Below are 72,089 nucleotides of genomic sequence, written 5' to 3' on the forward strand. Positions count from 1 at the left end.
GATAATGACTACCTGAATCGAAATAAAAACAATATAACGAGATCATTTAAACGTAGATACTGTTATATCTTCTTTGAGTACAATGGGGGTGAAGATTGAAAGATTTTGCATGATATATGTCTGCGGAACATTTGCTTGTTAATACGTAGATGAATATATATCTTACATATATTCTAGCGCACATCAATATTTAGTATTATTGTGTTCCGGTTTCAAGGGTAATTGAGCCCGGGTTATAACAGGCACAAGGGACATAACATCTTATTTCCCAAGGTGGGTGACGCATTGTCTATGAAAGGAAGGCTGAAAATTTCTTACAATGTCTATGGGTGACCATTTTCCACTCTGAATCTACATTCATTAAAATAGATTTTTTATCAAATCGGCTTATTTACTTTCAAAGATTCGTTAATAATTAATCTCGTGGTGATGAAGGTGATGGCAAACATCGTGAAGAAATCTGGATTAGTCTAACGATATTCTGCCATATCGTATGCATGGATTAAAGCATTCTTATTAAATATAATTAATCTTGCTTGATATATTTTCTTTTACGAATTTAATTTGTAATTCAATATGTTTTGACCGATATATTAATATTTTCATCAGATTGTTGTGATATATGGCTGTTTGTAACTTTACTACAATATTTCGTTATAAATTCGATGAACTAGTCAACTCGTTAGCTGTTTTGATTTGAACTTTTAGCCATAAATATTAGTCACAGTTCACGCTGCTGATTGAAATTGTGAGAATTTATTACCAATATTTGTGACTTTTTTCATTGAGGACTTCAGCTTTACTCGTGTTGACTACGTTTATTAATACCATGGGACTAAAAAATGACTAACAAATTTCTTGTTTCAAATAAATAAAAACGGAATAACTTACATTCTTATACATACTGTTATTTTTCATTAGTAGATTTTATGGTTTAAATTATATGTCATTCTTCAAGTGTTTGAGCTTAGAGATTCAAGGTATATCAGAGATTAAATTAATTCATCAAGGAAGAAATAAAAATCACCTTAGATTAAATGTAATACAATAATTTAAGCCGCATAATCGTGTTATATTTCTTTTATAAAAGTTAAAGGGAAGTTGACTTAGTAATGAATTTTAGTTATTCTGAAAAAAATATTTCTCAAAGATAATTAATGCGCAGGCACGCTTTAACTACATCTTATGATTACTGATTAGAAGGGACTAGAACTTTCGAATATTCAAACATCACATCACGCCACGTCACGATGAATGGTAGAAATATAAATTAAGCTAAAATTAATATTCATTTATTTTTTAATAAAGTTGATTTACATAATATAGTATTTAATACGTTTTTACTTCTAATTTAATTACTTTTAATGAGATTATGTTTTTCATATGATTTTTTTGTATGGATGTTTCTTGCTATTATTTTGAGTGCTGAATTAAAAAAAAAGTTTATTTCTTACTATTATATTTAGCCACTCGTTTGACTGAAGCCTTGATTGTGTTTGCCAGCCTGAAAATATTTTGTCTTTTGAGGAAAGGTTTTGACGCTGATCAAACTCAACTTTTAACCCACTGAAGGTTTCCTCCAGGAGTTATGGATTTGAATCACTGCACGATCTCACCTCTCATGAAAAAATATAAGCGTTCAATATTTTTGCTACCTTAATGCATATTACATAGCATTTTCTTATATTATAGATAAAACGTACTCTATGCTTTCAAGCATCGTCCATTCGATTGAATTTTAGCTGAGTTGTGTTAAAGAGCATACTATGATGAATTCATAATAAAACGCGTATCAATATATTAACAAAAAAAAAATAATAATAATGAGGCATTGCATCTGTTTATTCATTTAAAATATTCATTCAGGTCATAATTACTCATCTAGCAATATTAGTAAGTGTGATTTCTAAAATTATTTTCAAAGAGCTCAAAAGTTGTTAAAGTAATAACTAAAGTACGACTTAAAATAAAATGAGGAAAGTAACATTTAATTTTTTTCTCTTAAACGAGACGTTATTCACTTAAGTTTCTTGTAATGGGGTCGGATGGTTCTTTGAAGGGGCTATAAATATAATTGCTTAAAGAAGAATAATATCTTAATGCTCAAGGGATCGCTTAGGGCGAATTCGAGGGCAGTGAAGTTTCAACCTTGTCACTCACTTGTCTGAACCACCCGGTCCTGCATTAGCATTTAAATTGATGATTTAAATTAAGCCTTTTTATTTTTTAGAATATATCAACTTGAGTAATTATTCAAGTTAATTTGGTAGCTAAGTAACGCTGCGATCAATGGGTTCTTTTACATTACATTAGCAGCCTGTAAACTTCCCACTGATGTGCTAAGGCCTCCTCTCCCTTTGAGGAGAAGATTTGAAGCATATTCCACCACGCTGCTCCAATGCGGGTTGGTGGAATACACATGTGGCAGAATTTCGTTGAAATTAGACACATGCTGGTTTCCTCACGATGTTTTCCTTCGCCGCCGAGCACGAGATGAAATATAAACACAAATTAAGCACATGAAAATTCAGTGGTGCCTGCCTGGGTTTGAACCCGAAATCATCGGTTAAGATGCACGCGTTCTAACCACTAGGCCATCTCGGCTCAGGGTTCTTTTACTTCTATAGCAAATTGCCATCATAGATGAAGAAAAGATACACTAATCTAAGATTATTATATTCCATATGCTTCGCTAATAGATCTAGGATTAATGTATATTTATTTATAAAATACTATTACACTTAACTACTTATATCAACACAAATCCATAATAATTACCATAGACTATACAAGTTCTCAAGCAATACTATTGCGTCAATTAAATGTCAAATTTGTTTATTTGCTTTTACTCCTTATAAAATTTACTTTACTAAAAGTTAAAATAAGTTAAAATTGTGTGCGGCTTCCAGGGCCTCCAGGACTCTCACATACCGGACGAAACGCAGTAGCATAGCTACAACTTTACGACGATTTTAAGTGAGAGATTGGTACTTCCCCGGGCATGCCGGCCCATTCGGCTGCAACCCGAAGGTATGCAGTGTGGCACTACCACATAAAAAATTTTAATCTTAAAAATAAGAAGTAAGAACAACTTCTTAATTTCTGATTAATTTATATTTAAATAACGTAATAATAATAAATAATAAATATTTGACAACATCACATACATAACTCTGATCAAAATGTAAGCAGCTAAAGCACTTGTGTTATTGAAAATCAGAAGAAACGACGGTATCACAAACACACAGACCCAAAACAACATACAAAACTAATGAACTTTTTCTACATCGACTCGGTATGGAATCGAACTCGGGACCTCGGAGTGGCGTACCCATGAAGACCGCTGCACACACTACTCGACCAAGGAGGTCGTCAATATAAAAATGTTATAGTCATTTTGTAATTTAAACTTTGGAGAATTGTGACGGAGCCAACGGGAAAAGTAAAATTTAGTTGCGAAGTTAGTCGTTCGCATTGAGTAACGAGAGATTACAAAGTGCAATATACACTATGCTGTATTTATAACCGAGATGGCCCAGTGGTTAGAACGCGTGCATCTTAACCGATGATTTCGGGTTCAAACCCAGGCAGGCACCACTGAATTTACATGTGCTTAATTTGTTTATAATTCATCTCGTGCTCGGCGGTGAAGGAAAACATCGTGAGGAAACCTGCATGTGTCTAATTTCAACGAAATTCTGCCACATGTGTATTCCACCAACCCGCATTGGAGCAGCGTGGTGGAATATGCTCCATACCTTCTCCTCGACGGGAGAGGAGGCCTTTAGCCCAGCAGTGGGAAATTTACAGGCTGCTAATACTAAAAACCCGATATCCGTTCAACTATTTTTTTTTATTAACATAGGTAAGGGGCCGATCAAATGTGAACCCGGCTCATGTACAAATATTAACCATTTTTATAATAACTTTACGTCGGCAATATGTCACCAACCTTGGGAAGTAAGATGTTATTTCTCTTGTGGCTGTGGTTACACTGGCTCACTCACGCATCGAAACGAAATACTAATATACTGAGTACTGTTGTTGGTGGTACAATATCTGGAGAGTGTGTGGTATCTACCGAAACGGGCTTGTACAAAGCTGTACCACCAAGTGCAGGTACTATGTACATAATAATATCTCGCGCTGTTTCTTAAACTGATATTATACAAAAAACATACGCCACCTGATCTATTCGATCACACTGTGTATGTATAAATTAAAAATACTGCGTGTTTTTTAAATATTTGTTCAAATATCTCGAAATATTTCTAATCTTTGAAACCATCAGAGAGAAAACATTTTTTTTAAACATTTTAACTATTAAATTTACTTTGAGTTATCTTTAAAAGAAACATATAAGTAAGACACAGACAGACATTTTGGAAATCTGACGTATAAAGTAATTGGAAATATTTACACGCGAAATCGCGCCCCTCTACATTAAATTATTTCTAGTGACGTTACGACATTAGTGTTACGACATAAGTGGGTGACGCTAGTGCTTATGAGTTGATTTAGTGTGCGTGAGATTAGGACTAAAGACATCTAAACAATGCAAGTATTTAAGTTAAACAATACAATTTGGTAAGGGAGAATTATTAAAAATTGCCGTGGAGGGGTTCGAGTAATTTAGGTATGTGCATATTTATCGACAGCTCTCCGACTAAGTTAGCATACTAACCTCTATCATAATAAATGCAACATACTGACATAATATTTTTCCACCTACGAATAAAATATATATTTTTTTGCATAAATCGGTAAAACTTAAGCAAACAAAACTTAAAATTATTAATAATGTTGCTTATTACAAATAATTGAATGCTGTTTTAGAGTTTTTTATTTACAAAAATGAGAAAAGGACCTTAGATATAATTTTGTTTAATTTATAAAATAATAAAAAAGCGCATTGGAGACAAACAATTCTATCAAAAAAATCAATGGGTTAAATCTTATTTAAGGTACTCGTTAAATTATTCCTAACACGTGCTGAGATAAAAAAGACCTGTCGTTTTTAATAATCCTTTTTATTTATGCTATCGTCGGTTTACATTCTCGGGGATATTGCTCGATTAGCATTTTTGTTGGTTAGAATTTTTATATTTATATTTTCACAAACCGCAACTTTTTTTTTTAATATTATGAAAACGCACCTAAAGTAAAAAAAATACAATATTAATAATGACTTTTATTACCTGTGCCAATGAACTTTTATAGGATAATTGCCCCAAGTTCAACGGACACTATGTATAACATTTGACCGGGAGTCCCGAATTCAAATCATCATACAATGGGCATATAGACATCTACACCCCTGAAACATTTCAGGGGATTTTTATTATTCACTCTCGTTGGCTGGAGACTCCGAGGTGCTGGTTCAAAAACCGATATCGATAATTAGTGATTATTAGTAGCAGTACAAAGTCTAAAAGTTGAGAGTGTGTACTACCGTGCCTCGGAACGCGCGTAAAACTTTTGGTCTTGCGCCTGAACACTTTCCGGTCGTGTTTATTTTGCCATCCTGTTTGTGAGAGTGGGAACATGTATTTGTACACACACTTGTACACTATAGGAACTATATCCTGCGTAGTAGGCTGATCTCCTTTGAGAATAGCCGTTATGACCAAAATCAGTCAGGAGGTCATAATATTATATAACACATTCGACCGTGATAAACAAAATTAAAATTGATAAGCGTTAAAGGTAAGTATTGTGAGGAAACCTATATGAGTCGGATGATATTGGGAAATACTTAAAAACAATAAATAAATAAATAAAAAAAAACACATGGTTTCACTAAGCTTTAAGCTTCAATACAAATCAATTTAATTTATCCAATTAAATGAAAAATGGTTGGGCTTTGTGCAAGCCGGTCTGGGTACATAAACACATCATACAATCTACCACCAAACAGCGATGTTTGAATGGTGAGTCACAAAAAGTGGTTAAAATTTCTTTACGACGGCCAATTCTATGGGATGGGGTAACCGCTTATTAGGTCGGCTATGTTAGTCTATGTTAGCTATGTTACATCTATCAGTGACGACGCAGTTACACCGAATTTATTAATCAACTGGTTAACCTCTACTTAAATAGAATACAGTTTATCGTCCACAAAGTTTTCGAGTGTCAGCTCAGGATTGACAGGTGCAACTATATTGAAACGTTGCGTCGGACAAAATGATAAAAAAAATATATGATTGCGACTACAATCCGAATACAATATAAAACGCTTTCGAGTGATCTGTGCACATACATAAAAAGAAACAACGCAGTCGTAAAAAATACTCTATATATTTTTTTAACCTGTTAACAGTAGACACAGTAGACCTTATAATGTGAGTAGCAAAATTCGGCAAACGTCATGCTTGGTATAATACAAATGGTCATTGTTATCGGTTAAATGCCATCGAAGTTAATATGCTGCTGCTAAATTAAGTACTGACTAATAAAAATATATGTAGTGTAAAAACCTTCTACATGGAAAAATAAATATGTGTTAACTTTTTATTAATCGGTCAACAAAATCGAAGTCTTATTAATCTCAAAATAATATATTTTATACGTTAGATAAATAAAAAAATGAAGATAAGATAATAATTTTTAAAATAGTAAGGAAACACGTATGATCGATTGTAACATTTTCAAAGGAAACCCAGAGCTTAGCACGTTACTGAATTCGTACAGAATAATCCTTCTCATTTCATTTCATTAATTTCACGAGCCCTTGAGCTGAAGACGGCGCTCGTTACAGTCAGAGAGAAAACACTCATTTGAGAAATACGTTGTATAACATTTATTCCGTAACATTTTTCTAGTTTTTTAATGAAACATAACCATATAACAGCGCTCATCGTTAAAATTTACAATATATTAATATCACTCAGGCAAATAGCGTCGTCTCTGTCTTAAAAGTTGCAAGTTCATTTGTATTATACTTTATATTTGTTTAATTAGTATTAAACAAGTAGAAAGTATAACACAAGTAGAAGTAGTAGTATTAGTTTCGTAAATTAAAAAAAATACTTTGGTAAAAAAGGCATATTATTCAATACAAGATTATAATTATAGATGATAAAAAAGCGTGGAGCCAATACTTGTTGATTTCCAGGCAGGATGTGTTATATATTTAGGAAGCTCATTTTTATTATAAAAAATGTCTTTATAAGGCGGCGTACGTCCGGCTAAGGGGCATTCTGCTCGTTGGCTTTGTACAGAACGGTCCCCAAAAGTAGTTTTGTTTGTATAACCGATTGGTGTTTTATTTTTGTATAAAGGTTATGTAATTAAATGAGTTTGTATTTTTGTTTAATTTTGTAATTATTTAATAAAGTGTAAGATAATTATTTTTGCATTTTTTTTTTAATAATTTCTGCTTCGAACTCCTAAATATATACATATGTAATTATATTTAACTAACATGACTTTGTATTTTTAAATGTTGAAAAAGAGACTACTGAGTGTCTTACCGATTCAAAAGTGCTTGTAAAAGCCTACTTGAACAAAGTATATTTTGATTTGATTTAACTAAACATAAATATCACATAATTAAAATAGGTACTCATTCGTGTAAACTTACCCTATATTTATTCTAAGAGTATGTGTCGACGAGACGAGAAGTTCGTTCGATAGTCAACGTGAACTTAAACTAGTGCTATGTGGTTTATGACCCGAAAAATCGGTCCTGTCTTAGGTTAGAGTAGGTTTTAGTTTTACTGACTAGCTGTTAAACTGCTGACAAATTAAATGAAAATTCTAGCAATGCTATGATCCTAATGATGGTGTACATAAAATATTTTATTAGTGTAAATATAAATACATTTCATAACTTTAAAAATAAACATTAGTTTGGTTTTTTTATCTTATTTTCTTTTACTTTATCGATTATTCATACACGTAGTCGTAAAATATCGTTAAAATGTTATCTTCGTACTATTATTTTGTGTATGAATATTTTTCTATAGATATCTACTTGGTGGTAGGGCTTTGTATAAGCCCGTTTGGCTATGTACCGTGTACAGCACAGTACTAGCTTGTAAATTTACCACTGCTGGGCTAAGGCCTCCTCTCCCTTTGAGGAGAAGGTTTGGAACATATTCCGCTGCGCCAATGCATGGATTCATATGTGGCAGAATTTCGATGAAATTAGACACATGCAAGTTTCCTCACGATGTTTTCCTTCACAACCGAGTACGCGAAGAATAATAAACACATATTAAACATATGAGAATTCAGTGGTGCTTTTCTGGATTTGAATCCGTAATCATCGGTTAAGATGCACGCATTCTAACCACTAGGCTATTTTGGCTCTCAGCTCTCAGTACCATGCACTCATTTATTTATTTATATTTATTCTACCATCAAACAACAATACTTAGTATTATTATATCAGGTTTAAAGGATGAGTGAGACATTGTTACTACAGGGACAAGGGAGGTAATGTCTTAGTTACCAGGGCTGCTGGCGCATTGGCGATGTAAGCGGTGGTTAATATTTGATTTGAAATAAAGAAAAAAAAACACACATATTTATTTATTTTTTTTATTCGAAACACCATCGGCATATTCACAAAAACAATACAAACAAAAGTACACGGACCAATGCAATGTGATACACCACTAGAGGTATTTACAGCAATATTGGATTACAATAAAAAGTAAAACACTCTTAAATTAATAATAAAAACTTAAACAAGCATAAACTTAGACAGAAGATACGGCTTAAGGCTTAATACATACATAACAATTATAAAATTCTAAAAATAAAAATATATGTTTATAATAAAAATAAAAATACATTCCGATATATTTTTCCAAGATTAAATAATGTTCCAACGAAAACGGGCATTAAACTAAATAAATCCGACAATATTGTTATATTTCGCGAAAATATTTCTATCTTGGTATCTTTGTGAAAATTTTTAGTTGCAGAATATGCTTTGCATTTACCTAAAGGACGACTACAAAGCGGTCGTGTTTTAATATTGGATATGTTATTATTTTTCTGCGGTTTCAGAGTAAGCTATGTTTGCGTAATTTCCTTGAAAGTAATTCTCGGAACAATGAAATCACGTCGGACAAAGAAGCTCAACATAATAAAGGATTCTCGTTATAACTCAACTTTGTTTCCTAGATGATACGTGTAGTGATTGTAATACTGCGAATGCTGTGATATATTTTCAAGAAACTGATCCACGCGGATCATCATAAATAGCCCATAGATTTCCTCAAGAATTGCGCTATCAAATGCTAAGATAATTTATCAAAATCAAATTGTACTTTATTCAAGTAGGCTTTTACAAGCACTTTTGAATCGTCATATAACGAAATATATTAAGTGAAGCTGTAGCCAACGGTTCGGAATGTAGATTCTCCCGAGAACAACCGGCAAGAAAGTCAGTAGTTACTCTTTTTCATCATTTAAAAATACAGTCATGTTAGTTAAATGTAATTATATATATATCCTGTCTGGAAGTCAACAAATATTAACTACACGCTTTTTTATCATCTGTATAATCTTGTATTGAATAATTTGCCTTCTTTACCAATGTATTTTTTACAAATGATTTGAATTTATGAAACGGCAAAGTTAAAAATATCTGCGGAATTTTAGTATAGAAACCTTGCCCCAAGAAGGATTTATTGACTTTGCGGAGTCGGAAACTTGGCATTATAAGCTTCCTGTGCACATGCAATGATTATCACCGATTTTATCAAAGTTATCACATATTACTGTGATTATACATAATATTGTTGTACATATCAACTCCGATAGATACTGATAGTTCCAGAAATTAGCGTTTACACAAAAAAAATACAACCTTCAGTTTCATTTTATGAGTATAGATTTATACCTGTATAAACTATGTACAAACTGGCCTATATATTTTGCAACATGTTATTCATCAGACCCCACGTATACGTAATTTTCTTTTTGTGATGTCCGTGTCTATCGTTGAAGATGACCGTTTTCCAAATAATATAAAAATAAGATTTTAAATTAACATGGTTATTTTTATTACTAACATTATCTAAAACGGGATATTTACCATGTTTTTTATTTTTATTCAGTCTCGTGAACAAGACATTCGTAGATAATGTCGAAATATCGAGCTCCACCAAATAAAAATAAAAAACATGGTAAATATCCCGTTTTAGATAATGTTAGTAATATAAAAATAGCACCAAAACCAAAACCAAGACTCAACTCAGTGGTCAAAACACGTGAATCTTAACCGATGATTGCGAGTTCAAACCCAAACGCATAACATTGCAATATTGCTTTGATTATTTTATAATTCTTAAGTTCATAGATTTAATCGTGGTTTCCAATTGAAAATTGAAAATGGAATCTTAAATTAAAAATACAATTAAGAAAGTAAAGTACGATTTTATTTTAACTTATACTATACATACTTATAATAAATTTAATAAATAATTTGTCTTTTTTTTTCTTTAAGTGTATTTATTTAAATCAGTACATCATCTTATTAATAATTAATGGATTCTAATGTTATAAACGCAACAGCATATTTGTATTTGTATCTGCCCCTAACCTCATCACGATTAATCTACTGAACCGATCGTAATGAAATTAGACATAGAGGCAGCTATTGGGACATTGAGGGACTTGAATAAAAATGTAGGCATATTACTTGTATTTAAAAAAAAAAAATCGCAGATGGAGTCACTCGAAAAAACTGGGTAATTAATAAAATGAAAGATGACTGCAAACAATCACTCCGCCCATAGCACAATAGGATTATTTGAAATCCTATTACAGGTAAGAAGACGGGAGCTAGAAGAGAGGAAATAATTTCGTACAATTTCCGTGTGAATAACTAATTACCCGGTTATTTCCCAGTTTGTAAGGGATGTGTTCTTTCAATAAGGATATTACCAGAGCTATAAATACATATTTATCGAAACAGGTAACTTTTTGCTTATTTTTTATTGTATATATTGTGAGACTTTATCCCAACAGTAGGACATCAACTGTTTCGGTTTCCATTTACGAAATTTTATGTGTGAATGTTAAATGAGATATAAATTGACGTAAGTTACCTCAAACATTTCTACACCATCGATCATTATGCTACAAAAGTTTATACATTTATGGAGCGAATTTTCCCTTGGGTTTACTGGATAAGCTTCACACATTTCTTCTCCATCCAACGGAGAGAGAACTGTCAACAAAAATAATGGCTACCCCTTTTACGTCGCACGGATTATAGATTGGGAGGTGGGGTAGACCAAGATGCGTTGGATGGTCAGCCTATTCGATACATGTAAGCCACCACCTCCATCGAACCCTACGGTCCCACGGGAGTTGGACCGTCGTCAACATAAACAAAATGGTGTTATTGCCTGTATCTTATCTCCGAGATAAATATTGAGCATTGGTTTCGTAACAATTTCTCGTGATATTACGAAGTAGATACATGTTCGCGCCCTTCATATAACAGCAAGCAACAGAATCAATTACTTTTGTTAGAGAAACCAATAACTTCAACTATACATTGATTTGTAAAAATCCTTTTTTTAAATTAGTTAGTTCATGTTTCATTATAAATGAATGTAGAGTTCTGCACTAAAATAGCGGTAATCGATAAAGTTCAATTATTTTTTCATATCCGTACAAAAATATTTTACCGGATTAGTCTTTTATATAGCAGTTAAAATGTAGTCAAAATATCGAGATGAGCCGAGATATTAATAAAATTCAAGTATAAGAATTTTCTATACAATAGCATCATACACACGGTTGTAAAAATAAAATTTTATCTGTAGAAATAAATTGAAATTTAACAGCTTACAATGTCATTCAATTCGCTTCTTCCTTTGTAAAGTATGTTTTGGAAGGCATTTCGTTACTCTTAGTGCAAAAGGTCGCATGAACCGATTACACACTTTACACCAACACAACAATGATTATTTCCTTGTGTTTATTGAATTACTTTTCTATTGCTATTAATGTGTAACTTTATTCAATTAATAAATAAAAAAGTAGCATGATATGCTACAAAGCTTTTAGAATCAATTTTTTTTATAAACAAACAAAGCCACATATAAAAATATATAGCCACTATTAAAATAAAAGAGTTAAAAAATATATATTCACATGACGTAGGGCGCTACCGAATCGGTAACGTCATTTTATTGATAGATATGACGTGTAACAGACGCGACACTTTTTTATTTGGAACGAGTAAAATTTAATAAAAACTAACATATTTTTCGGATTGTTTAATTTGCTCTACTCGCGCAATCGTTGTTTACCGTCAAGTGACACTTTAATTTTAATTTGGTAGTCATTTTTAGTATTCATATTATTTTTACATTAAGAGTACTGTAAAAGTAGAGATGGCATATATTCGGAATTCAAAATCCGAAGTGCATGCCTGAATTTTCATGTGTTTAATTTGTGTTTGTCAGGTGAAAGTCTACAAAGAGTGCTTCCACTAGCCTAGAAAAGCGTATGATAATTTATTCAAAAGAAAGAGAGGAATCATTGTATCAGCAGTGTAATATTTACAGGCTGTTACTTTTCTTAGGGCTCTAACAAATGCACCGTTTTCCCTGTCGTGATAAAGAACTATTCTAAAGAAGGTGTTAAAAAATCATATTTTCTCTCTAAAATCTATAAGAGCAAGGGTAAGGCATGTGACATGAGCCACAGAGGCTAGATTACGAGAGAGGCGTTGGGGGCGAGAGCACAAATAGCGACCAATAAGGCGAATTTGCTTTGCAATCTAAAAATGGTGATTTATAATAGAGATGACTTGATTATAGTGACCAAATAGCAAGCCCGTCTGGGTAGGTACCACCCACTCATCTGATATTCTACCGCCAAACGATAGTACTTAGTATTGATGTGTTCCGGTTTGAAGGGTGAATGAGCCAATGTAACTACAGGCACAAGGGACATAACATCTTATTTCCCAAGGCAGCGCATTGGCGATATAAGGAATGGTTAATATTTCTTACAGTGCCATTGTCTATGGGTAATGGTGACCACTTATCATCAGGTGGCCTATATTGCTCGTCCGCCAAACTATGCCATAAAAAAACGGATAACACCAAGAGAGATTCAATAACTCAACAAATCACCAAGGAAGAGTTCAATGCAAAAGTTTTGTCATCAATTTGTAAGCCTAAAATTTTGTTTGTGATCCTTCTTGGCAATTAAAAACATGCAGGCATATAAAAATAATCTGAATTATTAATAATAAAGTATACATAAGAAACAATTGAAGGACGTAAGGACAGCATTTCTGAAGAGGTATAATAATCACGATGAACTCAGTTTACTTGCGACTTAAAAAAAAATTAGAGGCAGTATCAAGTCAAAATTAAAAATTCGAAGAGTAAGACCCTTGTAATGACTTTGAATTAATGATGACCACATTATCACGACTCATTATTTCCAATGGCATATGCGACAAGAACAGCCGTGACCTCTTTTGACGTTAACCGAATTTGTTGTTGGAAAATTGAACCTAGATGAAAACGCCGTAAAACTCAACGGTTACTTTTGATTAATTAATTAATGTAATCTCATTTTACGCTTAATCTGAATTACTAATCGTTTATATTTATGTCGAAAAAGGAAATATTATGTTACGGTAAGACCACACGATAGCTTACAAAATAACTTACCGGTACAGAAATTCCATTATTTTCAGTGAAAGACACCGTGGTTGATAAAGTAAACTTAGATGTTGTATAAAGGACTTTATATTATATAAAGTTAAATGTTTATCCAATTTCTTCACGCTTTATACTTCGAAATTGAGGCTTAGCTAGTTCCGCTCGATAAGACTTATTCCGAGCACGATTACGCCAGAGTCTGCATGACCAGTACTTGGGCACTTCGAGCAAGCGCAGTAAATAGTCAACTTAAGACAAGAGCCTACTTGTGTATTGGGCTCTATAGATTTTATTTTTAAATTCTAAAATGCTTAGTATATTTATATAAACAATAAATTAAATTTATTATGAAGAAAATACAGAATAAATAGATAACAGAAAAATCGTAATAATATATGGAAATAAATATTCTTACGAAAGATGTATTTGGAGCTTTTAAGAATGGCAACAGAGACACTAAGTGATAAAAACTGGAAACGGCTTTTAAGGGGACTACATGAGCTAAATGCAAGTTTTATAATGCAAAAAAGTATATGATCCAATGCAGTAAAGCAAATAAAAAAAATATTTTTTTTAAAATCAGATATTCTTATTTTCGAACAAAATGCGTACGCATGTACACGCGTAAACGCCATGTACAGACATTGCCGGCCGAGGCCTGATGCTATACAGATGTGTCGATCATTACGTTATGAGATATTTTTTGTAATTTTAATTGTAAATTACTTGTTTCATGTTTTCTTATAATAAATATTATTCTTTCTTGTAAATAAATATATTAAGTTAAAATATTGTAGTAGTAATTAGGCATTTGTTTTTTATTATATTATTTGTTATAAATTTTAATTGTGTAAATATGGGAAATAAAGTGAAACGCGTGAGGAAAACTAAAAATGTTTATATAAATTAAGCGCCGAACATACATATGAACGATATTAAAAGGTAAGAGTATTTTATCAGTAAACAATCTATTAGAAAAAATGTGCAATCAGTTCGCATAGAATCAGATTTTTCGAGCTATTCTTTAAATATTACGATAGAGTATTTGGTGAAAGTAAGGAAAAAATCAATTGATATTTACTACATTCGATCCCCATGAACTCCGAAGCAATTTGATATTTTTCGTTAAAAGTACTATGGGGCAAATTTAGATACATATTTTTTAAATAAATATTTTTATAATTAATAAAAATATAATTACTAACATATATTTATTTTTTACAGAATAAAGAAAGTCGAAAACAATAACACCGAAGCTATTTATATTGCGTATGAGTTTAATTTTATCGATTTTTTTTATAATAGGAATTAGAGTTATGTATGAACTAATTTTAATAATAATAAAAAAATAAAGTCCTAACAAAAAAAAATGTATACTCTATTCCAATGGGAATAGTAAAGAACCAAAACAAACCGTACTTTTTAATATCACGGGTGTTTTGTTGATAAGTCCGCCTTATGATTTACTACAAACAGTTCTTGATTAATATATCTTCACTTTTAATATAACAATATTTCACTTAACTACGTAAATCCACTTAAATTTGACTTCCAAAGTAACGAAAACAGTTTTGCCGACATTCAAAACGCCAATTTTCGATGAACGAACAATTAAAATGGAGGCCTCACTAAGAACGAATGGAGAATGAATAAATTTATACAGATAAAAAATATATTATTTTAGTTTTAACATACAGATTAGATCTTTTTTTAAATATATATTTATTTAATTGGTTATAATATAATATAGAAATATAATATATAATAGAGAAAGTTACATAATGTTCGATAAAAATGTTATTATTTTATATAGTAAGGTATAGACAAAAAATTTAAAAGAATTAATTCATTATAAAGAAATAAAAAATCTTAAAATATAGATCAGTTTTATGCAAAGCAACACTTAATTTATAGTTTTGAAAATAATACAATATATTATTCGGAATTATCAAAAGTTTTTTTCTTACGACCTGGCTTTGTTTAAGCGAACAGTAATCGTAACCGATTTAGTATTTACGACCTTTTGCTCTTGCCTACTGACTTTTGATTTGCCATCAACACGGACTACGCTGATTGAACATTACTTTTTCGGTTTGAAGATTAAGATAAGATGTTATTTTTAAATACATTTTGTTTTTTTTTTTCAAAAAAATTTATGCTAAGAAATGTATTTCAAGGTCTAAGTCGTTTTAGATATAAGATGAAGTAAGAGTTTCTTTGAAAGATATATAAAATTTTGTTTTTTTATTAATGAGGGAATAAAACTATATTCATATAAATGAAATTGTGAGTGTGTTTCTATGACTGAAAATAACTACCTATTTATAAGTTAATAAGGCTATTTGCGAAATACCACGATCCAAATCAATACTAACGACCTAATTTTTATTTAAGCCTAAAAATGCTGCTATCTAAAAATTTGAATACGTACCTTCCCTGCAATTTATATAAAATTTATTTAAAAAATTACGTAAAACCAATAAAATATATCGTTCCTTAGCATTCTTTACCCATTCACTCAATAATTTTCTCCTATCAACTGTGTAACTAAAATGTCATGTCAATTCAAGGTCAAAGTTGTTTATTTACCTTCTTTCCTATTCCCATTGGAATAGAGTATAATTTTTGTGAACCAGAGAACTAGAATATTTAGAAGTGTCATTTGTACGTAATTCAAAAATTTAATTTTTTTTGTAACGTCTGCCATATTGGATTGAATATGGCAGCAATTCATGAATCGTGCATTGTCATCGAGACTAAATATGTGTGCCAACTTTCAGCTCCATAGCTTCAGTGGAAGTGGGTATAATATTGATTGCAAGATTCCAGGACATATGTACATACATTCATACATACAAGTGAAATTAAATAAAAGATTTTAATAAAAAAATCTATTTTTATGAGATTTATGATTAAACCTAGTATGATTAACCTAGTTCACCAATGATTCGACCAAATCGACTTGACGACATTTTTTTCTAGTAAATATTTAGATGTTTTTTTTTTTTTATTTAATATATATTTTTTCTTTGTGAACCGATATTAATAAAACGAACAAACACTACGCTATATGTTACCCCACGGTTACTACACTAAATATTTCGAACACTTACGATTTTATTATATAAATAGATTATCAAACTTTTATAAAATGTTAAAAATTGGTATGTTTTAATATTTAGTATAAGAACTAATTGTGGTAGGTATAATAATATAAATAAAAGAAAAAAAAGGTTAAAACTAACTGTCTATTTTATTGTATATAAAATATAAATAAAAATATTGTAAGTTTAATTGAATCAATTTTATTTTATAATCATTTGTTAATTAACATCGAAAGAAATAAAAACAATTCTGTTGTCCTATTTTTTATGAGATTTATGATTGATCTTATTTCGCTCGGTTTGGCGCCATCTATTAGAATATTTGGGCGTAACCTCGTTACCTCGCTTAACCATTAGTTCAGTTCAGTCCTAAATATCTTATGCCACCGTATGTGGTGAAACGCTTTACTCGCTAGATAAAAAAAAAGGATACACTAGTATGATTTGTAAAAAAATTGTGTGCGACGTCCAAAAGGTTATATGATATTATTATAAGAACAGCTAATGGCTGTGAAACCACACGGAGCGGCTAGTTTGATTTTTAAAAGCTAGCTAGTAGGACGTTTTGAAGTGACCAATTGACACCCAAAAAATGTTTTACTAAAACCTTAGTGCCTATTTTTTAACAACTACAAACAATTACAATATCAAGAACGCACAATCTTTTTTTTTAAATAAATAAATGCTGAATTATTAAAAAAAATACAAATTTAAAATAAAAACAAAGAAGCGTCGATAGTATTTAGTTTATTTTATATGTTTATGATATAAATAGTGAAAGGTTCGATCCTGAACCTTTGGGCTATGGAAAAACTCCCAGCACACTGCTACCAAAAATTAATAAGATGAATCCTTAAAAAATGTCACCAAGAAACATTCAAAAATATATAGGAATCAAAACGAAGCGAATGCAAGACGCCATTAAGTAGGCACGAGCGTCTTACTAGTCACCGTGTTGAGAAACTAAACCGAACACGGAATATAGGTAAACTAAGTCTCAAACCCAAGTAGTTTTCGGTGCGTGTGCAATTCATAATGAGAATAAATAACAATTTAAATTTCAGAAGTAGGTATAACTTAGTACCGCGTGACTTGCGCATTTCACACGGTTGTTCAGGAGTTCGAGTGATATGACGTGAATCGTGAAACAGTATCCCTCTGACCGTCGTCGGGGTCGGACGTGACGCTCTGTGAAATAAGAATCGTACGTTCGCGAGTATTATATATTATATAACATTGTGTAGTTAGTTCTGGTGAACTGTTTATAGAGGAATGACATTACCGCTGATTTGAAAGGTATACGTGATTTTATTTTAAATATTTTATTTTGTAATTTTTGTATGAAAATTTAAAAAAGATCTTAATATATATGTACTAAGTGTATTAATTATGTTTTTACTTTTTCATAATGTTTTATTATAAAATTTTTAGAAGATAAATTATTTATAGCATAAATAACTTTTGTTAATTACCACTTAAGCCTTCGTAAATAATGCAGGCTCTATATTCACGTGAGACCCGACCTCTTTGGGCTTAACATATCTCGCTCGGTGAACTTAGTCGCATGTTGGTCAACTCGGCGGTTTTAATTTGACCTGACTGATATAGATATAGATTACATGGAACTGCTTTCACTAAAATAAAATCAGACATGTATTATCTTTTTCATTATATTTCGGTCAATGTTGTATCGTAAATTGAGTAATGGGATTACATGTTGTAATTTCATAAACATTTTAGAAAATTATCATCAGTATGATACCAAAAACATTTTAAAGCACATTCGAATAGAGATCATTTATATATAGAACAGTTAATTATCGCGTCGTTAGTTAACAATTTCGTACATTATAAGATTCAGCTTTACTGGAGAAAACATTTAGCATGTACATTTTCTCTCCAATGATTAAATTAGCGGTTTCAAGCCGAAGTAAAGAGAATACTCAATACTTTTTCTATGTTTATTAAACATATAGTTAATTTGTGTTATTTTATTAACACATTACACTTCTATATCTTTGTATAGCTTAAAACAATTTGCTCTGAATAATAATTGACTATGCAATGAGATTTTGCGAATTTAATATTTATATCAGACCTAATGATGTAGCTCATACATTTTAATTCAAACTGATTTGATGAAACTAAAGGACTTGCTAGCTGTTTAAGCTAGCACATCAGAAAGGGATGTGAATATGTTAAATTTCTTTACAGGTTACAACCGAAATAACACATTATGAACAACATTTCGTAATTTGTGACACAATGGAAGAACTAACCGTAACGCAATTAACAACTAAATCACCATTAGAGTATTTATTGCTCTCGTAAATAATGCAGGATTTAGATGGGGATCCGTTCCCTATAACGTCCCCTTTGCGTTTAGCTTTATTTCTCCCTTGAGACTAAGGACTGCGCTGGTCAGCTTGTGGGTTTTTTTTTTTGAATCATTAGTATCATTATCGAAGCAACCACACCATTGAAACGTTTGTGTTTTGGTTGGAACTTTGAAATTTTTTGACCAATTTCAGACGCAATGCGTTAGTTTATTAATATTCTTTTTCATACGGGGTCTTATCAGAAGAAGTAGACTTCAAATGTGGTATGTGAACTACGCGTTCCATTATAATGTTTCCATAATATTTGATAATATACATACTCATATTAGATAAACCAATAAATAATATCATTATGGAAAAACTGTTTGTTAGAACTCTTGTTACTCTTCTTTTAAAAAAACAATGAATTCTAGATGGAACTAGGAGAGCTGTGGTTAGAGATTTGAGTTAATATATAGGTATCTAATATGTATATGTACATGTTTTGTTATTGTATATATCGTGACATTGTTGTCTTACATGATAAGATATAATGTATCATAAATATTATTTTGTTGAAAGATTTTTTTTCAATAGCAGAGTAAATTAAAAAAATATATTTCCATTAGATAAATTAAAAACGCTGCCAGCATATAAAAGCTTTACTTTAGCGTTGTGATATTTATATTTTTATGATTTCGAGTGATAAAATATATTTTTTATGAAATGGTAGGCAGACGGGCAATTGTGGTCATCACTGACCATAAACATTGGCGCCGTAAGAAATCTCAGCCACCCTTTTCACTAATACGCCACAAACCTTAGGAACTGTTATTGTGCCTTGTACCGGCAGTAACATTGGCTCACTCACTCACTTTTAAAACCGGAACACAAATATTCCAAGTATTGTTGCTTGGCGGTGGAATATATGTTGAGTGGGTACCTACCCAGACGTGCTTGCACAAAGCCCATCGAATTAATTATGAATAACTATATACTATATTTGTTACTATTAAATACATTCACGTATCGTTCATTTGATTAAATTGAAATTTTGTATATTTGTTGGTGTGTTTAGCTTTTTGGCCTAATACGTACGTTAATTATACGTTCTCAAACAATCGACGGTAAATCGAACTCGTGAGAGTTTTAACAGATAATTGTTTACAAAGAAAATAAAATAAATATAATAACTACTCTAACACAATATAAATACAATATAACTTATTTCTTTTTAAAATGTACATTTGAAAATGATATTTAGAAGAAACGCATTAAGATTTAAGATATATAACCCGTTTATGCTATGTACATTTTGTATATAACTTAAGTCAATCAATCTATGTATTGAAAGAAGTCTTAGTTCATTTGTAAAATCAAGTTTTTCTCCGAAGACGTTAATTGATGTTCTTTTGAAAGTTTTTCGTTCGAATTTAAAATACTTTTAAGATATTTTGTGTTTATTTCGTTATTACGTTTCGAGTTTATTTGAAATTATACATTAATAGTAATAGTATTGATATATACATTCTTCATTTAGGTTCTACATGTACTTAAAATATACGCTACGAATATTAAAACAATAAAAGTATCTAACGTAACAGCATGTAAATTTCAAAGAGAAGATTTGGAACTTATTCCTCCTCGCTATTCGAATGAGGGTTGGTAGATACAGATTTGGTAGAATTTCATCTGATACGTTTCATGATATTTTCCTTAACCTTCATTTCCTTAATGACAAATTAAATCTAAAACAATTAATAAATATGACGGCGCATGCGTAGCGCCATATGTTGAATTACGTCGGAACTAGATTTGACAACTTCTCGTCCCTGTCAAAATCTAGCGGAGCGTCGCGTGGATGGTTAGCGCACACATAATGACGTCATGCAACTGGGAAGAGAAACCGTCAATGTAAATGCACCACAAATACGACGAATCGCTATCGTTCCGTGTAATCTACGATAGTTTTTGTTAATTTCGATTTATTTGTGATATAAAGTGAATATTGAGACTATTAATTTGATTTTTGGACTAAACACAGATTTTAATTTTATTTGAAGAAGTATATTGATTTTGACGTTTCATCTTGTTATTCAATTGCATCTAGAAGTCATAAATCATGGCTAATCCTGACAAAGGTGATCTCTCGCCTTTAAATATTTAATATGTTTACGTTTACTGTTGTTTATCGGGAAACGACACATTTACGGAACGATCACTAACGACTTTATTGTTATGAAACACAATATCTAATATTATTTCAATAAATGTACTAATAAACGTAATAAAAATTATTAATATAAGAGATCTGGACCGCTAGTTCGTAACGCATACATGTAATAAACATGTGATTTTAATATTTGAGTGCATTTATACGAAGGGTTTAGTGAAAAAAGGATGAAGGATATGGTGATACTTTGATTTACATATTTTAATATTAACCGGCAGGTTGGCATAACACATGCCGGTCTCCCGAATTACGTATTTGGACGACTGAAATATTCATCAAGCTGTGGTATTCGGGATCGCAGTCTGTAAACTAAGCTATAAAATTCAACAAATGTTTTCATACTTTTGAGTTGATTTAATGGAAAAATATTGTATCGTGTAGGCTTTCTTAATTTATTCATCAAATATTCAATTATGTAAAGATTACAATTTATATTTATTAATTTTTAATGTCAAATGTTACGTTACTTTTTTATTTCATTTATATCTAATAGTTAGGTCGGTAAATGAGTCGATCGATGTTAAGCGGTCTCTTGTGCTTGTGCGTGGAACAAAATACTAAGTAGTCCTGTTTAACGGTAGAAGAAGTGATGAGTAGGTGGTACTTACGGATCTATTCACTCACGAAGACTCATTACTACTGATTGATATAATCATTTTTTATAAAATAAATTTAATTTAACCTAATTTATTTTTTTACTGTCTTTACTCTTAGTCGACTTATAAAAAGATATATTGAAAGCACAAGGCCCGAACACTAATATTAATACACGCCGTTAATAACGATATGTGAACCTTTTTGGAAACTATATTTAGATTTAGAGACTGGCTATTTTTATTAAAGGTTTCCATATGAAATTTAAATTAAATAAACATTAACATAACATTAGCAACCTGTAAATTTTCCACTGCTGGGCTAAGGCCTCCTCTCCCTTTCAGGAGAAGGTCGTATTCCACCATGCGGGTTGGTGGATTCACACGTGGCAGAATTTACTTGAAATTACACACATACAGGTTTCCTCACGATTATTTCCTTCACCGCCGAGCACGAGATGAATTATAAACACGAATTAAACACATGAAAATTCAGTGGTGTTTGCCTAGGTTTGAACCCGAAATCATCGGTTAACATGCACGCGTTCTAAACACTGGGCCATCTCGGCTAAGAAACTTAAATTAAAAAAACATATTTACTACTGATTAAATTTACAATTAATATCGTATTCTAATACAAGTACCTCAGTAAGTAAACATACCGCTGCGCTTATAATATATACTGGTTCTGCAATATCAGGTGTGCATAAATTATAGATTAAACTAAATCCAAACGTAATGGGTTAAGTGTATCCACAGGTACTAGTCCTGAATTTACACGGTCAAAGTTGCAGACAATATTAAGATTTCTTTATTAAAGTCATTTGTGTCTTACAGTAGAGTAAAATACAATGAGTGCGTAGTTATTATTGTAGTAGTTATTTCATATTTGCAATCAAAATATTATATATAGAATACACTTAAAACTACGAAAAAGTTTTTTTTTATAGTATCTTACTAATATTATAAATGCAAGAGTTTAGTTGGATGGGTGTCTGTTATCACGACTTAATTGCTAAACTGATTTGAATGAAATTTAGCACAGATATAGATTACAGTCTAGAATAGCAGTAACTTTTAAAAAAGTACCTAATACCTAAGAAACACCGCACCTCCTCACACACGCGCAGCCGCGGACAGAAACTAGTATATATTTATATATATATAAAGAAAAGATTGGTTTATTTGTAAACGATAAACTGTGAAACTACTGTACCGATTTTGATAAGTGTTTCATCATTAGAAACCTGCTTCACTCAGAAGTAACTATTAAGTTTCAGTAATAATAAGATTTCGATCTGAAATATTTGAAAAAAATACAGAATAAATTATGTAATTATTTTTAGTAAACTAATAGCCATGTGTATGAAGCCGCAGCTTGAGTTTTATAAATAAATCAAACAAAACTTACTCGAAGTTCTACCCATTATATTTACATAAAATGGTAAGGCGGACTGTAACTTTTATTGAAACGAATATAATGATAAATTAATCTAGACTCTTCCGAACTATTCTTTATTTCTTTGTTTGTAGTTGCTTAGATAGTTGTCTGCAGTTCTGATAAAACTTCCACACTGAAAATTTTAATTTTAATATTGAGATATGTAATTTCATAATTTGTTAAATTGTTGTTAACCACGATTACATATAAAATAACCACATTGGTTTGGTTATTTTTTTTAATTTCTTTTTTTTTTATTAAAATTATTTATGTAAAATATGTATTTTCCGTTAGTATTTTTGATTAATGTAGACAAAATATAGACACTTTTATAATACATATTATACAAGTGTCTATATTTTGGTTATGTCTAATGACTTGTTAGTCATAACACACAAAATAGTTTTATTGTTTATCATGTTACAATTTATACTTAATGTTTCCATATCAATAAAATAATTTAATTAAACTATAAAGCGCTGTTATCAATATTAAGCCAGGTCTCTCTTTTTACCCGTTAGGACCTTAGAGTAGGCAATGTGTATAATTTATTTAACGTATAACTGTAAAATTGTGGGACGATATTTATTGTAACGAATTATTAGGTCTGATTAAAATTTATTTTAAAAATAAATACGAAAAAAAAAACGTTCAGTCGTGCACGCAACATTGATTAAAAAGTCAACTCAAGACACACACAAAAGTGTGTGTCTTTTGCTTATAATACACGATACATATTGCTCAGCGATATAAGCATCGTGACGAAAATTACATATGTCGAATGATATGGTGCCATATTTATACTAAATATATATATACTGGCTCTACTTAAGAGAACAGCCGTAGGATAATGATCTGTTACGTTACTTTTGTATTAAAAGGACATAAAAATTAAAGGACGCTCACAAAGCAAAAAGGATTCAAAGGGCATTAAAATAATACCGTAAAAGAAAAAAATATGCCTTGAATTTTAAAAAGAAATTCATGGGCGCTGTGAACCATAACTTAGTTCAAAAGGGTTGGTCTTTTGATCAGAAAATACCGTTTCCTCGACCTTGGATTTCTATAAGTCAGCGTTTTAAGTTATGAACGTAAATATCTTTGTTGGAATTTTTGATGTCTTTATCTATGACAATTCCTTTTGCGTTTGTTAAGGAAGTATAATTTATAAAGTTAATTTTAAGGTACGGGACCATTCTTACTAATTAAAGAACAAAGTTTATCTAATGGGATTGCAATAAAGTTTTAATATAAAGGTTACAATATTATATATTAACGCCCAAGAAACAAATGAATTAGCAAAAAAAATTATTGTATAACATGTATGTTGAAGTTTACGTTTAAACATCGAAAGGGCTGGCGCTAGTTATATTTTTAAGAAATTTATTATACAGTTGTGTTACTTTTTTTTTATACTTCGCTATTTTTAATCAGTTTTCAAGTAGGTTTGTTATTCATTAATTACGATTTTTACAGCGGTTGTGTTTGTTTTAAAGCGGTGTTTATCCAAGAAATAAGTAAGTTAGTCTTAACTTAATTTATAAATAAAATACTTTTTAAACATTGGAAGAAATTTACATGTTGTTTGTTATGTGTTTCGATATACGACTTGTTTGCAATGATTTGTTGATATTATTATGAAATTTTGCGATTTCGTTACATTATCACACTGGTGATCGGATTGAAATAAAATGCCTTTGAAGTAAATTAAAAATAAAATGTTGTCTAATGGAATATAGAATGTAAGGACTTTGTAAAAACAAACAAAAATTGCGATTTTCGATCGCCAAGGCACCGGATGAGAATAATTGAAGAAAAGTAATAAAAAAAAGAGTAAAGAAATAAAATGCCTGGTTTTTATTATAATAAATACATATATTACTGCTGCGTGTGTAGTGCATACACTCACACGAGAAAGCAAATAAGCATGTTGTTATTGTACACAAGCATGTCGGCATAAAAAAGCATCACGTCTTTGTTGTCACAGCATACAAGATGTTCTTACCCCCAAGACGCGTCAATAACACATAAGCAATAAAAATAATTTGACTGTGATTTATTAAAAATCCGTAATCTTGGGCCACACCACTCCACGACTTTCACGTAGAAAAATAATGACGAGTCTTATATAATATTAATATCTCAGTAGAAATCGTCAAAATATAATATTTTAAGTTTGAATAACAACTACCGAACTACAGAAGGATTATGTTTGTTAGGTGCTTTGGGCTATTTTAACTCCCACGTCTCATTTATTATTAAAAGGGTCCTCCTGACCTTTAAGAGCACTTATGTCCCAAATATTTATATTAAATTGCATGTTGTCGACCGCGAGTGAAGGCTCAAGTTTGTCCTCGACCTTACTATACAATCGATAATGTGACGCTTAATATTAAAAAACGAGTTGTGCTCGCTTCTAATCTTTTGTTCACATAAATAATGTCATTAATATTGATGCTCGTGGCAAATGGATCCCATATAAGCAAAGGTCGTATATAACTATGATTAACATTAATTTATGTTATGCAAATATTTTCAAAACGATTAATATCATTATAAAACAATGTGCCCCTATTATTAGTACCAAAAACAAAATTCTTATTTTACAAATGATCATTTGATGTTTCTTAAGAATTTCACGTAGGGATTTATCAGAAACTTATTTCTAATATTATTGAGTATATTTTTTAAAATATACTCAATAATATTAGCTCGGACATAGTTAAGACATATTAACGTATTTAGTACTATTCTTGTAATAATTTTTTTTTAATTTTGTAGGAAATTCACTCCATGGTTATGCATGGAATATATGAACAAGATGAACTTTTAAATAATATTTTATCTCAAAATAGCGGACCATCTGCATTCTACACAGACGGCGATGCTGATGAGATGAAACTTTCTCCTCGCATTGGTGTCTAGGCGATTTAAAATTAAAATTAATGATCTACGAGTACGCTCAAATTATTTAGAAATTTCAAAAGTTGTCTGAAAATTTATAACTTTTAGTATGAGACGTCAGTTACATAAGTTTATGGAACATATGAAAATTGTTTCATAATTGAAAAATATTCGAATATATTTAAGTGTTTGGCATCTTCTAGACAAGCGCGTTCCATCTAAGATTTCTCATCAAGTATGGTTATGTACATGCGTAAGACTGTAGTCAGAAAAACAATACACTATCTGAGAGCTTATTAAATACTTATTAAGATGTTTAATGAGTTGTTTAGTGTACTTCTGTAAAAATATTTTTTGGTAAATGGTACTAACAAAACAAATTACATCATTGTTGAAGATGAGCTAATATCTGATGAATCTAATGATGATAATGAATTATGATGAATGATGAATTAATTAGTAAATATTTATCATTAAATTAATTACTAGAATCCAGTAAATATACATACACAAGTTAAGCCAGTTTAAAAGACTACGGACTTCCGTCAGGTACCTAATCGTGTATGCTGGCTGATGAATATACACAGACGATGGTCGGCGAAGCATCTATATCAAATAGACTGGGGATTGTCATAGCAATCCATACAAATTTTACTAAATCTAAACGACGACAGGTATGAACTTCAAGTCTTGCTGTAATAATAATAATTTTTGAGCAGATTATATTTACTTAAAGCGATACTGTTTTTTTCCATGAAATATTATTTTAATTAATAAATATATAACAACACAATGATTCATTTAAAATGATATTTGATACGCTTAACTTAACCAATTAATTATTCACGTTTTTTTAATATTCATGTATAATATGTACCTCCATTATATACATAGTAAAGTAGGGTTTTGTTTATTTATTTGTTTGAATGCGAAAATTACAGGATCTATTAGTCCTTAACTTAAATAAAAAAAGCCAATAAGAAATTAATGACCCCTTTTAAAAGAGTGTTTATAGATATATATATGACATTTTAATAATATATAACATTTACTCAATCTATTATTCATAAGGCAGAGCAGTGACATTTAACCCAGATTAAATCACGCGGTGTGGCCTGTGGATAATTATATATCGATGGTCTAGAAGACAAACGTGATAAATGCAAACATTTTCCCTTGACAGTTAAATGTCAAATGTCAAATTATCATGCTACTTCATTTGCACTTATCAATATCTCAAAATTCTATCTCTTTCTAATTTATTTCAAAACATACGGTGGGTAATAATGTAAATGAATACCGATTATAAAACAAAAAAAATACTAATGGCGCCTATGGCATTTTTCTTCTGTATTGCGCCAGTGCCTACTCGCTATTCGGAACGAATCTTAGTGATTTTATAATTTTCCATTATACAGACATTGGGTTCTAAAATGTATTAAGCGATAGTATGTTGTAATAGTATTATTGAGTAAGCTGGCGATTAAGTTAATTGATATTTTTTTAGCTGTCTCCTCAGTCATGAAAAAACATAAAGTCTTCTATGTATCAATAAATCATACACTAAAATGTTAAGTGATCATATTAGATCAATGGTGTAACTTTAGTGTATAAAAATAGTAAGTGACAACGTTTTTTATTAAACTAATTGTTTTATATTGGATTACTTAAATAGTTATTTATGTTTAAATTAGGACGTTCACAGTAACCTAACGAAACAAAGGCATGCATACATATTCTAAATGAACAAAATGTTAAGTTTCAGAAGTTTAAACTGAAATTCACAAAAACGGCTCTCCTGAATAATTACAAAGTGTTTATCTTCTTGACCTTTGAATCGGCAATTGTCAGTTTGTGTCACGATTGTGTCTTTTTTTAATTGACGAGCTGACGGACGTACTCCGCACCACATTGATGTCCGAAAATCCACAACAGCGCGATTTTTAAGACATTTTCAGCTTCGCATTACCAATCTGTTGAACCAGCTTACGCCGGCGGTTTGTTTGAACCGATACGACTTGGGAACCTTCAAAAAAAGAGCGTACTCATTCCTTAAAGGCCGGCAACGCACCTGCAAGCACCCCGGTGTTGCAGATGTCCGTGGGCAGTCATAATCACTTTCACTCCATCAGGTGAGCCTCCTGCGCGTTTGGCACCTATCATCATCATCATCCTCCTGCCTTTTATCCCAATTTTTATTTGGGGTCGGCGCAGCATGTCTTCTTCTTCCATACTTCTCTGTCGGACGTCATCTCACAAGTAACATTCTTTCTAGCCATATAGTCTTTCACACAATCCATCCATCGTTTCTTTGGTCGCCCCCTACCTCTATATTCACCTATAACATAAAAAAAAGTAAAAGATCACTACCGCCCATAGACATTGTCGCTCTAAGAAATATTAAGTATTACTTTAAGATCACACCAATGCAGCACCAAGTGCAGATACATTTTTCAAATTTATCGTTTATTTTAATTGTACAGGATGTCAGGTCTTTGAATATGCACATCAAAACGTTTTAATATTTAAAGTATTTCGATGGCATTGGAGTATTAATACTGAGAATTCAACCAAATAACCTAATAACTTTTTATTGACCTAAACCGAGGTTTGAACGCAGCGTCTCGGAATCTACGCCGCTATAGCAAGCCACGAGAGCTACGAGGCAGTCTTCTTTAACCGACTATGTTAAGCGATTATATTTTATTTTGCGATATAAATGTCTCACATTACGACTGTATAAATAGGATTTTAACACACTATGGGAATACAATAAACTGTGCGATAAAATAAAGGTTTATTGCTTTACAGATCGTGAAATTTTTATGGACTATATTTTTTCAATGTTGTCATTATGAAATAAAATTAGGTTTCTAGAACAAGTAATCATTGGAAAATACATATAATATCGATAAATAATTAATCATTATGTCGGTATGTGTGTTAAATCACGATCTGTTATTATTATATAATCTTAACTTCATATATTTTTATTTTATTTTTAATAAATTTATTTACATAAGAATTATTAACATTAAGTCCTTAACTATATAGAAATAAAAATTAACAATAGTTACTATATAAATCATGAGTTCCTCGTTCCCAGGGAACCAACGTCAGTCCATCAGGTCTGTTACCATCATCACGACTAATTTCAGGGGGCTTAAGGGAGCCATGATGGAAAAGCCTACTTGAACTTCTTGGACAAGAGAGATCATGTGAACCGAAAGAGTCCACCTCCTTCCCACGCGAGCATTTGGGCTCAAAGTACAGCATTCGCAGTCGGAGACCAATTAATATGCGGAAACATTCATTGTTTAAAATGTGCCAAGATTTTTAAAGGATATGCAACCAGTTAGCTGTCTCAGTTTATAACGTTAGAAGACTGTTCAATTTTTGTGTCAAACTATGTAGTACCATGGACCAATGGCGTGGACCAATGGCGAATCCCACGCTTTTTGTTTAGTAACTTACTTAGGGGTGTCGTCATTGGGGGCACTTATGGCATCCCGCTCTCTATGGCTCTGTAACATTTGTGATTTTGATTTTAAATTTAATTAATTTTTAGTAATTTATTAATACATACATTTGTTACATAACTGAAATATAGAATGAATAAAATTATAAGCTATTCATGATATTATGCGAGTTAATGATATTACATATTATATAGGTATATACAAAGTTACAAATAATCTACAAATACGACTAAAATTATTTCATAAACTAAACATCAAGGTTATTGTTCAAATTAACGAACACGTAAATATATTTATTTTCAAATGCAAAATTGATAAAATATGAATCAGTAATCAACGCTCGTTTGAGAATAATTCGCAAACAATTTACGCTCACGTCGCTGGAAATTAGCTGTCGTTACAAGAACACGAACCAAATTCTACTTCAGCGCAATATTTTACACAGCTTTGTTGTATCACTTATAAAATTATTTAGTAATTTTGTTGAACCTTCAAAATATAGATGTTTTGTTCAATTATTTTATTTATACCTGAATGTTTTCACAATTTTTATTTTATGATTAGCTATATTTCCTGGTTTAGTTGGATATTTAGAGTGAAAAAAAAGTGAATTTAAATAAAACTAAAAATTATACACATACCTGTGTTTTTGGGTTCCGGTATAAACTGCAGTAGATTTTGTTATAATATATATTTGATGAACCCATAAAGCATTAATTACTTCTGTAACTCTCCCTTACTCGGCTTTACGACAACCACGCGCTGAAATGGTGTGACCAACTATAATTTTATTTATGCTTATAAATTTTAATTAAATAAACACTTTTTTAAATAAATAGCAAACAAAATTACACTGTACAAAAGCCATTTAATTTTATATTTATTATATTATTATATTTGTTTAAATAACAATGCTCTATGATGTAAAAATGTTAAATAATTAGTTGTCGCCCACGGGTTCGCTCGCATTTTAGGGTTTGGTCATTGGGTTTAAGGCATTAAAATTTGAAGTTGGAGTTGAGTTGAGTTGAGTGTGTGGTGTTACGCAAATGGATAGAGTAAGGAATGAGTACATAAGAGGAAGTTTGAAAGTGGCACCGGTAACCGAAAAGCTATCTGGAAACCGGCTGTCATGGTATGGGCATGTTATGCGGAGGAATGAGGACCACGTTGTTTGAAAGATTTTGAGAATGGATGTGGACGGATATAGAGGTAGGGAATGACCAAAGAAACGATGGATGGATTGTGTGAAAGACGATGTGGTTAGAAAGAATGTTACTTGTGAGATGACGTCCGACAGAGAAGTATGGAAGAAGAAGACATGCTGCGTCGACCCCAAGTAAAATTGGGATAAGGGCAGGAGGATGATGAATTGAAGTTTGATTCATGCCATATTTAATTAAGCTCGATGTAGTAGTTTGATCGCGAAAGAGCAAAATATAGACAACCAGACAGAATTGCCTTCGCTTCTATATTAGTTTAGAAGATATTGAGCTCAATAATATACTTTTTGTGAGCACTAATATCGTCTTTTCGCAAGTAATATTATTCAATAAATAAATCATTTCTTCCCTATATATTATTCATGACTGGAATGCCCATGGATTGGCTGTAGGGAGAGCATATCGTTAACTATAAAAACAATTCATTTTGCTAATTACCTGATGGCATGGCAAGAGTCCACACGGCAAGCAGAGATTAGGGAGTTAAGTTATTAATACCACATAAATTTGTCTAAGGGCTTACACGACCGCAACTATTACATTGTTGAAACATTTATTGATAGAAGATTTTATGAAACTAGTACACGTTACAACTACCTGTTTGTAACTTCGCACACGACATATCTGTTCTGTGAGTACTTGCAAGATTTTATATTTATTTATATATATTACACCAAGTTCATAACTCCGATGCAAGACTGTGATTTAAGAAATTGTGAATTCTAAAGGAAATGTAGCGCGCGTTTTACCAAACTTTTCGTATTAAAATATTTTTCTTTAAACCAGAACGCAACAATACAGTGCATAGCTGTTTGGCAGTAAAGTATATTATGAGCGGGTGGTACCTACTCTGACAAAGATCTACTCCTAAGTAAAGCGCACTTGTTTTCAGACATGAACGTAAAAATTGAGAAGAAATTATGTAGGATACATATTACTTGCTGGATATATTCTGCAAGATACCTCTACCCTCAGATAATAAAAAGGCAGACGGAGCACGCGGAACTTTATAGTGAAACAACAAAAGCGAATACAAGTGTGTGTAATAAATAAACAATTTATTAAAAGTCTATATTAAATAATTTTGTTTATAATCAAATGACAGTACTTTTGACGTATTAACAAAATGCCGTTTCAAATCTAACGGGAATTTGCATTCGCTTTTGTATTTCATTTTTATCCGCATTAGAACAGTGTATAAGCCTTACAATAAGCTTCAAGTATCGTGTTTAAGATACTAAAGGCCCTATTCAGTGAGTATCACAAACAAAAAATGTAATATAAAACATACGAATTTCTTTTATCGCAGTATAATTTGTCATTTTCACTCGAGATGAACTAAGAATTAGAACAATACATCAAAATCTGTAAATTAAATATGTTAAGGCATTTAAAGGTAAATCATACTGAGACAGGAACTCTGAAAACATTAAATTGGATTTTTTAATAATAAACTGCACAATTTCTCAATTAATTACTATAGTAGTACAGGCTGAAGATAACGCCCTTTGATATTTAATGTAGTGTCTACGTAGTATATCTACGTAGTATGTTATATGATTTATAGTATATTATGTCCACGTAGTCTGAGAGAAATTGCGTCGCGGCGTTTTTATGGCGTTTGCTGATACTAGTTTAATATATAGGTACACAACTTATTCATCATAGCTGTTACAAAAATGACCTTTAAGAATCTAATAAACATTATCTATTATATACAAATTATAAATTATTTTTTAATAATAGTCAAAATTAATTACATTTTTTTCTGTAATTCACAAATTTTACTGTTGGTATCTACTTTAATATTGAACGATTTCTGTGATCTTGTTGTAGATGCTTTTATTATACAGACCCATAAAAATACTAATCTTTTAGTGTTTAGTCAAATCATAAAGGTAACAATTTAAATACTTGTGTCTCATATTAAATATATTTATTGTTATTATTAATACTAATAATAACAAAAATTAATAGCCTAGTGCTACCACGTCTACGAATCGCCTTCGTTCCTCATATTTTGTTATTGTGGTATTGTAATTTCTTAAGATAATATTGATAGAGATGGACATCTTCCTTTGTATATATTAGGGATCCTGTCAATATTTTTATTTCTCTCAACTTCAATATTAATTTCGCAGCCCAGTTTATAAAAAAAAAATCGTTGATTATATGAAGTGCTAATACACTCCTCGAATAATATATTCTAAAATGCCCGTTTATTATTTATTTATACATCGTAATGTCAACTTATTATTATATAAGATATCAATGTTTATATAGAATTGGAATTGGAAACCGAACCTCGAAATAACAAACAGACATTATGACTGCTATTTCTCTGTGTGCTACTAACACAGTTCTAAATGTGACGCTTTGTCCCTAAATGCGGAACCAAATTAATGGCGGTGAATGGGCATATAGTTGACCGACTGCCGTTTGACCTATTGTGTATAAATGCACACATTCAGAGCGAGGGTCGCCTTTATTCATTGAATGACATTTAAGATATTTCTTAATATAAGGTAGAAGATATAACAGAAAAATAAAATAAAAGGAATGAAAACAGGGAAAAAGGAGAGTTAAAGAGAAGAGAAACGACGAAAGACTTTTTTTTGCAAATTATAAAATAAAACATTTATAATTAATAATTTATATTGAGAAGGTCAAGCACAACCCAGACATGTTTTTCTAATATAAATGTATAAAAAATATATTGAAAGGTACGTACGTCTATTTTTGCAATAAGGTGCGTATGGAAGAGAAGCAGGTCAGGGCCGAGGCACGCATTGCGCGCCAATCTACTCAAATGCCAGGTCAAACTTTAGGTGATACTTCTAACCTACCTTCGGAGTATGTACACTGGTGGTGGGTATTTGATTATGTTCAGTTCTTCAGAAAAAACATAGGTCAACAACATCACATACACTTACCAGAAGAACTAATTTAAAGGTGCCTGCCGATTGTCACGTTTAACCTTCAGTTATGTTACCTTCAAAATAAATCATAGTAAGAGTAGCGTGGCTGATATGAGCTCGAGAGGGATCTATCGGTCTTATTTGATGATTCTCTGAGATAGTCTTAATACTATATTAGGTGTTTTTATGATAAAAGTAGGCGGACAAGCTAATGGGCCACCTGATCGTAAGTGGTTAACACCGCCCATAGACAATGGTGTTGTAAGAAATATTAACCATTCCTTACATTGCAAACCGCCAACGCCACCAACCTTGTGAACTAAGATGATCCCTTGTGCCTGTATACTTGCAGGGAGAGTGTTCCCTTCAAACCGGAACACAACTTTACAGAGTCCTGCTGTTTGGCGGTAGAATATCTGATGAGTGAGTGGTACATCCCCAGACGGGCTTGCACAAAGCCTTACCACCAAGTAAATAGTAAGGTAACTTTATGATTTGTGGGTCTCCCCATTAAATTTAATATTCAGCACAACTATATCATTTTTACATATATTAAACTGATACTGCTTTTTCGCTCGCGGAACCAAAATAAGCACAGGTCAGATTATGATGCTTGGCTTTATATAAAATCACATTCCAGATTAAAAATAATAACGACAATTTAAAAATAATAACGGCTATTGGTGATATTTTTGATTAGTTAGGTATATAGAAAGAAAAGATATAATATTACTTATTGTTTTTCAAATTAAACACTTATAAATAGGTTTCATGAATTAGATATTATATTTATATTAAATAATAACTTATTATTTCATTTCTATTGAGAATATATCCTGCTTTTCTTTTACCAGATCGTAAATCTATAAAAAACATATACCTAAAAATTGGGTTTTTATCCAAAAACTAAACAAACATATCGTATAGAAAATCCACTATTTCCGAAGTATCCTCTTAGTAAATAAATGACTTAACGGGTTTTTAATTAAGCTCAGCATGTTACTAGATAATAGATTCCCAAGGAGGTTTGACGTCAGGCAGGCGGCCTACCCTAAAAGTTTGGCAAATACTATTTCATGCAGCGCTTGAAATTTACTACAATGTCCTCGAAGTAGCAAATTTTTCATTCGTGAAATGTTTTTTTTTTTTTTTCGAATCGAGGACACTGTTGTTAATAATAATAATATAATAAAGATCGTGGATTAAAAAAGTGTCCGGAGAAAATGCGATTTTATATGCTTAATTTATATTTATAATCTCGACCTGAAATCTGTGAAAAACATGGTCATGTTGAAAATAATCCTGCCATGTATAATGTATATATTGAACAACTCACTAGGCCGTGCGTAAATTGAACACAGAACCGTCTCCGTAACAGGAATGGAAGCTTTCAAGGACACACAGACAACACGAGTTTAATACAATTTTAACTTAATTTATTATCGGCCTTGCTCATATATCTCATCATCATCATCACTAATAAAATATGACAGACAGAACAGTTAAAAATTCAGATGACAATAAAAAAGTCGAAAACAACTTTACAAACTCTCACTAAATACCAATTCTGAAAACTTATTAGCCGTTTAAATCAAAGTAATTTATAACAGTTAAATTCAAAATGCGTTTACAGTAGAAAATAACAATTAATTCATTAATTAAATGCAAGGCGAAGTTGATCAAGTTACTTGAGGTCAATTTAGACGGCTGAAAACCCGAACTTACAAATTACGCCAATTTATTAGGAAGTAAGTTTCTCTATCAGCAATTTACCAAAACCATTATATGGATAATAGGCGGAGTTCATTGTAAATAATATCAGCCCTTTGTATAACTTACTGTATCGACGAAACAAACTCACAACTGTAGTTTTGTCGGAGCCACGATTGCAAGTTAAAGTGAAATACGTGTTTCCTATACTGTTTATTTGTTTGAATTACGTGCACAATATTTCTTTTATATATTATAGAAGGGTTCATGATATATTTAAATCTTCTGTATGTGTGTATGTATCTGAACTCCACCTAACCTAACTCCTAGCTGGAACGAATTCGTTTTTTTTTGGTGTATGTATTTGAGGATCCCTGGGTGGATGAACCGGGAAGTAAAGAAACTTATTATTTCATTCGGAACGGACAGTTGGTTTTTATATGTTACAGTTTTTGGAAACAATATTCTACTTTTGAACCAAATATTACTTTATTTTGAATAAAATCTATGACTATTAATAAAACTAATTTAGATACAACTATAAACGGAACGGTATCGTAATAATTTAGGCTTTTGTATAAAATATTTAAAAACTAAATAAAAACAAAGTAAAATCTAAAATATGCTTTATTATATTATAATGATGTGTGATCCTTCAAAAAGAGCCTTCATTACCTAAAGGCTGCCAACGCACCTACGAGCCCGGTGTTTCAGATGGCCATGGGCAGTGGTAGTCACTTTCAGGTGAGCCACCTGCTCGTTTGCCACCCAAAAATTAGTTTAAAAAAAGTGTCTTTATTGTTAATCATGAGCCACAAACGATCGCAAATAATTTTATTGACTAGATTTTAAGGAAATTTTATATTTTATTTTCGATTTTTTACTTTTTAACTAATAGACTTGCTAAGTATCTGTTGGTATATTTTAATCGCTCTTGAAGAGCTAGATCAATACACTTTGACATAAGTTCATTGACATGAAGAAACATATAAAAAAAAGTATCAATTAAATTAAATTAACGCCAAAGTAAGCGAACTAAAACAACTGGATAAGGAGTACTAGTAAAATTATTAAGTCCTTCAAATTAACGTGTGAAATAAACTTAGTTAAAAATAGTTTTCAAGCTCTTACATTCGTATATCAAGGGGCGTCATTGACTTGATTGAATGTCACAATAGATACTCTTATTGCTCAAATTGGATTTGCCATTGTTCGGATCAGATTGTCTCCGTGATCGTATTTATCTTGTTCTATGAGATGGTATTGAATTCAATCAAGTTACCGGATTAATCATTTTGAAGAGGTTTGTAGGATTGTTAAACCGCAAAGGAGGCGTGGAGTGTATAAATTGAAGCAGTCGGTGTTGAACAAGAGAGTTAATATGTGTTGCTTAATATCTTATCTATTAAATGTCAACGAAAATATATTTTTTATTACAAGAACTAGACGTTCCATTTAATCGAAAGGTTCAATAGTCAATCAGTTCCACCTTAAGGTTCTATTGAGAAGATTATTTGAATTTTTACAATTTTAAAAGTTCACGTTTTGTTAATAATACTGATACTTTTATCCCTCCAAAATAAGTGACAAGCTTATACTAGCGGTGTTCTGTGGTGTTGCTTAATACTTAGGTTAGGATCAAACCTTCTTTCATATCGCTTGACAACGATTTTTTATATTGTCGAGCTTTTATGTACACAGATTTTACAAATAAACATAATATTTTGTCGTATAACTTTCAATACACGAACGTGAATTGATGTCACCAGTGCATTTTTGTTCCATCATACCTACGAATTTAATAGCGTGATCAGTATTTGTACCAGAAAAGTTATTCAGAACAATGCAACAATTATTAATACAAACGATGACACAATTAATTAATCGTCTGTATTTAAATAATTATTAAAACATTTAATGTTTATTTTCTTATAAATTAAATAACAGGAGCTGCCTTCATTTATTTACCGATAAACGTTAAAAAAAAGTTTACGATGACAATTTTACAAAATATACAATTACTAGCGCACCGGCTTCGCACGGGTACATTGCTGATACTAAATATACTACAGTATGTATTTATATACAACGTGCACAGTTTTTCAGTCATTAGACAATACAAACCATTATTTCTTGTAAAAAGTAAAGAACAAAAAATGGTTATTGTGGGTTATCCCTAAGAGATAACCATATACCATTGCTGGACTTTTTAAGGTGTACAATACTGTAGTACATTATTTTGATCTATCTTGTAAGGTCCAGCCAGCGTTTGCAATGTAAGCGAAAAAAAATGTGTTTATTTACGATATAACTTTAGAAACCTCTAAAATGATCAGTGTTTCTCTACTATATTGTGCACGTATTATACATATAAGCCTTTCTCTTGAATCAATCTATCTATTGGACAAAACCCGCATCAAAATCCGTTATGTAATTTTAAAGACCAAAGCATGTATATGGACAGACAGACAGCGGTAAGCGACTTTGTTTTATACTATGTAATGATTGTCATTTAAATTTATACACAATACTAATTATTTGTTATTATATATATAATATGCATTCGGTGTTTATATATAAACTGATTTCTGGAATTGCTAGGCAAAATAATTTATTCTTAGACGCTCAGGGCAAATAAGTGTGGGCATTAAGATTAGAGAGCCGAGATGGCCCAGTGGTTAGAATGCGTGCAACTTAACCGATGATTTCGGGTTCAAACCCAGGCAAGCACCACTGAATTTTCATGTGCTTAATTTGTGTTTATAATTCATCTCGTGCTCGGCGGTGAAGGAAAACATCGGAGGAAACCTGCATGTGTCTAATTTCAACGAAATTCTGCCACATGTGTAATCCACCAACCCGCATTGGAGCAGCGTGGTGGAATATGCTCCAAACCTTCTCCTCAAAGGGAGAGGAGGCCTTAGCCCAGCAGTGGGAAATTTATGTATTAAGATTAGATTGATTTTTGTATTTTAAATTTTTAAATTATAGAGGACTTTAATCTGCGATGCTAAAACGTAAATGACAAAGTTCTTCACTAAAACTAAAATCAAACGAAAATTGATAATAAAATAAGGTATCGTCTAGACTAGACTCTAGAGGACTCGTAGCGCAGCGGGCATTTCTCGATGCACTTTAGTGCTGATTGGACTGTTCCGTCAGATTTGCTTTGCACAAAAGTGTTAGACAATTACAGTAAACTTGGTTATTTAGTTCTGAAATCTGATTGAAGTAGAAATCAAAATCTCAATTTAAGTCAGTTACAATTTTTACCTAGATTGATGATATGATTAAAGGTATAAATATTACTTTTTTTTTTGTTACACTCTGTTTAGTTTTTTTTCTGCGTCAATGCTTTTGCCTATTTTCCTTTCTTATATTTTATTTTGTTTATTTAAGGATCCATAAAATATTTTTTATTTGTATTGAAATTCATTGTATATCATAATATAAATTGTGTTCTATAATAGATATAATAAATTAATAGTCGGAAGTTTGAATGACATCAATTGCTTTCTATTAATTCGTTCGTGAACCTTTCTTTTTTATTTATTTAGTTTTCTAAATTAATATAAATAATAAAATGTACATTGTACATTGCACAATAAAGAGTATCAACAAATAACACACACATATATAAATATTTAAATACATTTATTTATTTAAAAACAAACACAATAAAGATTAATTACCTAAGTATATACCAGCTAAAATACGTTGATTATATATTAACACGACTCATGATCTCATTAGAGTTCCATGTAACGTAATTACTATTCAAAGCGCTTACTATGTAAGCTTGCATGTTCGTGTTTTCAACGGTAATACTCACGCTGATTGTGAACAATCGAGTTAACTCCGCACTGTACCTCTAGAGGCACACATTAGTACGTGACTGATTGTGTATGCATTGAATTAAAAAAATCATTCACTATCACTAAATAAAGCAGATTTAGTTTACTGCGACTGACTCAACTTTAACCGAAATTGTTTTAATATAGATAAGCATTGCTGTTTTTTTTTAATGAAAACATATATGTTGATGTAGATTATATTATGTAAAATCGATAGAACGTGATCCTCCATAAAAAACTTTACTTTTGACTAAAGTGATGAATTTGAATGAAACCTGTACATCGTCAGCTCAGGCAATCAATTTCAAATACCAGACTCCTACTGAAAAAGTTTTTAGACAGTAAACCGCAGTAACTATTACAGGTTCATAAGCTAACCAGTTGCCGAGGCAAACGAGAGAGATACTAAATAATTAACACTTATTTATTATATTTACTACAAGCGATCTGCCCTGGCATCGCACGTATACAATTTATTAAAAGAAAATGAGTGGTGCCTTTGGCAAGAAAATATTAAGAAGTTTTTTTTTTAATTGTAATTAATTTGTTCAAGCCCATCTGTGTAGGTATACTCATTAAATGTTCTACAGCCCAATAGCAATACCACCACCAATAGTGGTGATCATCTACCACCAAGTAGCCTAAGTATGTTAAAAAGAAATATGAATAATGTAAAAAAGTTGTTTTGGGTCGTATTTTTATTTATTTGAATGTTATTGTTTTTAGAAATACTTTTTAATCCGTGTTAATTTCCCAATACAACGAACATATTTATTTTAATAAGGATTATTAATAACTCAGACAAAATTGCTTTGCAAATAAACCATTGTTTTTGAATAATTGCTGTATGTGTACCTGACAAGATAAATGCTGTTGCAGACTTCTAGTTAGCTTTTATAAGTCGTACAATTGTTAGAGCATTATTTTGCTGTATCTGCTAAGGTAACGGTTAACTGGCTAACGATAGCCCTATAAATACTAAAACATTTTGGAAACTTCACGACGAAGTTCAGACAAATTTAACAAAATATTTACAAACAAACCATACAGATAAAGACATAGGATACCTAACACTTAAATACGCCCCCCCCCCCCATAGCCCTCACTCGTGTTACGCGGGTGAAGCCGAAGCCATGGAAAGAAACTAGTAATAAATACATTGAAATCTCAAATATGATCATCGAAGTAAGTCAATATAAGTTCCAAGCCATATATTTCTCAACCATCCTGCAATACAGCCACGCAGTGAAATAAGCTTAAATTCTTTCTTTGTTGACAGGAGAGGATATCTTTACCCAGCCACGTGACGTTTATGGGATGTTAGTTTCATTTTATTCCTTTGCTTTGCTAACTTTACATGCAATCGAGCTAGTTTACGTAAATTCAATGAATACTTAAACCGTTTAACGTAATTAACTATACAATATTATAACACATCAGTATATATTATATAGTACTGGCAATACGTGTTATAATATATAATAGTTACAAAAATCATATCAAAAATCGTATTTATAAAATAGCTATTATAAGATACGTACACAGAATAACGTATCTATTACAAGAGATCAGACCTATGTTAAACTGGAGTCCTAGGTTCAATCCTAGAATAATTTAGGATTTCTAATGAATGTTTATGACTTATATACAAAATACATATATTAAAAAGTAACAACTCGTAATCGTCCCATCGCAAAGATGTGGAAAAAGCATATTCTCAATAAAAGACTTGGATTCTATCAAATGCCAATTATACCGTTTACAGCTGAATACCAACTAAAATATAAGCCCAAATTGAGCACAGAAAACAAAAAGTGGTACTTGCCTGGATTTGTATCCCTGATCTTCGATTAATTTGTTCACGATTTCTATCCACTGGATCATATCATTATATAAAATATGACCATCATCATCAGTATGATCAACATTCAGCTAAGCGCAGTCAACTGTTCAATATATTACCAAAATTTAGGCTTTGGCATATTTTCTCCAAAGTTTTTATGGTTCTCAACCTTCCACCGATCGGTCCTACAATATTTGTGACTTTATTACCATAGCAAATTTCGTGACTTTGAATTTATCCACTAATCCAGTAGTTAGTATACATGTTTCGCCAACAAAAAATATATGGGATGATAACGATATATTCCTGACCAATTTTAGCCACGGCGGTTAGTCACGATGGAGACTAATAAAAATAAATAAATAAGCCTTTTTATTTTCTCATTTTCAATTAAAGTAATATATATATACATATATATATATATTTTACAGTATTTGTATGTAAGTTATATTTTTAATTAACATTCTTTTTTTTTTATTATTATAATTTTCTTATTTTTATTACATTTATGAGATGAGAAACCCTCTGCAGGTGAAGGCCTCCTCCAACTTTGTCCATTGTTTTCTATTTTCCGCCTTTGATTGCCATTTGTCTCCTAGTGAGGAGATCAATTTCATTTTTCTTGTTCATTTAAAGCGTCTTGTCGTTGTGTTGAAGGGTTGTGGTCAAGAGAAGAATCAATTTCTTCTCCCCCGCGGTGACCAGCCGTGTTGGGTATATGAGTGGTAGAGGGCCCTTTAGTTGCTAGGAGCTGGGTGTAGTGTAGAGTTTTTGTATTGGTGGAATGTTCGGAATCATTTCTTTGTTTTATAAAGGCAGTGTTTTTTTTTTTTCGGAACTTGTTTTTGGACAGTTGTTCCGTGTTGCTTTGGGGAAATTTCTAGGTTGCGTTTCTTTGTTTGTTGTCTGCTACTAGGAACTTCATTGGGTATATATGTATCAATATGATAGTTTAAAAGTATTATTTTATCGTATTTAATTATTGCTTTTTTGCCTTCTGCTTTATATTTTAATAGTTCTGTTTGCAATTGTTTTCTCTTCTCTAAAACTTTTTGTGGGTAATCCTCTTTGTAATATATAGCGCCATTTTGAATATTTTTCTTGTTTTGTAATAATATAATTTTTTCCCCATAGTTGTGAAGGTGACTATAACCGACCTGGCTAATCCCCTTTTCTTTCCTATTCGTTTTACTGATTCAATTTCATTCCGCTCGCAAGATACATTAATTCCGTTAATAAATATTAAGATTTTATTTTCAAGCTCTTGATATGATTTTTCGCCTTCCTCGATTCCAAAAAATACCAAGTTTTTCTCCCTGATGTATCTCTCCATGCGATCCAAAATATTTTCTTGATTTTTTACTTGTTCGTATAATTTCTTATAGTACTGTTCCATTTTTTATAATTTTTCGCTTATGTTTATGTTCATAGTGTTTATACTACTTGTAATATTTGTTTCCATTTCCTTCCTTTCTCTTTTCTGTTCGGCTATATCGATTTGTATTGATTTTAACATTTTCATTATGTCTTACATGTTGCTCGCTATCTGCCAGTAGATGTCGCTACTTTTCGTACAGTTTTAAATTTGTGGTGGTTCTTATCTTGGTTGTATGTGTTTGGTTACTCAATACTAGATGACGCTACTTGGCTTTAATTGGAAGTTTTGTTACTGAATGACTAATTATTTTTAAAAAAGTTAGATTATGTAGTTATAAGTTTAATTTCCCTTACTGATTTTGTGTTGCTGTCGCCTTCTACTAGATTGTTTTTCGTTCTAATTTTTTGATTTTTGTAGTTTTCTTGTTTCTTTCTGATATTTCGCACTATTTTATTGTATGTTTTTTTTTTGATCACTTATCTTTGTTGTTAAGCCGGGTATTTGTTGATTATCGCCAATTTATATTTAATTACGTTTGTTTCCAGCACTATTCTTCCTGATTACTATAATTAGTAGATCTTATTAGCACTTTTTACTATTTTTATTTTCAATTTTATTGCGGAGCTCGCAAAACAGCTGTTGACAGAGCAAAGCGCCCATCTACCCTCCACGATGGAGACTAGCCTTAGTATATTATTATAGTGCACAAGTTTGTGTAATATTAGAAGTGCGATCCCTATTCCTTAAATCTTATAATCCTATGTGTTGAATTGTCTATGTTATTTTTAAATAGCTTCCTCTTTACTGATTTTTACATCTGTAGTTTATAAGTACGTGACTAGATGTCATATTCATAATTTTAAAAAAATCGAATTGTATTTCAGTTGTAAAACGTGCTGTTAAATAAAATACATGGCGGGCAATTTTAATTATGTTTTATTTCACAAAAGACAAAACTATGGACTGCAAATCCGACTCGACCGGAAAAAGTTCAGGCGTAGGATCAATGGCTTTATGTGCTTTTCAAGGGACGAGAGTGTACACTACTCCAACTTCCACACTCCGATCTGTTACCTGGAGTTTGAATACAGGATCTCGGAATATACGTCCTTATATCTAGCTATTTGACAAATGAGTAAAAAATAAATAATTATCAATTATATTTACCTCGTCTTCGAGTTTCACATAATGTATTTTTTTGTATTCCATTCGTTCTGTATATTTTTTCCGTTTCGTTTCTGAAGTATTATTATGTTGATATTTTCTGTTATCACAACAAATTATTTTCGTCTTTCCATTTTCTTTACATGAAGATTTATTCCAAAAATATAAGGTTAAATTGCTTAATTAGTTACCTCAGTCGACTTGCTTAATAAACTCTTATATTCATCAAAATTATCCTTTATTTTTAGAAAGAAAAAGTTTCTTGAGTTTACTTTTAAGAAAAGAGGTGACTTTTTACTTTACTGTTAGTCTTGGTCCTTTTGTATTTATTAAGTTCCCCATTTGTTTATCGTTATTCTAAAAATTAATTCAAAACATAACTAACTATAATTAAAGATGACGCAATATTAAATGCTAAAAATATTTTTGAAGAGATAGAGTTAAATCGTTGCTTTACCCACGCAAAATTTATACCTTTACCCTTAGCACACAAACGGAAACCTTCCACTTTATCCCTTCGGTTGAATTAAAAAAGTAGTCTATGAATGTTTTTTCCGGAACTCAAAATATCGCCATACCTAATGGCGTGTAAGTCAGTTACGGGATTGAAGCGTGAAGGGATAACAGACCGACTTACATTGCATTTATAATATTAATAAGTATATATGTAGATTATATATTATATATATTATTTATTATAGATTATGTATATATTATTTTAAAATGAAAAAAAAAACCATGTAGGTCACGTCTTCCAAGAAGACGACAAGCTTGAAGTCCAGCGAAGATCTGCTGATGTTTAGTAAAAATATAAAATGCCAAAACGTATAAAAGTAAAAAGTAAAAATAGCACGGGCAACTGTGAGCCCGTGGATGTTGTAAATTAAATTTAAAAAAATATTATATATATAGATGTAACAATGATACCTTTATAAATACTATATTATTTCTTTAATAAATAAAATATTTTTTGTTTATGTTAAATAATCTTTACTGTTCAACGAAATTTATGTTATAAGTACACACACATATATTGCTGGCACACAATAATAGAAAACGATGTCGTTTTTCGGGCGAATAATTAATGACTGACTCTTATTCTCTAGGTATACTCAACTCCTACTACTAATCATTTATCAATAATACTTTATTTATAAGATTACTTCTCCATACCTACTTTTATATTTATACATATTCGTCTGCAAGTATTCGACTATATTTTTAATTCCAGCTAATAAGTCATTTATATTTATTATCAAAAAGTCTTCCTTTATAAACAATTAAGTTTTCGGTATTGAATAAATTGATACGCCAAAGTTTTTATTTTCACTTTTTTAATGTAATAGGTACGTGACGGGTAAATGGGCCACCTGATGGTAAGTGGTCACCATCCATAGACATTAAATCCGTAATAAATAATAACCATCCCTTTCATTACACCAATGCGCCATGCTTGGGCATAACATTTTAGTTATGTCCCTTGTGCCTGTAGTTCACTCAAACACTGGCTCACTCAGCCTTCAAACCGGAACATAACAATATTAAGTATTGTTGTTTGGCGGTAGTATATCTGATGAGTGTGTGGTACCTACCCAGACGGGCTTGCACAGAGCCCTGCCACCAAGTATATTTTTACACGATTTTTAATAATGTGCTACAAACTCGAATTGAAGATGTAGGATGTACAATTAAATATAATATACGAAACACAAACTCTCAGTCTAAAATATTATAATTTAGGTATTTAAAAATAAATAATTTTAGTGTTGAAAAGGCTTTGTACATGGTGTTAAAAAAATAGGTAAGCTAGGTAAATCCGCTGCACGTGATACGGCGTTGCTAAAAAAAAAGGTCTGAACCTTTTCACCCCTGACGTACATTCAATTACCATTCAAAGCCTCAAAATCAATACACAATAAAAAGCCGCATAAGGATTTTTTTTCCTTTTTTAAAACACTAAAAATTACAGACTTGTGTTATAATTTAGAAACTCTTGACGTATCTTTTATTAAATATTAAATTGATCTGCGTCAAGCGACGCGGATGAAGTAGTTTACGACACCTGGGAGCGTTGTAGATTTTTCTTCATAATGTTGATGTGATTAATATACATAGATTTATATTATCTGAAGGAAAATAAACGAGGTCATTTTTGGGTGTTAAGTTATTTTACGAATATTGATCATTTTTACAACCATTTTGAACAGTTAGTAGAATCCTAGTCAATGTTATAATCTTATTTATTTAGATCAGAGTTTTTTTTTTATACTTAAGACACAATGCCGTCTACTTAGACGGTAAAACTGTTACACAGATTCAATAATTCTACCAATATTGATCTTATCTCACTCATCAATGCATTGCGTGTTGTTATCGGGTATCACTGATATGACATCAGTCGAAGGAACTCTTTGTAAGTTGCGACGATTTGTCACTGTCGATGAGGTTATATACTTGTTGTTTATTATAGTTGTTTATTGTAGCAGTATCCCGTTCTCAAAACAGTTCAAAGTTTAAAATAAATAATTTTATTAATCATGTAAAAAGATTAGAAAATATAAGGTTTTCTGATTTTATTTTATTTACTAGCTTCTGCCCGCGACTTCGTCCGCGTAGATTTCGGATTTGTGACAGGATTGCGTATCTCAAACGGAAATCAAAATAACCCATTAAGATACATTTATATGATTTTTTTAAACTTTGCGAAAATTATGAAAACTTTATAACACTATACAGATCATGGATGTGATGTAAATAGTTATATTATGACTTGATTTTTGATTTTGTAAACTTATTTACCGACAATTTTTTTTTTCATATAATAAAGGAGTAAATCGACCGAATCTGTAAAAGTTTATTATATTTTTATATGTTTAATAGCGGTCGCCCGCGGCTCCGCCTGCGTGGATATCGGTTACCGCTGCAAAAAGCCTACCGAGGAAAGATACGGTTAGCAAAATGATTCCCAGGTCAATTCACAGAGACCGACACTAACATCGACGACGCAGTCATTATCCACAGGCTGCATAGATGAGCCAAGATGGCCCAGTGGTTAGAACACGTGCATCTTAACCGATGATTTCGGGTTCAAACATCGTGAGGAAACCTGCATGTGTCTAATTTCAACGAAATTCTGCCACATGTGTATTCCACCAACCCGCATTGGAGCAGCGTGGTGGAATATGCTCCATACCTTCTCCTCGAAGGGAGAGGAGGCCTTAGCCCAGCAGTGGGAAATTTACAGGCTGTTAATGTAATGTAATGTGCATAGATTGTATTTATGTGAATGTTAAAGTTGTTAATGATGAAAATAAATAAATGTAATTAATACCAAGTTTTCACTTCTGCCGGCAGTCCCGGAGTGCAACCCGATGTTTTAGGATAGATAACTAAAGCGATTATTGTAGAGCTTCTCTATAAACAACATTTGATGTTAAATTATTTTCAGGTAACAAAATATACTGATGGTCGGGAGCCTCGACTCGTGATAGGGCAATGTAAAGTTGCCCTATCACGAGCGTAAAACATTCTTTTCGTAAATAATTTCCTACTAATTTGAATTTTTGGCCCTGGGATTTTTTATCGTTAGTGCGAAAGAATTTTTTACTAGAAATTGGAGCCTTTTGAAGGGTATAGGCTCCTCTATCAGAAGTCTCGTGCCATTACACATGTTGGGGGGGCTTAAATTTCTGAGAAGCATTATCGGCGTGCCAACTTTTAACGACAGTTCATGAGGTGGTAGTCCAGCGGGGTTAAGATAATTTAAAAAATCCTAGGGGTAGTGCACTGTGTCCTCGATGTTAGTGACGGTGTCTACGGATTTATAGCACTTAACTCGGTACTTTCTGCATAATTAAATTGTTTATTTCATTGACTGTTTCATTCCTGGGAGAAATTATTTTGATAAGGATTAATAGCATGAGTAAAATAAATGCGTTTAAATGTAATCCAAAAAAATTCAAGATTTTTAAATAAAAAAGTGGTTGTTGTGCCTCACTCGACATACATAGGTATAGTGTGTCGCGGACTTTTTTGTAGATATTTATAAGATCTACAATTAATTTGAACATTTTATGGTTCTATCATATATAGTTTAGGTAGTGTACGCAAAAGTAAGTAACTTTATTGGTTGATTTTTTACACCTTAAATCCGAAAAACCCAAATATCTTACGGAACCCTATTTTTTTCAAAATAAAATTTAGCCTATGTTACTCGTGGATAATGTAGCTTTCGAATGGTGAATTTTTTTTTTAAATCGGTCCAGTAGTTTTTGAGCCTATTCATTACAACCAAACAAATAAAGTTTTCCTCTTTATAATATTAATATAGAGGATTACTAGCGTCCATGATAAAGTCCGTTTCGCAACAAACGATTTTTCGGAATTTTTCGGAAATGATGATATCTTCTTGAAATAGTTTGCTTTATGAGGTATTTCTTTCCGATGTGATAGAAAAAAAATTATGACAGTTCGGCAGATTGCGATAATTTTTTTAGAATTGGATCATTAGTTCCAGAAACTACCCTCCACATAATAACAAAGTAATTTTACCTCTTTATAATATTAGTATTCGACATATATATAAATGATTAGTTATATTGTTGGAGACGAATATATAGCACTTGGTAAGCACTTCATATATTATAAAGTCATTCTGACTTAATATTTGGAACAGGAGGGCATCCGCCATCTTTGCAGTTCTAAATATGAAAAGGAATATAATCTACTGCTGTGCTTGCTTGTTATGAATTATACATTCCAATATGTATAATGTTGATAGTTTACATATTGCAATTTTAATATGTGAAATGTAGTATCTCTATTATTAGTAAGGGTAATAACAGTAAAGAAGAATATTCTTCTTTACCGTTTTTTTGTCCAAAGGTCTGAAAAATATTTTCAATCTGCATTCGTTTAGTTGAAATAAAATACCAGTTTTATTATACCTGAAATTGTTTCAGAGAAAATTTCATATAACGTTAAGTTTGGATCCTCATTTCGCCTTTATGAGCGCAGGTAGACATCTGAAATTAGGAGAAGCTTGTTTGTGACAAAAGGTATACTAAATTAATAATTATATCTAATACAAAAGTTCTAGGATTATTATATTTTACATTATTTTTGTTTGTATTTTCACGTTATATAATATTGGAATATATTTACTAAATTTTAATGTCTTGTTGGACTAGTGGCTGAACATAAAACCACAGATCTCGCGGTTCCGAGTTTGAACCTTAGATCGAACTTATAAATAGATAGATGGTTTTTCAGTCGATAAATTATTATTAATAGCCCGGTCTGGAAGTTGGAAGTCGCTACATTCTCGTGCCAAGGAAAGCAAATAAAGCCGTTAGTTCTGCGTCTGTACTCTTTCTCGTCGTGGCGAATTTGCTGACACATTGGATTATGAGAGTTAGTTGTTGTTTTTTGTCTTCCTTGAGATTAGCCGTGTCCGAATTTGGTCAAAACGACATAAATAAAGACACTTGTCATGGAGAGTCAAATTAATCACAATTAACACATAAGCTGATTATAAAACAACGATAACTATTCAAAACAAGAAAAAAAATATTTCTTCATACACCAGTAAATTATTCCAAATAGAATAAAAACTTTAGCCCCTTATGAAATATCTCCCAAAGTTTAGCCGTTTGAGAACCGATGGCTTTCGGCTTAAGTTAAAATCCATCTACGTAAATGGTCGCGTCATTTTTACATTTCTTATCAAATCATTTACCTTCAAACTATTTACCGTATGTATGGGAGGGATACGTAACCGCTAACACTTCTTTGATCGAGGACAGCCGTATCAGGACTTCAAATATTCGTTTTTTGTCTCTTCGTACTATAATTAACAGTTCGTGATAGAATACATAGTTGGAACTACTAAGACTGTTTAAACTGACCATGCTCCGTGAAGAGATTTCAATAAATATAATATTTCCGCATTCTAAAATCCACCAGCGACGTCGCTTGCATGTTAGGTGGTGGGTTGTCCTTTTCTGTAACCCTATAAATTTGTAAGGTAGTGAGGACGTGGAAGCAATATAAATAAATTCATTTTGATATTTATACTATTTGATGAGTAGTAGATGGCAGCCTTGATTTAGAGTACCTACGTAAAATAGCAATGAAATTATTTAATATCTATGAATATTAATTCGGAATTAATGCTGTTGCTGATTTATTTATATTTAATACGTATGAGAAATAAGTATATTAATTATTTATTTCCTTTGTTACAGAATGCCCAAGTTACTGACGAATCAGGAGGATGCGTAATGATGCTTCAACGAGGACAATATAAAGTGCTATCGCGTTATGTGATGTGAACAGTATGACCAGGTGGTTGGCGATGGTGACGTTGGTAGTGGTGGCGGGGGCGGTGCGGGGATGGGACTGTGTGTGCAATCCTAGGGAGTGTGAGGCCTTAGAGCCAAGTGGGTGTCCAGGGTTAGGCATAGTTGTATGGGATCCTTGCAGGTAATTATAGTTTTAAAATTATATTCAAAGTTGTATACATAACAGATTTAAATGTTTTCGAGTGCTGCGCTCGAAAGTTATTTCCCAATTAAATTTTATTATATAATCCAAACTCTTAACATCGTTACTGTACTAACGAACGTGGTTATAGTAAAATCTCACTTTTTATTGCTTAGTTTTTGAGATTCAAAATAAAATAATTGTTTGAAGTAAAAAAATATCTGAGGCACGCAATGTATCCAAAATTTTTAATATTATCTTATAATTATCTACAATATTTTGTAAATTATTGTTAATTACATTTGTACTTAAAACGTGCTTTGTAAAAGCCTACTTAAATAAAGTATTAAGATTTTGATTTTGATAATATGGATTTTTTATTAGACCAGTCATTCAAAAAAAAAATTTTTTAAGAGTCTTATTTTTCACTTATGTTATTTTACTGATATTCATTTTATTACAAAATATATTTTCACTTTAATTGTTCAACAAAAATACAAATAAATTTCTATTCTGAATTATTTATCGTATTTAAATATTTATTAAAACTATTATAAATATACAACTACTAATATTATATTTATTTTATCAAAACTTTTCTCTATTAGTCCTACTATATAGCACGAGCTATTTAATTAAAGTTCCAAGAACTTCATAACAAAAAAGTTGACTAATGAAATTACAAAGTCAGTAGGAACTTATTTAAGGTGTTTTAAAAAATATTTAGTGCTTGAACTTTACTTTTAAGGCTGAAATTCGTATATCATATCGTTAAAACATTTTGCTCGCATTAATTAACCCAATCCTTATAAATATAACCACATATCTAAATATATAAATATAAATATATCCATATATATCTTTTCTACGATAACAATTGTAAATCACTAATTTAACTACATCGATGAACTAGATAACAATTTTTACTGAAAAAGTTATTCTATAGGAACAAACTCGTAGCCGCAGTGCGATTTTCCAAGAATTCACTTCGTATCTCACTCGTGTAAAAAAACTCGAGAAAAATTGACTAATGATTTACAGTGATCCGTCTTTTTGAAAATAAATTTTATAGGATAATTTAAAGATTGTAGTCGATGTCGCATATATTTTCACACTACAATACATTCTGATATTTTCAGGCTCGTGTTTCACTGTTTCATTGTTTGCTCGTGTTTGTGATGAGTTTCAAGTTTCTTCTTACAGAATAACTCTTAACCGGCGGACACGATTATGAAATGTCTAAAAGCGACATTTAAAAAACAGTTTTCACAAGTGAGATACGAAGTAATTTGTTACAGAATAACACTTTTTGATTTCTTTATTTCAGGTTTTGATAATTTGAGAATTTATTTCGTAGCTGAAGCTAAAATACATTTTAAACTTTAATCATTTAGTAGCGATGTTGAAGGTAAACGAACTGTTTCCAAATTCAACTCATAAATGTATTTTTATTTAATTATACCTAAGTTATTATTATCTTAAATAGCTTATGTTAGAACTTGTGTTTTCATATTTGCATATTCAACTTATAATTTCCACATCATATATATTATATTTTAAATTATATTGTAGTATTTTTTATAATTTATTCGTGCAAATTAAATTTATCTAAAATTTAATTACAAATGTTGTTAGCTCATTACTGCTATATAATTGTGCATTAATCAAATATTTAAACAGCTGTAATATTGGTTTTATGCATTTAATTTATTTTATTAATAGATAATCATTTAATTTATTTTTAAAATAACTATTTATCTCCACATACAAAAAGATAATAACCTGTATGATGTCCATTATGTGATAAATACTGGTAAAAATGTTTTTTTTTTTTCAAATAGTCCTTTTAAACTGTCCATATTGATTCTACCAAGAGGAACAGCGATGAATCTCAGTATTTACTCTTTTATTACAACAAATATATAGGAATTTAAATACATTATTATATACATTATATACCTAAAGCTAGTTTGTAGTCTACGTCAGCCTGATTTAATTGTTATGTCAATGCATTTTTATCAGAACTTACTTGGATGCAGACTGACAGACTTTACTTACTAGATTTATTAAATATACTTAATAATAAAATTATATTCGTTATCTACTTTATCAATAAGATACGGAGTCTAAAGTAAATTACTCTATTCAATAAATAAATGGAAGATGAATGATGTTTGGCTGAATGTATTTAGGCCGTTGGATGAACTGCGTCGTTTAGTAAAATTACTAGGCTGTTAATTGAAAATTTAATTAGCCTATTAAACTAGTTGGCTGCGATATATACTTCTGACATTATTTTGATGGACGAAATTATCAATTAAAATTTAACTTCATTTGAATATTTATTTTTAGTTATTTTTAATTCTTCGTAAATACTTTTCATTAATCTTTGTACAAAATACCACGTAAATTTGTTTAGGTTTGAACCGGATTTTATAAAATTCTTTGGGCGATTAGATTAGCTTAAAATTAATTAAAAATCGTTTGATATTATTTTTCAATGCAAAAATATTAATTATAGTTCCTTCCTTCTATATAGATGCTGCAAAGTGTGCGCAAGAACACTCGGTGAGGATTGCGGCGGATTCAGCGGAACCTGTGAACCCGGCTTAAGGTGTTACGAAGGTTCGTGTACACCGATAACGTGAACACAATAACGAATTGACATTTGTGATCTGTAATATATGTGCATAGCTATGTTAGAACACGAGACATATCTTCAACAATGTAACCAACGAACGGACCAGAGTAAACAAAGGTATGGAGTCAGAGATAAAAAAAGGTCTAGGGTTGATAATAAATTATTTATTCCAAGTGCGTTTTAAGGTAAAACACGATGAGAGAAAATTTGAAATTGGAACGCACATAACATAAAAGGAAATATTGATGTCGGATAACCTTCTTTTTTTGCTATCACATCATGACCTGATTTAAAAACCGAATGTGAAATCGTCACATTAACCGTGACTTTATTTTGCATTTGCGTCATGACTTTTGTTGAAGATTAAGCGTTAAGTTTCTATGTACATACATTTGTAAGATAAAAATAAATATTTTACTACATACGTAAGTAAGATTGCCTTTATATAAGATCCTTGCATTTAAACATTTTTGTTAATGGAAAATCTTTTCAGAATAAATGACATTCATTTGGGATGAGTGCAAAGAGAATTGTAAATTATAAAATCAAATATATTTAAACATAGCTTCAGTAGGAGATGAATTTGAAAAACATTTGCCATTTCGTGAGATAATTTCGTTCCGTTATTTGCTAACAGATCAAGTTTATCTTGAAAGTAAATAAAAGCCGATTTTATGTTACAATTCGCTTTATACATAACCAAAAGTTAATTTGATTTAAAATATCTTGTTTGTTTTATAATATTTAACATAATTTCATTCAAATCGAAATGAATGGTATTGTATTAATTAGTCTGTGATTCTATTTAAACGAATCGTTATGTTATAAATATTCAATTTGTATTGTAAAATTTGATTGATCAAATTCTCTACAGCAAACGAATCAATTCGTAATTTATTAAAGTAGATGGTATTTTTCAAATAGGCATGTCCCGCGTTAACGGCTCACATATGATTAAATTCAATGCTGATTAAGAACATATTGACTTTAATCCAAATACTTTAATTGATATTAAACTTGTAGTTTCGCTTAATTTCTTCAGCTAGATTCATTAATAATAGCGACGAATTAATTTACTAAGATATTAGAAAACAAAATTAATCCAAAAAAAGATTAAATTATGAATTTCATTATTTGGCAGTACTGTTTTTTAAATTATATTTCTGTTAATTAAATAGTATCGAACGAACACATAAATAAGTGGACTACTTGAACAACTGATAAATTATCATGAAAAATTTAGCAGAATATAATTTAATATTAATGAAAAAAAAGAGGGTTCTATTAAAAGTTCATAATTATTTACGTAAATAAGCAATCGCCGTTCACGCGAGACACGCGAACAATCCGCTTGGGTATGTTTAGTCTCAGCCACTATTTTTAATATTTGTTTCAAGACCTAATCATAATATTCTAAAATGTGTATTATATATAATGTGATTACAATTATATGTCTAAAATTATTTCTGTGTGCTTCCAGGTTACGAGTAGAATGTATCACTTAGATACATGTATCGTTCAATATTATCGATTGTAAACAAAAAATACATTTAGGTATGTAAATATTATCTGAAAAAATAGCATTTTTATCTTGTAATAAGGATTTAATCACTCTATATATTTGTTTAAAATTTACAGAATTTTTATTGATGATTGATTAATGATTTGTAAACGTTTGAATTATTTTCATCCTGATGATTTATTAAATTCAATTGTAGGGTATTTCAAAATAGAATAATTAAATTATTAAAAAATAAATGTTCCCTTGTGACTTTTATTAAATATGATTTCAGTATCTATAAATCTTTTGTAACTAACTATAATAAGTTACGTGCTATTTATTTACTGATAGTTATAGAATATTTAAAACATTAGTTTCCGTTGACAGTAAATTTTACTTTGTAATCAACTAATTGTTGTAGAGTAAGTTATAAGATTTTCTTAGTTACTCGTTCTGAAATAATTAAAAAAAAAAAAACAATTTCTTACAAGACAGTATATTTCATAAGATTCGCTCATTACGTTTCAGAACAGAAGATAACAAAATTAACTAAATAAATATAGATGTTTGTAAAGAAAAACAAAAAAGAATCATGCGGGTTACAAATGTTACGTGTAAACATTGGATTATACCAAATGAAAAGGTTTCAATTGTAACCTTTCATTTTACTTTGTAAATGTATTTAATCCATAATATCTTAGTATTAAATGTATAAATAGCATATTTAAAGCTACTTGTTAATTGTGCACACATTGATAATTAAATAAGTTAAAAGATAAGCGTTTATTATTTATCACCCACGCAATGAGTTCGAGTTTTCGTGTCAAAATTAGAAGGGCAACATGAGCGTGTGTGAGTGTGTGTCTTTCATTATTTCTACACATCAATTAAGTATATCAATTACCTCTTAAAACAGGAAAAAGATTACATTGTAAATATAAAAAAAATATGCATATACTTATTACAGTGTTATTATTTAAAATAAGTTTTCCAAGAAAGCATACGTAGCTTCTTACGACCATCACTTACACACTAAAAGATATGTATTCGAATAAAATAAAAAAATGTTTCGTATATCTTATTAATACGAAAATGTATAAGTACTGTTATATAAAAATTGCTTCATCATCATAGTTGTTTCCAGAAAAGTTTTCTTATTTCAAATAAGGATAAACCTAACCGTTTTATTTAGATGCGGGAATTAAAGAAGTTTGAACAGGAATGTAAAAGAATTTTATGTACTAAGTTAGATAAGTATACTTTTAATAAATTGCTTCGTGACTTGGTAGCTTACCCGAGCGGACTTGTACAAAGCCCAACCGGGTAGGTACCACCCAGTCATCAAATATATTTTATATTTTTTAATGATATCACCAAAGATCAAGAGGCTCACCTGATAACGGTAAGGCAACATGCAATTTTGCTGGGATTTTTAGAAATAAGTAGGTTCCCGAGTTGCTTCGGTTCGGAACTGCCAGCGATAGCTAGCCAGCTGGTTCCGAACCGTGGAACCCCACGGTGTAGTTGAGAGAAGCGGAAAATGTGTTAAAAATCGCGATGTTGTAGATTTTCCATAACTTAGAATTCTCAGGCGTCGTCCGAAGGTGAAATTCGGCATCCGGGATTAATGCAAACAATTCTTATACATATACATATATAAACATTCCGCCTTGTGCTACAATTTAAAAAGAAAAGTGCGCGATCGCCTTTTACAGAGGCTTGAATTTTTGGCGAAAATTTGGTTTCTTCCGACGTACATTTTCGAAGTCATAGAAAATTTTCAGTAAGTTATGTTATTGACTATTGGTATTTGTTATTATCTGGCGGTATTAGTCTATTCTCTTAAAAAAGTCATTCATTTCTGTTCGGTAAGAATGTATGTATGTATTGCATAATACATACTTTTTATTGTGGTAACATAATGGTTAAACCATGATCATAATTATAGTATGTATCATTTAGTGAAGTGGAAATGTGGATTGACCTGGAAAATACTTATCAAGTATACATAACTTTATTATTGTGATTGAAATACGTACGTAAGTATATTGAATATTTTTCACATATTATATACTTGCGAGGTTGAAATATTCAGTTATGAATATTTTGAACTGCAACACATCAACAGACTGCGATGATCTCATTAAATTTACCAACATTTAACGACTTTAACTTAACTTCACTGTATTTAACATAGTTATGAAACTCTTAACGAAGTAGAAATAATAATATTCAGCAAAGTTACAATCTCAAAATCGAAAGACTATTTTAATGAATGTATTTATCAATTTACACAAAACAGATTTCGCTGAAACTTTATTTAGTAAATTTTAGTAGCAGAGTGATAACATACTAATCCATTGTCTGCAATATTTGAAAGTGCAAACATATCAGTCAGTTTGTTCAGTGATACCAAGATACACAGTGCTCCCTAAATAAACGCCTCGGGCGGTAATTGCATCGCCACTTGGAGGCGCTGCAGAACACTATCTAGAAGATTTTCTGCGGATATTCAACTTGTATGTAAACAAGCTGCATCGGAATATTAGAAGTTTGTTTTAGATAAATTGTTTTTTTAGGATGTAAGATGGTCAACATTTTGATGAATTTGCTGACCATTATTATTTTTATTACATAAAATAAGTTTTATTTCCGCGTTGCATAGTTTTTGTTTTGACTTTGTAAATTAGCAATTATATTACTCCTGGCAATCCGAATTTTTTAATTTTTTTTTTATATAAAGTATACAATAATGCTTTTTCGATTTTGTATTTATTTGATCTAAATCCAGAAATGGTGCATAATATTTCGAGTATGAATAAAGACATTAAATTTGACTATCAAATTCGCTTTGCCGACCTCGCTTGGAAACCGTCCAAAGAAATAATCAAGATAAGGAAAGAAAGTGCACGTTATGAATTCTAACGCTTCTTAAAAGGCTAACTCTTATGAATAATTCCACTTTTATATATTTTGTAATGTACAAAACAATCTGAAAGTTCGAAGTGTTTAATTTAAATACATTTGTACTTATAGGTAATCAGGTCCCTAAAAGTTATTCAATATTCTGACAGCACATTATATAAGTAAAATGAGTTAGTTATAAAGTTGGCAGTATTGCTCTTCTTTGCCTCGGGAAGCGTAAAATTTTATTCGAAAAAGTATTTCATTTGCCATTTAATTGACAATTATTGTCATAATGACCATGAGCACAACATACAAAAACTTCTATATGTAACCATCTATATATTTTTAATATATCAAACGTTTCAATGCATGTTAAAATAACATTATATATGAATACCGGTTAACCGAATGAAACTCGCACAAACTTCGCTTGAGCGAAATTTGTGAACTGATTTCAACATATAGAAAATACAAATTTCATAAAAAACAAATAGGGGATGTATTTTTGTTTTAAAATAGTGAACGCGGTATGATATAGATTGCAATGAGAAATTATGTAATATAAAAGAGCGCTCCAAAGTTTATAATAATACGAAAAAGTCGCTTGGTTTTTTGTTAGGTTGATGGAGTATTAGAATCTATACCAGTGTGGCGAAGCTAATACGAGATTTTGGTATAGGAAGTATTCTTATATTATTTATAATATTATTTATTTCAATATTATTAATCAGTTAATTTAATTACAGGTCATTAAGAAAGTTAAGGTGTAAGCACTTTTCCAAAATCAATACAAGTTAGAAATGGGATGTTGATATAAGAAGGCTTAAGTGAGGCTGATTTAAAGATTCAAAAGCTTCGTTGTAGTTTATAGCTCATATTATATACATCTAACTAAGTATACGTTTCTTTTTTAATATATAATTAACAATTATACAAATGCTGAGCTGAGATGTATAGCCATTGGAATAAAGTCAACTGGACTTCATGTTAAGCGAAGATTTAAAACTGGATCGCTAAATTTTCATGATTTTGATTTATGTTTACAATTCTTCTCAGTAGTGAAGAAAATGCATCATTTGGTTCCAGTTATTAAATACAATTGTCAAATATGTGTCTACAAAATCGCATAGGAACAACGTAGTGGAAGAAGCTTCACTTCAAGAAAAGAAGGAAATTTTCATTTCAACGATTGTTAAATATATAATCAATAAACTGCGTCAACTGCGTAATTGTATGTATTTTTAAGTATATTAAAAATAAATTGAACGTTCCTTACTAAGAGACAATAAGAGGTTATTATTGTACAATATTATTCCAGTGAGTCTATTATTGTTAATTGTATGATATATACAGTTTATATGAAATTTTCCTTACGTAATTTCCTTTTAATGACCTTCACTTGGGGACGTACTATCGCTCCCGATTCACCCGACCCGGGTTCGTTATCATGGGATGACCTTTTGGTCACTTTTTGCTTTGAAAATATTATATTCAAATTCTTAATATTTAAACTTTACTTTAAATTAAACTTACTTGGTCAGAAATGTATTTAACCCTACATCTTCGGATGTACAATGTACGTGAGTATCGTACAAAATGAGGCAACGTTTCGAAAAATTCATTGTAGTTTCAATCAGTCGCAAATCACGATAAATCACGAAACATGTAGGGTTAATACACTGAGCAGTTCCTGGGCAGGTAATAAAAAATAAAGGACGCCTTATAATGTCCGTGTCAATGACAATACGACATTTATAAATAAACAGAGTTTGCAAATATTTAAAATAATAAAATGTGGTTGTATTACAATTTATTTTATAGTTTTAAAATTAAGTCCTCCAAAAAGACAAGGAAATTAGGTCCTTCATCATCATACAATAATATAATAATAGAGCCTTATTTGTTCAGAAACAAGTGAATTGAATAAAAAACAAAAACGGTAAAATATTTTTATGTTTCAATTTAAACATATATGTATGATTAAATAGAAAAGCAAACGAACTGGGATAACAATTTCGATCAGCTGATGTTAAGGGTTCTATAATATTATGGAGAAGCGTTGCGATGCGCGTCGCATTGAAATTTAAATATACTGCGTTATTGTATTGCAGGAAACGGTACGTATAATTTCAGCAGAAACTCGTGCGGGATTCAGTACAAGGTAAATTGTGCCGCGGGCACAGTGACGCGCTCCTTCATCCCGCACCGCAAAACGCGCAGCGCATCGTCTAGCGTCTTCGTAAACGAGACAATATATCGGCATATGTTTGTATTTGCACGTGTGGCGCCCCGGGCGCTGATCCAGGTAGCGGTTCAGGTATCGCTAAATATTTCTCGCAGCATATCTGTCAACGATAATCGCCGTATGACGTTACATACAACGACGACGCGCACCTCGCCATTTTCCATAATTGAAATTTTAAGTGGAACTCACCACAATTGCCCTTGTAAGATATTAACTATATTACTAACAGTATTTAAAACGGGTTATTTACCATGTTTTTTATTTTTATTTGGTGGAGCTCGATATTTCGACATTATCTACGAATGTCTTGTTAGTAATAAAAATAACCATGTTAATTTAAAATCTTATATTAACTATATTCTATGTAATGTGTTCTCCAGCCATGAAAGCTATGCTGTTCTTTTTCTCTAGGTCTAACTATATCACCCTTCTAACTACGAGTAACTAAGGATTAGTATTTTATCATATTACTGAAATAGTGAAATAGATTTTAAGAAAATATTCATTAAAAGCAATATGCACTACAAACAAGAACTTATTCTGAGCGGAAAGATCGCACTGCCACTGCAAACTGTTAAAGTTGATCGTAAAAAATTATGCCAGCATAACGCCAGCGATTCTCCTTGTTATTAACATTTTCATATTATAATCATGATCATACAAGTATACTCATACAAAAACTCATTCATGTACCACGTGTTCGTAAATACTTTAAAAAGTAGGTCAAAGGTGATGCAGTGATTTTATTATTATACAGACCAGATTCTGGTTGCTGTTTTTTATATGAATAATCCCACAGCACGTTGTGTATAACGTTATTAGATTGGAGAATAAGCTGTTTGCATATATTGTTATATATTATTAAATAGTTGAATTCGCTATTTCTTTTTAGACCGTCTGTTTGATTTTCTTTTGTAGACAAATGTTGCAAGTCTGTCTCGTAGAAATGTATAAGCATCAACCCAAAGTTTTGTAAAATACAGATTTTTGTATGATTTTTTCATGAACTAGTTAAGCGGACGAGCAAATAGGTCACCTGATGGTGAGTGGTTACCACCGCCCATAGATAATGGCGCTGTAAGAAATATTAACCGTTCCTTACATTACCCATGCGCCACCAACCTTGGGAACTAAGATGTTATGTCCCTTGTGCTTATAGTTGCACTGGCTTACTCACCCTTCAAACCGGAACACAACACTATTGAGTACCGCTGTTTGGCGGTAGAATATCTGATGAGTGGGTGGTACCTAACCAGACGGGCTAGCACAAAGCCCTACGACGAAGTAGATGTAAATTTTTGTCATAAAGTATGACATAAATAATGGGCAAACTGTTTTGTGTAATATTCATTTTATAAGATGTCCTTTAGTTGAACTGCAGTGTATAGAACAGTTCAAGAGACTGATTTAGGTAATTTATATTTCAGATACACTACATATGCTTCGCAAAACCCAAAAAAAAAATATTCATAGAATAAAATATTATTAAATTAAGATGATTGTTTATTATATCTATTCAAAGCAATCTAGTTACAAGAGTTCATGTTTGTTGCTCCAAATGTGGATACATCAATTACACTTAAGTACGTGACGCCATTAAAAGTCAGAAAACTCTCTTGAACTCTAAAAGCAATATATTTCGGGACTTGCTTAGTCGCAAAGTTTTCTATTTTACGAAACATGATGAAGTTCGGTGTTGGAAACCGAGACCATATCAACTGACGTAATTAATATGAAATATTTTTCTTTTATTTCATTTCGATATTTTAGAATTTACAGTATATTGAACATACATACATGGATGACATATTAAATGAGTTACTTTACTGTTCTCCGTGGTTTCAAGCACGGTGAGAGTATCAGTAGAATAGACCTGAGTTATTAGCAAATCGAATGAAATACGTAAATCTAAGGGTTTGTTAACTTAACTTTCCTACTTCCATTGGAATAGGCTAGAATACCTGTAATTAATTTATCCATTTATAATCTATGATAGCGATATTGAAATTATTACATAAATATCACTTTTTTTTCTAATTAAATATATTACTTAATTAATTTCAGGAAGAGGGGCGAACAAGTTGTATAAACTACTTGGTCAATGCGCCATCATTCGCGTGGCTTGAAATTTTATATGCCTTGTGTCTGAACACAGGTTTATAGATCTGTCATACTGGAACACAGGTCACACTGTAAAACTACTAGTGACTGAAACTTTTTCAAATGGGGCTACACAATGATCTCACAATTTTAACACTCTGTTCAGCCCCCATAGGCATGTACATTTCTTAATAATAGACATTTTCTTTATTAAATCACACAAGAAGAATCTGTTATTAGTGCATTCAAACAAATGAACGATTCTATTAAAATATATAAGAATTCAGAGATTTTCTATAAGTAAAGGTGTATTTTTGTACACAGATAAATGAGAATTACACGATCAATACTAGTGGATACAATCTTCCTGTAAATGAACACCATGTATACCATACATACCAATAATAATATCAACGACAATTTTTTTCAATAATCTTATGTTACGGTGACCTATAATTACTAGTTATTATGACAAAGTTTATTTATTTTTGTCCTCATTATAAAACGAATTAATAATATGACAAAGAAATTAATTATTACATGAGAAAAATATAAAAATATATCATTACGATTACGTTTTAAGATTTTATTTTTAAATATAAAACAAATCCACTTGACATTAAATAAGATTCACAGTTCCTTCCAGTTCACGATCTCGCTGGAGATGTTTTCATTATACGACCCGTCGGCTACATATCTCTGATGTTGCTTGTTTTATTTATTGTCGTTTTGCATTAATTGCTATGACGTGAAGTTTTAATTCCAGTACAAATATATTTTATCTATTTTTTTATCATTATGTCCAAACCTTTCCATCATATGAAATCAATAAAAATCCTATATTGCTCATACGTTCGGACCCACCTAGAGTATGCGTCACAGGTATGGAACCCACGTTACCAGGATTATGTAAATAGGCTGGAGACGATTCAGAAAAAAAATGTATATTTTATTAGATATAAATTTCACCTACCTATTGAAACATATGAACTAACGTGTAAACGGATTCATCTGCTCCCACTAAATGTCCGTCGAAGGACCGCTGATATTATCTTCCTTGTAAATATATTAAATAGCCGCATTGACTGCACAGATCTTTTGGGCAAACTTAATTTGATAACACCTAAAACCATAAATCGACGTCGTCAGCCCCTACTGCATGTCCTAATGGCTAAGACAAATTATAGGCAGAATTATTTTCTGATAAGAGCGTCTGCTAGCCCTAATTAGTTTGTCGAAGTTTGTGAAGATTTTGATGTTTTCTGTAGAAAGCATAATAATGTTAAGCGATACATGACAGAAATGTTTGCAAAGACATAGTATTTTTTTAACTTTTTAACTTGTGGTCTCACTGGCTTTTTTTTTATTACAGACACATAGTTTTTGTATGTATTGTTCATCATCATCATTTTTGTTTTTTTTTTTTATTTTATTTTCTTATTCAGTCTCTTTAATGTTATATGTGAGAACTGTTATTGGCCTAATAGTTATTAAGTATTCGTTATTTTTGTTTATCAACGGCTGTATGTTCTCCAATTAAATAAATCAATTATTAAATTCACCCATAAAAGGACATTGAATTTCAAAGTTCATTAACTGTTTTTTTTTATCTATTCTCAGAGTATTACTAATATTCCTTTTTTCTCTTGAAGTTAAGTGTGTTTCAGAACAGTCTTCGGCTTTTATATAGCCTGGTCTCTCGTCAACTGTTCTAGTATATATAAATACAGTTTAAATAAACATAAAATAATTTAACACTCTGAAGAGCAGCATTTACAATTCAGAGTCGCTTTATGTTCTTCCGCTATAGAAGTTATAACTTGAGATTCACTGCATACATTTAAAATTTTCATATAAAACTACTTCAGAAGTTATTTTGAGAAATTCTATTTTTTTAGGTTTGCACGTATAGTATATATTCAAATATATTAAGATGCTTTTGAATTTTTTTCAAAATACGTTAAAAATTAGCACTTTTATGAGTAATCAATAATATAATATATTACATAAATTTATTTTAAGGTTTTGTAAGACAAGACTACTTTTGATGTTATACTCTTAGTATTTTGCTTACCACGTTGATCTTTGACCTTTTTTGAAAACAAAAGAAGATATTATTTTAAATAAGTACACTTAAAACAATCCATTCAGCTTTATTATTGCATGTCCGATATTTACAGCTTAAAATTTCAATTTATTCTTTCATTTGTCATTGACATTGTACGAATGTAAATGTTCTCGACATAAATCCGCCTAAATGTTTCCAGGTTTCATGCTACACTGTGCCAAAAGAGCTTTGGTCGCTTATCACTTTATACACCTAGAATGATGTCATTCGTTAGGCTCTAGCTTTTGTTCAGGGATTTTCCAAAAGACCGCACCGACATGAAATGAGTTAAAAAGACCAATTCTGTGTGCGTACTTTGAGGTTGAACAATATAAACTGTTAAAAAGTTTTATTCTTTTAGCAGTGTCGAAAAGTTTCTTTTTTTAATTACACAGTTTTATAAAAAAAACTAATAAATCTAAGTTAGTCAGTCTAATCAGCTCATCCTAGCTTTTTTATTCTCTACAAAAGACATAGACACTAGACATACTGGTCCATTGAGCTAAAGAAACCTTAATATCCATATATATATTTGTGTGTGATTAACGTGACTAGAAATAGAAAATAAACGTTTTAACAATTTTATAAACGCAAAGAAAGGTACACTCCATTACCCTACTTTCATAGTTCAATATAACGGCAACCCAACACGACCGGTGAGAGATTAGGTACAAGGACCAACGGCATTTTTTTAACACTGTGAAATTTTCACGCCCAGGCTATATCTCAAAATTTCCTGTAAATATTAATTTTTTTTTATGTTTTATTGGGCTTAAAATCTGGGAGCTCGTCAATAGTATTCGTACAAGATTACGACGTACTATTAGACAAGTGGAGGTAAATACAACAATTTCACTTCGTGGTAGAGTTTTGTACAGGTCGTCGGGGTAACTACCATTATGATATACTTTTCACCAAGCAGCATACTTTGTATTGTTATGTTTTTGTTTGATGAGTGAATGGGCCAGTGTATAGGTACAAGGACCATAGCATTTCGGTTCCCAAGGTTGGTGACGCATTGGTTATGTAATTTGCAGTGGTGACCACTTACCATTGGGTGGTCCACTCGCTAATCCGACTAGGGAAGCCATAAAAAACATTAAAGTAGAGCGTTAACTTTATGCAGAACTATATAATATGATGTAACATTCTTAATATTTATTTAAGCGCAAACAATATTCCGAAGCTGCAGCAAATATGTACGAACGAGCAAGCGTTAACATAGTAATCTACCCATGATCGCTACTGACCTATTAAGAGATTACACTCAACAACATATCGCACTTAACCACGGAGTGTACACTCAAAAAAATTGCTCCAGATTTAAACTACAATGCCACAATTGATACACAAATTATAAATTTTCGTATAAATCGATCTTGGGCGATTCGAAATTTAAATAATGAATGGCCTTTGCCAATGTATCGTTTACGTAAAAAATATGATTTCTCATTAACCTTAACCGTAAATAAATGTGAATTTAATTGTTTTAGAAATTTTTAGGCACTCTATGTTACCTTGTTTTGTCTTCTTAAATAATTTTCATACGCAGTCAAACGTATTAACGTATATAATTTTTGACCTAAATAAATATAAAATATAAATAAATAACAACTTATATGTAAGTTTTTTCGTACAAAATTATCTTTTATTATTATATATCTCCTATCCCTTTAATAATAAATCCCTTAAATATTCGAGGCACGACATTCCAGCATTTGTTTTTAACCAAAAATACTAATTTAATATCTTAATATAACAGTTCTCCACAAACTCATTAAAATTCTATTTTCTTCTTTATAAAACAACTTAATTATTACACATATATAATTTATATGTGTTTATATATATTGTCTTTTTATAATTAAATAGATACGGACCACATTGGCATCGCAAGAAATTTTAAGTATTCCTTATATTGCCAATGCGCCACCAATCTTGGGAACTAAAAAACAATTTACATAAAAATTAAACCGACTTGCGATTTGCGGAAAGGAAAACAGATTTGTCTAAGATGTACCTAATTCAGAACATACGCCGATAATTTGTTTGAGGTTGGTGCCAGCACAGCCAGCCAGCAGCAGATGCTTGTTAATATTTTATTTATTTATTCCGGTAGAGGAAGATGTACATTAAATTATGTTTAAGTACGAACTTACATTAAACATAGACATTAATTAATTTCAATATAACAAAACCACTTGATAAATTGATATTTATTTTAATTTAAATTACTTCCGACCACAGATCACTACTGCAATTAATTAGCTGTAGTCGTTTGTTATATAATATCTGATGACGTAAAATAAAAATACTAACAAAACGAAGTCATTTGAATGATTTTTAAAATATTTTGTTTTAATATAACAACAACGTGAACTGGTGTAGTAAGATATGTCAAATATATGACTATTAAAATGACGACAGCTTAAAATCTTTGAAAATGTAACGCGTGATAATATCATTAAATATTTTTTGGAGTTAAACAAAGCGTGCAAGAAATACATTCGAAACACGTGGTATCTTCCTTTCGTTCATCGTTAAAATAAATCAACAAACAAATAACAAATCCATAAAAAGAAAAATCTAAAATAAAAAGTTGTAAACTTTTAGTTAATCGAATACTCTATTTATTCTCTGGAAGTTTTGAGCGCTTACAATATGAAAAGTCACTAAACGAAAGATTCAATTAGATTTATTAATCAAAGAATTGAATCTAACTAGTTTTTTAAATATTTACCTAAAATCTATCTGTACATACATCTGTAATAGGTATCTAAATAAGCCAGAAGGTTCGCACGTGTAACACAATAAAAATAAACGATAATCGAGTGATTGTAACCATGCAACGTGCGCTATTCGCATCTCTACCTGTTACCGCCTACACTCCTCAACTTTGTTCCTAGAAACAAGTCAATGGATCAACGATCCAAGAATTTCCCAACGATATAAAAATAGCATGGGGTAAATTAGTAGTATTTGTAATTCCTCAGAAGGGTCTTGTTTATTTCCTATTATAAATAAACTGGCCTTATATAAGCGCGTATTTTATGGATATGGAACAGTAAAATGAAAAATAATATTTAGCAATATAGTACGATATTTTCGTAAAGTAGTGCTTTATAATAAAGTTAAGTGTCGAAAATCTAAAATTGAATTGTACGTCATTACAGTATTTAAGTGTAATGGCAATAAACATCAAATTTCCTTTGATAAAACTTATACAACCCCAGGTCAACCGGGTTCAACGTGAATTAAGGGCGTAAGGTCAGCTTGCTTGTTCTGTGTAGACGAATTAAATCTCTTACTTAATACCAACGAACTGTATAAATTGGACAATAGCATTATGACCTCCTTTGTTATATTATTTTAATCATTAAAGGATTTACGATTTTGACGGATTTTAATGATAACAGGCCTTTGCGGCTTAGTGGTGTCAGTCCATATTTTAATTTAAGACTGAAAAATGGAACAAAACTTTGGTGTGCTGATGAGCCAGAAACGTAAATGTAAAATGAAACGAGAAATAGTGGTGCGAAAAGGGGAACATGGTATAAAAGTAACAGCAAACACAGACAGAACAGCGCTAAAAAAACAATGGAAATGAAATTGAAAGAATTTTGCAAAAGGTAGACCGAAATGCCCCTGTTGAATTACTAGGCTTATTATTCTTTAAAATATCTGGTTTATTTTCCCCAAAACAAATAATAAGCAAAATATATTTGATAATGAGAGGTATCAAAATTCCCAAAAACAGCTTTTTGGTTTTCATTAACACACCATTATATAGAATCTATATGATAGATGATGGAGTATGTTAAATGATATGTAGCCGTCAAATTTAAACGAATAATTGTTATAAAAAAAACACGATCTAAAAACTATTTAATAGATTGTAAATTGATTTTAATATATTTTCATTTGCACTCAACGCGATGAGCGTTCCGAGATAAATGTAGCTTAAGACGAAATTCAAAGAATCAATCACATCTGATGTTAGGCAAGCATAATATGGATGAATGCGTCACCTAGGAGATGCCTAATCAATCTGGGGTGAATTGTGAAACACATTAAAACTACAGGAGGAATGTTTCATTTATATTTACTTGGTGGTAGGGCTAGTGTGCAAGCCCGTCTGGGTAGGTACCATTCACTCATCAGATATTCTACCGCCAAATAACAGTACTCTGTATTGTTGTTGGAAGGGTGAGTGAGTCAGTGTAATCACAGGCACAAGGGACATAACATCTTAGTTCCCAAGGTTGGTAGAGCATAGGTGATGTAAGGAATGGTTAATATTTCTAACAGCGCCTTTGTCTGTGGGCGGTGGTGACCATTTACCATCAACAATACACCTTTCTTAAAGGCCGGCAATGCTTCTGCGAGCACCCTTGTGTTCCAGATGTCCATGGGCGGTGATAGTAACTTTCTATACCATAAAAATGTACTTAAAATTGTTTTGTTTCATATTGAAGCGTAAGCAATCCAGTGACTATAGGCACATGGGCCTTAACATTAGCTGACCTTGAAGAGATTGATGGCGCATTGGTGATACGAAGAATGATAAATATTTCTTAAAGTAAAACTGTCTAAGGGCAGTGGTGACAATTTACTATCAGATTACTCATTTGCCCACCCTCATACCAATAACACAAAAAAAAATTAAACTACCACAGATAATTCTCAGTATGAAATGACTAGATGTTTAAAGTTGAAGTTTTCATGTGATGAGATTAAATCCAGTTCACGAACTTGTCAAAGCAATCTTTTAATTATTCGAATCGTTGGGTACACCCCGCGTGTTTTATTTTCCCTTTTTCGCATTAATTACTGAAATCACGTGATGTCCCAGTTTTCGTACAGAATCCCACCCTTTTCGTGTATAGTAAAGTTTGGAGGACTTATGAAAGACTTGGAATGTATTTCGATTGAATTTTCCGACTTTCAATAATGGAACGCGTAATACGAATTGGTATTACGTTTGTATTTTGCGTTCTATTTGATAACGACCTTAGTTTTTTTTATATTTAGGTTTTGAAAATACGGCCTCATAAAATATAAAAAGTAATTTGAAAACTTATTTGATCGTTATTACGATTCATGTCTAACTTTTAATGTCCTCGTGTAAGCTATGTTAGGTCGTTCATAATCTTAATAAGCCGGAGGTCGTTGCCAAATCACAGAAGCCTTGACTTTGGAATGAATTTCAGCTACGATAAGCAATTTTTTGTTAAAGTAATGCGGTTATTTCTTTGTATACATTTATTCCATTTAATATTTTTAAAATCGAAAAATCAGTTTTTAATATTGTACAAGTATTTCAAAGCAACATCGCATATTTTAAATTTGTCTATCACCATCTTTATATTGATTGACGCTAGTTAACAGACAGGTTTGTGGATATGTGTATAACAAACAAAATTTTGTGTTCTAGTAAAGAACTAGCCTACATAGTATAAATAAAAGTCACTTTCCGCCGTCAAGATCTTAGCGTACGATCTTTTTAACTACTCATCGAATTTTGATGCGGTTTTAATTAATAAATAGACGAAGATTTATATGTATAATACATGTATATTATAGTAGAGAAAAGCTGAGAATTTTAACTTTTCTAGCTGCAATAAAACAAGAACTTACTTAAACAAGAACAAGAACCTAAAAGTAGTATACGAGCCCTCATTGTACCCAGGACGTGTAGCTATTATTAAAATTATATAAATAAATTATAAATATTGGACAACATCACTTACATTACTGTAATCCCAATGAAGTAGCTAAAGCACTTGTGTTATGGTAAATTAGAAGTAACGACGGTACCAAATACCCAGACCCAAGACGACAAAACTAATGAACTTTTTCTACATCGGCTCGGCCGGGAATCGAAACCCGGGACCTCGGAGTGGCGTATCCATGAAAATCGGTATACACACGGTGTACCAAGGAGGTCGTCAATACCTAAACTCACTACATAATACTTTAGTTACAAAAAGCATGTCATATTATATAACGAAATATTTAGGAAACATACTAATAATTAATTTATAGTTTACCTCATACAATATACAAAGAAACACGTTTAAATATTTAAAAAGAAAATAATTTTGTAATGATTTTTATGTCATTATATTACATTGGAAAATTTTATAATAATCTCATTATTGTAATAACAATAGCAGCCTTGTTACTATTTCTTTTTCGTTACATTGTCTGGGAAAAAATGTTGGAAGCTAATTTTATTATAATGACCGGAACGTCCACGATATGATCTCTTTCATTTTAGCCGAGTTGAAACCTTATCTTGTTTCCGAGCGTTTTTGTATTTCATTATCAGCCACATCACTCTTGTATATAATATAAAAAAATCCTTAGAAATATTATATTCTTCATTTTGAAAATTCATTTTAAAAATATTTTTGAGCGTCTCTTTTGTTTACGTTATTTGATATATAGGTATATATTTTTCTACTTACGTATTAATTTTCAAAAAAAAAATATTTTTTTATCAATTATGTGATTATTATTAGTATTATGGTTCAGTACAAGGGTTAAGTCAATAGCGTCCTCCAGAATTTTCTAATAAAAATTGAAATTTAATGTAAACCGGGTAGCACTAACGATTGCCATTAAATAAAGACACTCGGAAAACATAGTATCTCTTAGAAATTCATACGTGTCAGTTATTTTTATGATATAGGTAGACGTTCGTGATAGTGGGTTGGCTTAACACCGCCGATAGAAATTCTCGCTCATTCTGCCACCATCTAATCAAGACTCTAAGATGTAAGACTGGCTCATTCTACTTCAAACCTTACTCCGGCTTAAAAAGTGCGTGAGTTAAGTATTGGTCTTCGGTAGTAGAATATCTATGTATGGTATCCAGACGGAATTTATCAAAGTCCTACCTCCAATTAAAACAGATACCTAGATTTAAAAAAAAAAAAACCTTTATATTAACAAAAGCCTTATTACCGTTTTATTTATAAATTTATTCAAATACGTTGACCAAAGCCAAAAATAAAAACGGATATAATATCTAAAATGTCTTAAGTACCACTTAAATCCAAAGCTAAATAATGATGAAACGTGTAATATTAAAAAAAATATCGTTCAGTTTTGTTAGGGATTGTGTGGTCATTATCATAACCGTATATTTCGTGACGCTTAACACACGCTACGTAATGCTTTTAATGCATGTAGGTCAGTTACGATGAGGGATATAAAGAGATTAAACTGTCGATGCATTGGTACGAACGGTACGTTGAATATTAAATTTGTTTTACAAACACTTTGTCGTATATCTCATCATTCGATGGCAGGTTTTTACCAAAATGTATATTATTCGTGTTTTATTAAATAATTTATTTTAAATTCGTTTTTAGTATAGTGATGAGTTATTGAGGTTGCCATTAATTTTTTATTATATTTTTATGTAAATTTATAAAATAAAACAGAGAAAGATGTCGCGGGACATAATGAGCGAAGTTGCTTTCGCTTCACATAACGTATTCAATAAGACACATTAAAAAAAATTAACAACGTTTGAGAAAATTTAAATTACAATGACAAAATTGTTATTAAAAATCCAGCATCAATAAAATAAATATAATAACCAAACAATATTTTTTAAGTACTGTTATCTAGAACTATACATAATAAATACGTACGGGTCAGGACAAAAGAGATATAAAGAGAAATATATCCTTATGGGTAAACGTAAGCGACAATATATACGATACAGAATTTTGGAAATATAATATGGTAACGTGGAAAATCATCCGGCCGACAATCACTTGACGAACTTTGCGAAGCCAACGGGAACATTGTACTCAAAATTTAATAAGTGAAATATCGGAAATCTAAAGAGAACTCGAGACTATAGCATCTACTTGACTTTAAGGTCTGTTATAACCTTATAACTCACTCCTAGATCAACTGTGAACGAGATTTATAGTTCATCTCAATATATTTTCTTTATCATTTGAAACAAAATTTAATATGTTAAATATATTTGTTTTTATTTTAAAATATATTATTAGGTGAAAATACAAGTTAATCTACTTACTCAAATACATTACCCTGACAGGGAGACTCAGCTCCGCAGCATACATGGTTAGAAAAGTTAGACAAATAACTGATATTAATACTACTCGATTAGTATTCTTTGGTTGCTTTCACAGTATTATGTCTTACGGCATTTTGCTTTGGGGTAACACTACAGATATTGAAACAGTTCATACTACAAAAAAGAGCTGTCCGGTCTATTTATAATATTGGAGCTCGAGACTCCCTTA

The 72,089-nt window shown here is 31.0% G+C and overlaps 1 protein-coding gene across 1 annotated transcript; it reads left to right on the top strand.

The window, feature by feature from the left end:
• The first annotated feature begins 17,881 nt into the window (after positions 1–17,881).
• On the top strand, positions 17,882–53,811 carry LOC113393077 (insulin-like growth factor-binding protein 2-A). Its single transcript, XM_026629774.2, has 3 exons — positions 17,882–18,052; positions 50,060–50,297; positions 52,837–53,811. Exons 2-3 carry the CDS (start codon positions 50,152–50,154, stop codon positions 52,943–52,945), a joined length of 255 nt encoding a protein of 84 aa, XP_026485559.1. The 5' UTR covers positions 17,882–18,052; positions 50,060–50,151; the 3' UTR covers positions 52,946–53,811.
• The last annotated feature ends 18,278 nt before the right edge of the window (positions 53,812–72,089 follow it).

Source organism: Vanessa tameamea, chromosome 12 (genome assembly GCF_037043105.1).
Source record: "Vanessa tameamea isolate UH-Manoa-2023 chromosome 12, ilVanTame1 primary haplotype, whole genome shotgun sequence".
NCBI lineage: Eukaryota > Metazoa > Arthropoda > Insecta > Lepidoptera > Nymphalidae > Vanessa > Vanessa tameamea.

Excerpts from the sequence above, each read along its gene's own strand:
- LOC113393077 (XM_026629774.2), top strand. The coding sequence starts at position 50,152 with ATGACCAGGTGGTTGGCGATGGTGACGTTGGTAGTGGTGGCGGGGGCG. Across the intron at positions 50,298-52,836 it reads GTTGTATGGGATCCTTGCAG|ATGCTGCAAAGTGTGCGCAA; the intron begins GTAATTATAGTT and ends CCTTCTATATAG.